General features: G+C 41.4%; 1 protein-coding gene across 1 annotated transcript; it reads left to right on the forward strand.

Moving 5' to 3' along the window:
* Positions 1-15,585: 15,585 nt before the first annotated feature.
* On the forward strand, positions 15,586-32,682 carry LOC122435246 (ferritin heavy chain-like). The gene is made up of 2 exons (XM_043459275.1): positions 15,586-15,827; positions 32,059-32,682. Exons 1-2 carry the CDS (start codon positions 15,687-15,689, stop codon positions 32,584-32,586), a joined length of 669 nt encoding a protein of 222 aa, XP_043315210.1. The 5' UTR covers positions 15,586-15,686; the 3' UTR covers positions 32,587-32,682.
* The last annotated feature ends 22,955 nt before the right edge of the window (positions 32,683-55,637 follow it).

The following is a 55,637-nucleotide window of genomic DNA, read 5'->3' on the forward strand; positions in this document are numbered from 1 at the left end:
GTTTTCTCATATGTAAAATAGGGTTAAAAAAAACTATTGCTTAAAAGAGTAGATGGTTTATTATATTGTAAAGGTTTAATTTAAATTTAAACATTTAAAATTAGTATCTTTTAAATTGCCCTCAGGCAGGGCAATAACCAATGAAACAAGTTCCCAAAGTGCTAGATGATTGAGGTCAACCCAGAGCATTCGTATATGTACAGTCTGCATTTTCTACCTAAGATCTTACATAATTGGGGGAGAAAAAAAAACCATGTGTAGGGCACAGCTTTCTGTATCTGCCTACATGCCCTATTCCCTTACTGGGGGAAAATCTAACAAAGTTAAATGCCCAAGTGACTTTCTCACCGGAAACAGTAGACACTAAAGTACTCCTACCTAGGTCTAGCCTGCACCCTCCAAGCTGTGCTATGACAATGGAAAGACAAACTTCAACCAGAAGTCCCTGAAGAAATTCTACAAAAGGTAAGAGCGGATGCTTGATTTGAGGGGAGGCCAGGAAGAGCCAAGACCGCCGACCCAGTAGTAGAAAAACTCCAGCCTGGTGCCAAGTATCGGAACGGGAAAAGCAATAGCCTTTAAAGAGGCAGGTAAAGTATAAAGCCTCTGACAACCACCTTTATTAAATGCCAATTAATTCAACCTCAGTGGTGTAGTGTTAGTCGTTCAGTTGTGTCCTACTTTTTATGACCTTATGGACTGTAGCCCACCAGCCTCCTTTGTCCATGGGATTCTCCATGCAAGGATACTGGAGTAGGTAGCCATTCCCTTCTCCATAACATCTTCCTTACCCAGGGATCAAACCTGAGTCTCCTGAATTGCAGGCAAATTCTCTACCATCTGAGGTACCAGGGAAGCCCCTTATCAAACTTACCAGTATCAATAAAATACTCCAATACTGCCAGTATAAAAGCCAGGGGACAGAGATTATTGCTTGCATCGGATCTGAGACCCAGTGACTAAATTGTACACGATACACATCCCATAGTGCCAAATCCTTATACTTTTGCTTACAATCTTATCTGGAGTCTTTTGCTGGTTTAAATTCTGGACCTTAAAGATCCCTTTTACTGCATACCACTCAGTCCTGAGCCCTAGGAAAGGTTGCCTTTGAATGAGACGATCCAAAGACTAATATGAAACAACCCTATTGTTGGATGGTGCTCCCACAAGGATCGAAGAATGCCTCACCATCTTCTCGGCAAGCCTAAGCCAAGGACTTAAGGGACTGCCAATTAAATGAGGGAGCTGTACTGCAATATATGAATAATATACCTAATGGCTAGTAAAACAAAGGAAGCTTCAGGCCAAAATACAATCCTTACTTTCAACTTTCTGGCAGACAGAGGATATAAAGTCTCCACGGGAAAAGTGAAAACTTCTCAATCAACTGTAAAATATCTATGACAAATAAACACATTCCAAAATGAAGGGAGGCATTTGAGTGACTGACTCAACCACCAGAAGGCAATTGTGAGGATTCTTAGGAATGGCTGGGCTTTGTTGTATTTGGATCCCTAACTTTGGGATCATGGTAAACCCCTATATGACGCTCTTAAAGGAAAGGACAATAAGCCACCAAGATAGACTGCAGAATGCCATAAGTTCTTTCTGTACAATTCACTCAAGTCCACTCTAGCAGATCTGACCTGACAATCCAGATACAGAAATGCTTACAAATGGGAGCAGCTTCATGGACGGGGGACCCTTTGGTATGCAACAGTAAGTCATCAGGAAGTTCTAGAAGCAGAAATCCTCCTCCAGGTATGTCTGCCCAGAAGGCAGAGCTAATAACCTGCATGAGATCCCTGCACCTTGGAGCTAGGAACAAGGTAACTCCTTATATTCATTCTAAGTACGCCTTCTCTGTGGTACAGGTATGTGGGGCCATATGGAAAGAGAGGTCTATGAACATCAGGAAGGAAAGAAGGACACAGAGGAGTTCCAGGCGTTATTGGACTCTGTTAGAATGCTGGAAGAACCAGCCATAGCTGACTGCCCAGACCACCAAAAGGTGGATAGTTACATAACTAATGGAAGTAATTTGGCTCATCATGCATGCATGCTAAGTCACTCAGTCGTATCCAACTCGCTGCGACCCCATGGACTGTAGCCTGCTGGCCTCCTCTGTCCATGGGACTTCCCAGGCAAGCTACTGGAGTGGGCTGCCATTTCATCCTCTAGGGATCTTGTACTGTCTCCATATTTGTTACATTGATATATAATTGACATACACCACTGATTTCAGGTATATAACATAATGCTTAGATATTTGTATATGTTGTGAAATGCTCCCAAGTAGTTGACATCCATTACCATACAATATTTACAAATTTTTTACTTCTGATGAGAACTTTTTAGATTTATTCTACTAGCAACTTCCAAATATACAATAGTGTTATTAACTACAGGCACCATGCTATATATCATAACCCATAACTTATAGCTTGAAGAATGTGTCTTTTGACTCCCTTAACCCATTTTGCTCACCTTCACGCCCTCCACCTCTGCTCTGGCAACTACCAACCTGTCCTCTACGAGTTTGGTTTTCAGTTGTTGTTGCTGTTTTAGATTTCACATGTAAAGGAGATCATATGGTATTTGTCTTTCTTGGTCTGACTTATTCCACTCAGCCTAATGCTCTCCAAGTCCATCCATATTGTTGCACATGCACAATTTCCTTCTTTGTATGCTGAGTAATGTTCCATTGTATATATAAACCGCATCTTTCTTCATTCATTCATCAGTGAACACTCAGGTTGCTTCCATGTCTAGGCTATTGTAAATAATGCGGAAGTGAACATGGAAGTACATACATCTTTTCAAGCTGTTGTTTTCATTTCCTTTGCATAAACACCCAGAAGTCAAATTGCTGGGTCTTATGATAGTTCTATTTTTAACTTTTTGAGGAACTTCCATACTGTTTTCCATAGTGTCTGCAGCAATTTACAATTCTATCAACAGTGCACAAGAGTTTCTTTACTCCACAGCCTCACCAATATGTGTTATTTCTTGTGTTTTGGATAACAGCCATTCCAACAGGAGTGGGGTGATATCTGGGATGGTTCTGATTTGCATTTCTCTGATGATAAGTGATGCTGAATACCTTTTCATGTCCTTCTTAGCCATCTGTATGTCTTCTTCACAAAACCATCTATTCAGATCTTTTGTCCATTTGAGTAGTCAATTTCTTTTTGCTATTGAGTTCTATGAGTTGTTTATATGTTTTGGATATTAACCTCGTATGACAGGGGTCCCCATCCTCTAGGCCATGGACTGGTACCTCCCGTCAGATCAGTGGCAGCATTAGATAAAGTGCACAAAGTATGTAATGTGCTTGAATCATCCCGAAACCATCTCCTCACCCCCATTCGATGAAAAATTGTCTTCCACAAAATCCGTTCCTGGTGCCAAAAAGGTTGGAGACGGCTACCTTATCAGATCTATCATTTACAAATATTTTACTCTCCTTGTGGTTCAGCTGGTAGAGAATCCACCTGCAATGCAGGAGACCTGGGTTCGATCCCTGGGTTGGGAACATCCCCGGGAGAAGGGAAAGGCTACCCACTCCAGTATTCTGGCCTAGGGAATTCCATGGACTGTATAGTCCATGGGGTCACAAAGAGTCAGACACGACTGAGTGACTTTCACTTTCTTCCATCCAATAGGTTGCCTTTTGATTCTGTTGATAGTTTCCTTTGCTGTGCACAAGTCTTTTCGTTTGATGTAGTCCCACCTGTTTATTTTTGCTTTTCTTGCCTTCACTTTGGTGTCAAATACAAAACCTCATCTACAAGACTAACATCAAGGAGTTTACTAATGCCTCTGTTTTCTCCTACACATTTTATGGTTTCAGTCTTATGTTCAAGTCTTTAATACATTTTGAGCTGATTTGTATAAAATAGTGGTCCAGTTTCCTTCCTTTACATGTCGATATCCTGTTTTCCCAACACCATTTACTGCAGAAACTGTCTTCTCTCCACTGTATATTCTTGGCTCCTCTGTCATAAATTGTCATCAATTAATTAATTTGGGTTTATTTCCAGGCTGTTTTGCTTCATTGACCTGTGTGTCTGTTTTTATGCCAATACCATACTCATTTGGTTACTCTTTCCATAGTTTTGTCTTTTCTAGAATGTCATACAGTTGAAATCATATGGTATATAGCCTTTTTACATTGGCTTCTTTCACTTAGTAAGATGCATGTATGTCTTCTTCATGTCTTTCTATGGCTTGATAGCTTATTTCTCTTTAGCACTGATTACTATTACACTGTCTGGTTGTATCATAATTCATTTATCCATTCACGTATGGAAGGACATTCTGGGCATTGTTAATAAAACTGCTACAAACATCTGCACACAGGTTTTTGTGTTAATGTAAGTTTTCAGCTCCTCTCAGTAAATAACCAAGGAGTGTGATTTCTGGATCATATGGTAAGGATAGGTTTACTTTTGTAAGAAACCACCAGAATGTCTTCCAAAGTGCTATACCATTTTGCATTCCCACCAGGAACAAGTGAGCACTCCCGTCGCTTCTCATCCTAGTCAGCATGTAGTGTTGTCCGTGCTCTGCATTTTGGCAATTCTAATAGGTGTGAAGTGATATCTAATTGTTGTTTAAGTTGGCATTTCCCTGATGACATATGATATGGAGCATCTTTTCATATGCTTGTTTGCCATCTTTATACTTTCTTTGATGAGCTATCTGTTAAGGTCTTTGTCACATTTTAAAACTACACTGTTTGTTTTCTTATTGTTAGGTCTTAAGAGTTATTTGTCTAGTTTGGATAACAGTCCTTGATCATATGTGTTTTCTGCAAATGTTTTCTCCCAGTCTGTGCCTTGTCTTCTCCTTATTTTAATATTGCCTTTCACAGGGAGGAAGTTTTTAATTTGAACAAAATACAGTTTATCAATTATTTCTTCCATAGATGATGTCTTTGGTTGTTGTATCTGCAAAGTCATTGACAAGCTAAAGATCATCTAAGATTTCTCCAATGTTATTTTCTAGGAGTTTTATAACTTGACATTTTACATTTAGGTCGATGATCCATTTGAAGTTAAATTTTGGAAAGGATGTAAACTGTGTGTCACTTCTTTGCACATGGATGTCCAGTTGTTCCAGTATAGTTTCTTGAAAATACTATCTTTGCTCCATTGTATTGCATTTTTTCTTTGTTAAACTTACTTAATTATATTTATATGGTTGTATTTCTGAACTCCCTGGTGGTGGTTTAGTATATCCACTTGGGGGTCCTAACACTACCTGAAGAAAAAGCATGCATGCTCAGTTGTGTCTGACTCTTTGCAACCCCATGGACTGTAGTCTACCAGGCTCTTCTGTTCATGGAATTCTCCAGCCAAAAATTCTGGAATGGGTTGCCATTCCCTTCTCCAGGGGATCTTCCCAACACAGGGATCCAACTTGGGTCTCCTGCATTGCAGGTAGATTCTCTACTGACTCTCTAGTTTGTTCACTGAACTATTTGATTATTCTTTCACCAATATCATACTGTCTCAACTACCATTGCTTTATAATAAGTCTTGAGGTCAAGTCATGTCAATTTTCCAATTCTCCTTTAATACCATGTTCACTCTTCTCGTGTTTTTTTTTTTTTCTTTATCCCCTCTCCATACCAATTTTAGAATAATTTTAGTGATATCCACAAAATAACTTGCTGTGATTTTCACCATCTGCTTTTGTAATAAAATTTTATTGGAACTGAGCCATGACCATTTATTTACATGTAGCCTGTTGCTGGGTTTATGCTACAGAGTCAGTAAGTAGGCAAGACAGTATCCATATATTCCACGAGGCCTAAAGTATTGACTATCTTGCTGTTTCCTGAAATGTTTGCCAGTCCTTGTCTATAACAATAGCCCCTAAATTCATATAAAAGTGTCAGATATTTTTAACATGTCAGTTGTCTTTATATATCCAGTATGTTCACTGTGGTTCTACCATCAACATCTCTACCATCACCACACTTTAATATAATTCAAACAATGCCTTTCTTTTCTGCTAAACTAAGATGCTAATGATTTAATCCATCATCTCAGCAAAGGCAGCATGGCAGACACTGTTGGTTACTAATCCAACAGCCATTTCACCCCCTTCTTACTTATGAAGAGAACACTGAACTTTTGGAAATGACAGTGTGCCCAGTTCCTTGGCATAAAATTATAATCCATAAAAATTTTCTTCCTATTTCAAGATGTTTGATTTTGTAGCCTTTCCTGTTGCCATGGTTGGTTGACTATGTGACTGAGTTTTGACTGAAGATAGAAATAGCCTAGATTTTTCATTAAATTTTAATTGCCTGACAAAAGTGATGAGCTTTACAAAAAGAAATCATTTTGTCCCTTTATCATTCTGACTATGATGCTTATATGAGGATGTGATGCCTGGTGCAAGGGCAGCCACGTTGTAACTATGAGCATAATGTCAAGAGCACTGCAGAACTCTTCTGGAGCTCTGCCAGAGTAAAGTATGACATTTTCCTCCCCATGTCATCCCCCAGATCCTTGGAAAATAAAACTAACGTTACTGCTTAAGCTCCTTTGTGTACATTCTGTTAGTTATGATTCATCTAACCCATACAAGAAGAGTACAAGAAGGCATTTTTCAACCTCACTAAAAATTCAATCCATCTTACCTCCACCCCTGCTGTATTTAAATACAGGTTTCCCCACTACCCAAAAGTAGAGCATTCCTATGAAACTTTTCATAAGCCAAAGTAGTGTAAAGCCAAGATTATCCCCTGGTTTCCAAAATTTTTTATTATGCTACTTTGCTTTTACAAAAGACCTATATAAATATCGCTTTCCTGGTGGCTCAGGCAGTGAAAACTTTGCCTGCAACTTGGGAGACCTGGGTTCAATATCTGGGTTAGGAAGGTATCATGGAGAAGAGAGTGGCAACCCATTGCAGTATTCTTGCTTGGGAAATCCCAGTATTCTTGCCTGGGAAATCCCATTGACAGAGGAGCCTGGCGGGCTACAGTTCATGGGATGGCAAAGCATCAGACATGACTGAGGGACTAACATGAGTGAGAGATTAATACTTTCACATTTTATGTTAATAGAGGGCTTCCCTCATGGCTCAGACAGTAAAGAATCTGCCTGCAACGCAGGAGACCCAGGTTAGATCCCTAGGTTGGGAAGATCCCCTGGAGAAGGCCATGGCAACCCACTCCAGTATTCTTGCCTGGAGAATCCCATTGACAGATGAGCCTGGTGGGCTACAGCCCATGGGGTTGCAAAGAGTCGGACATGACTGAGCAACTAACACTTGCTCTACTTTCTGTATTAATATTGCAATGGCTTTCTTTTTTTGTAAAATAAAAAATCATCTTTGGATTTTTTTTTTGTTAATGAAAATCAGTACTAACGCAGTGTGACACAGTTTTCATTCCAATTCCAAAGAAAGGCAATGCCAAAGAATACTCCAACTACCAAACCATTGCACTCATCTCACATGCTAGTAAAGTAATGCTCAAAATTCTCCAAGCCAGGCTTTAGCAATACCTGAACTGTGAAATTCCAGATGTTCAAGCTGCTTTTAGAAAAGGCAGAGGAACCAGAGATCAAATTGCCAACATCCTCTGGATCATCAAAAAAGCAAGAGAGTTCCAGAAAAACATCTATTTCTGCTTTATTGACTATGCCAAAGCCTTTGACTGTGGATAACAATAAACTGTGGAAAATTCTGTGGAATACCAGACCACCTGACTTGCCTCCTGAGAAACCTGTATGCATGTCAGGAAGCAACAGTTAGAACTGGATATGGAACAAAAGACTGGTTCCAAATAGGAAAAGGAGTACTTCAAGGCTGTACATTGTCACCCTGCTTATTTAACTTACATGCAGAGTATATCATGAGAAACACTGGGATAGAGGAAGCACAAGCTGGAATCAAGATTGCTGGGAGAAATATCAATAACCTCAGATATGCATATGACATCAACTTTATGGCAGAAAGTGTAGAGGAACTAAAGAGCCTCTTGATGAAAGTGAAAGAGGAGAGTGAAAAAGTTGGCTTAAAGCTTAACATTCAGAAAACTAAGATCATGGCATCAGGTCCCATCACTTCATGGCAAATAGATGGGGAAACAGTGGAAACAGTGGCTGACTTTATTTTTCTGGGCTCCAAAATCACTGCAGATGGTGATTGCGCCATGAAATTAAAAGACGCTTACTCCTTGGAAGGAAAGTTATGACCAACCTAGACAGCATATTAAAAAGCAGAGACATTACTTTGTCAACAAAGGTCTGTCTAGTCAAGGCTATGGTTTTTCCAGTGGTCATGTATGGATGTGAGAGCTGGACTATAAAGAAAGCTGAGCGCTGAAGAATTGATGCTTTTGAACTGTGGTTTTGGAGAAGACTCTTGAGAGTCCTTTATACTGCAAGGAGATCCAAACAGTCCATCCTAAAGGAGATCAGTCCTGGGTGTTCATTCCAAGGACTGATGCTGAAGCTGAAACTCCAATCCTTTGGCAACATGATACAAAGAGCTGACTCATTTGAAAAGACCCTGATGCTGGGAAAGATTGAGGGCAGGAGGAGAAGGGGACAACAGGATGAGATGGTTGGATGACATCACTGACTCAATGGACATGGGTTTGGATGGATTTTGGGAGTTGGTGATGGACAAGGAGGCCTGGCGTGCTGCAGTTCATGGGGTCGCAAAGAGTTGGACATGCCTAAGCAACTGAACTGAACTGAACACAAACTTTCAGAAAACCAGGGTGGGAGTGGGATCGCAGACTTGTACCCAGTATTTGCCAAGTGCATGCAATATGTGACGTACTGCCTGTTTTCTGACAGTGTCTGAATCACTCTTGTAATAGTACTGTGAGGTATGGACCTTCTTTATTTTACAAGTGAGAAATAGTTTCAGAGTAATGTTACTGCTCTGAAACTACACAGCTAGTAAATGAGTGAGTCTAATTCCTAAGAACATAATAATATCTTTGTATGCTTTCTGCTCTTCTGTCATCTCATTATGGGGGACTATGTGATTTTACATAGGTGATGGACTATGTCACACTACATAGGTGATTTCATTTAAGCAACAGGCGTGTGAGATGGGTCTCATTATAGTTTCACAAATAATTAGCACATACTCTTGTGGGCAGAGTTTGAATGTCCCTTCCAGGTGTTCCTACCCAGAGTCCATGCCCTCCCATATTGCACCCAGTGCTCAATGACCTATTTCACCTCTGATATTCACAGAGCACACAGGTCCCTAAAGCTCATCTCCATCCTTAAACTGGCTACTCTCTGCCTTTAATTCATAGCCAGGCTTCCAGAAAGGGCTACTTACACATGTTCACCTCTCTGAAAGAATGTATTCTGTTGATTTAAGTTCTGAGATTACATCCATATGCTCAGAAACGAAAATGTAAAAAAACAATATATGGTGAAGCCTTTTTCTAAACATAGGTCCTCAGTTTCCTAATGTTCTCTACTTTCTAGAATGTAACCTTCTCGAGAGTTTTCTGCATGTCCTCACAAACACTTGTAGAATGTATATATAAGCACATACAGATGTATAGCATCCTTATCTAAACAGTAGTATAACACATAGGATCCTGTACTTTGCTTTTTTCCGCCTTTGAAATATGACATGATTAATTTTTAACAGTCCATTTTACATACTGGTCACTAGAAATACTTTGGCACTTGAGATTCTTCCTGCTGCCTCTTACATCAAGATAGCTACCAATCACTCTGTACTTGATTAGCTTCATTCAAGTGTCCTGAATACGAATTGTAACACTTCCCCAAAAATTACAACTACATTAAACAAGTTTTATTTAGGAAACTGTGTTCCACCTTGCATAAAAGTCTCTATGGTTATTTTAAGCAAGATGCAACCAACCTCTGACTTCTTCTTTCCCGAGTTACTCATCTTTAATAGTATAATAAATTGGCACTGGTAATGCACAGCAAAAATAATGCATTTAAGCCATGTGATTACCACCTTCCCCTGTGACAATGTCAATAGCATACATTACTTTTTACACAAAACTTCCCAATTTACATGTGCTCTATCTCTCTATTTTCTCCAGAAGTTTGAGTTTCTTAATCTTATTTTATAGATGAAGAAATTAAAGAAGTGACTTGTGTGTTGGTCCAGCGATTTTCCCTAGAACAGTCAAGTTGATAAGATGGCTCTTAAATTTTTGAACAACTTTTGGATCGCCAACTACCTCTCTGTGAATGCCCCACCTTGCAGATATTTCTGCTTTATGTTCTCAACACAAGGCAGTTTTTGGAGTTTGGATTGTGGTTTCTGTCCCTCATCTCTGATTATCTTTCTTTCCCTTTCCTGTCATGCTTCTTCAAAGAAAGGAAGAAGCCATATGAATGCTGTATATGTGGCTGGGCCATGCTCAGCAATACAAACTCACTGGGAACATAACTCACTTCCAAACTTTACTGGGCAGGTTCTGAGCTGATTAATCAGATAGTAGAACATGCTTGGCTCTACTCTTTCCAAGTATGCATAGGGTCCTTCAGCCTTGAGTCAGGACACATCTAAGAAGGTGATTAGTTGGATACCACAGGAAGAACACATACTGTTGCCCACAACTGCTTCCTAGTCCCCACACTGAGCAGTAGCAAGAATGGGGGTAAATGCTTTTAGATCAGAGCAGGATGCATGGAAGCTCAGGTTACAGGGTTGGGACAGGACCCACAAGTGGGTGGCAATACCCAGGAAGAACAAGGAGAATCCAAATGCAGCATTTCACCAAAAGTATGAGTTCATTCTCTCCAATTTCATTAATGATTGGCCAGAGTAGAAGCTGTCCCACCTCTGATCTCCCTGGCTTTCTAAATTCACACAACTGAATGTTTAACGGGGAATCTCCAATTCAAGCATGAATTAAGAATCATCATGTTTGAAGAAAAACTTATAAATTATAAAGAAGAAATATCAAACTGAACAAATGAAGAAAAAAAAAAAAGCCCTTATACTCAAAACATTACGCAAACCCAAATTTAGAGACATTCTACAAAATAACTGGCTTATGATCCTCAAAAGTGTCAAGGCATGCAAGACAAAGAAAGACTCAAGAATGCCAGACTGAAGGAAGCTAACCATCAAGATAACTAACTGTAGCATGAGATTCCAGATTGGGTCCTTTTGCTGCATAAGACATTTTGGGGATAACTGGAAAAAAAACTTGAATGGCATCTGAATATTTGATGGTAGTAATGCATCAATGTTCGTTCCCAATTTTGACTGTTCTATTGCAGCTACTAGGAGAATTTCCATGTTTTTGCAGAAGATACACACTAAAGTAATGGGGTGTACTAATTACTGTATCTCCCTCTTAGTACATCAAAGAATAGTGTTGCTGATTTTGATGCAAATTTGCTTAAGAGTTCAGGAGCCAAAGATTATCACCCAGAGAAGGAGCAGCCAAGAAATAGAAAGTTCATTTCACTCTGCTTAAGCAAGGGAAGTGGTTGGGAGAATGTTAGGTTATGCCGTGCTTGAAAATTAAAAATTAATGCGAAAAATATCTACACCATTTCTCTCAGTGTTAACAACTATATCTCTTTTTCTAAATCATATATCCTAATTTTTCACCACATATTTATTTTTATATTAGTTCTTTAAACTGAAAGCATGAGTATTATAGAAAAAGCATATTTGAAAGTGAAAGTCAGCTACATTCTTTTAGACAAAGTAAATTTTTTAGTGGAAGCCTGACTACATAAATTAGGCACAAACATCCACTTGATGGCGGCAATATCCAGAGGCATTACCCTATGGACTTCTCCACACATCACTTGTTTCAGTCAGGGCACTTGTTGCAAACAACAAAGTGAAAAGTGAAAGTATTAGTCCCTCAGTTGTGTCCAACACTGTGTGACCCCATGGACTGTAGCCTGCCAGACTCCTCTGTCCATGGGATTCTCCAGGCCAGAATACTGGAGTGTGAAGCCCTTTCCTTCTCCAGAGAATCTTCTCCACTCAGGAATCAAACCCAGGTCTCCTGTGCTGCAGGCAGATTCTTTACTGTGTGAGCCACCAATACTGGCTTCCACAGGGGAAATGTCTGTGGGGGGTCAGGTAAGGGCCCCAGGCATTTCCAGCCAATAGCATCACTACTGAGGCTAAACCAAGACTTTTGTTGTTTCCTTTCATCCTAAGTGCTTCTTTCTCACTCCTCCTTGGGTCAAACTGGTCACGTGATAAGCAGTCAGTGGTCACAGGACCACAGCTGGACTAGAAGTCTCCACAAGAGAGTCACAGGCTCTAGCCCCTTGTGACAGAAGAGTCATTTGAACTACTTCCGGATTCAAAAGTACAACTGAGGTGTTGGATTTTTTAACAATGCGTACTCAATCATAAATTAAGTGACAGGAAAGGATGAAGGTCCAGTGATGATCCCCATGGCTCTGTGTTAAGTTTCGACAAGACATCTGTCTGAGTCCATTGTTGGCCATCAAATGCAGCACATGGGTGGTTTTTGACATATTAACCCCTCTCCAGATTCAAAAATAGGGTGTGAAGAATCAGGGTCCAGGGACTCTCTTGGTTAAGATTCTGCCCTCCCAATCCAGGGGGTATGAGTTCAGTCCCTGGGCAGGGAACTAAGATTCCCATGACATCAGGTGCAGCCTAAAGAAAAAATAGAATTATGAACTATATTTGATAAGTGTTGGTTTAGTTACGCCAAAGAGGCACACATAACCATGAAGCAATTATTTGGGATTTTTGTGCATCAAACTGCTGAGAGATGGAGAAGGGTGCTGATCTTCATAAGACCACACAAACTATACTCCTGCTGGGAAAAGTCATATACAAATATCAATGGGTATTTGGAGAATTGACCAAGGGACAGCAGTTTTGGAGAGAGGTGCTAAATAATTCCCTAGAAAACTTACTTTAGTCCTAGGTGGAAAGGAAACCCAAGCATCTCATTTATCCCCAGGGTGAAATATTGACTGCCCTCAATGTTAGAGGATGACAGATCACAAACACTTGAGAAAATGTCATCTACAAATTAGACCAACAGAACATAAATCAAGAACAACTCAGCTGGGGGAGGGGAGGCAGCACATGACAGGACTGATACACCACGTAACCCCTCATCCTGGCTATGGTCAGGGGCTTGGCAGCCTGCTGAGGAAAGGTTTTGTTCCAACGATAACCCTCTGTGATTTTGAAAATTTACTTTAATTCCTTTCCTAGCAGAAAGTGAGCAAGAAGAGACTGTTGTTGTGTGGTTGGGTAGGGACCTGGCCTGGCTGAAGGTTAGAACGGTGCCAAGACCCAGGGCGGCGGGGTTACTCAGCTGCTACAGAATCAAGAACAGCTATTGGTCTGCACCTCTTTGTTCTCAAAACTAGGAGAGGCCTCAAGAAATGTCATGACTCTGTCTGATTCACACCCCATTTTATTAAACAGAGGGTTTCCCTGGGCTCCCTGGTGGCTCAGATGGTAAAGACTCTGCCTGCAAAGCAGGAGACCTGGGTTCATTTCCTGGGTCGGGAAGATCCCCTGGAGAAGGGAATGGCAACCCACTCCAGTATTCTTGCCTGGAAAATCCCATGGACAGAACAGCCTGGCGGGCTACAGTCTATGGGGTCACAAACAGCCGGACATGACTGAGCGACGAATACTTTTCACTTTTATGTATTGAACAGGTGCCTCAGGTTACAGGGGTGTAGCTGAGAGTCAGATCTGACTTAACTCCACTTTTCACATCATCTTGGACAAGAACTTTGTATTGAGGACTTTTCAATTTCCTTCTGTGGGCAAAGATATAAACAAACCTATCTATCTCACAAAATTGTGAGGATGAGCAAAAATGCAGGTCAGCTAGTCAGGTGAGGACGCATCAGATCTTACACTGAGACTGGCTCCCTGGTCACCTTGATGCCCAGTGCTCACGATGGCTAGGCTCCCGAACACCGCGCTTCATTGAGAGCGCTGCCAGGAAACCCTGCCCCGAGACCTTTTGAGTCTGTATTTGGGAGGTGAAGCCATTTTCGATGCCCACAGATGTTCCAAACAGGGTGTTACAGGCCTTTCTGAGCCACTGTTGTTTCTCCTTTGTCTATATACTGTTCTCTAAAGGTGAAGAATTGTTTGGGGAAGGGGGTGTTAAGCATCTGACGTGATGTGTTGTGTTGGAGACACAGAGACCTTCGACTCCCTCCAGTTTAGAGACCTAACAGTCCAGTTTGGAAAACAAAAATGGTACCATCTTTGGACCATCTCTTTAGCTCTAGTCTAGCATCCTCCTCTCTGGGCAGCTGCCTCACACAAACACATCCTCCACTGATGGGCTTCCAGGGGGTGACCCTGCTCTTACACAAGCCACAGCTCCCTCACCACATGGGTCAGCCGGTCTCACTCCCACCCCTTATGCCTCCCGTTGCTGGTTGAAGGCTGAGGACCTGAGGACCAGCTTGGGTTTGCTTCCCACCACTGAGGGAAATGGAAAAACTTATTCCTTGTGCTTCATGTGTCCTTGAGAGATTTTTCATTCCACTCGCCATGAGAGGAAAGGGGAGGAGGATAGATATATATTATTGATGAATGTAGCCAAAGAATCAGAGTATGATGATTCAGCTCTATCTAGACTTTTTAACTTTTGGATCTGCATTTCCACCAAGAGGAAATGCTGTGGGCTTACAGGAACTTATAACCTGTAGTCATCCAGAACTTCCTTCCTGGCTAACTAGTCAGGGTAGGCGAACTGCTATAACAAATATTCTGAGTCTTATTAGCTTAACACAGTACATTTTCACTTTCTGTTCTTACCGAGACCCAGCGTACAATGGTGGGGCAGAGGATGGGGCTAGAGTCTCCTTATGTCATTCAAAGGATCAGGAAGGGAAACCATATGAGAAGTTCTGAGGTAACTGTGGACCCACTCTGCAGAAGAGAAAGAAACAAAACACAAAGACATAATCAATCTAGAAGACATACAGGAAAATCTTCCAATTTCAGAAAATACCAAGCTTCTGGCATTTGGGATGTCCTTATCTTACGTGCAAGCTCCAAACCACGTATCCCAAAGACAGAAGACCACTCCCTAACTGATACACTCTGCACTCCCATTCAGAAGAGGAGACTAATAGTGGAATGGATATCAGAACTGTAGGTCAGATCCATGGTAAACTTCAAGGCTAAACAAATGAGTCCTTTATACCCAAATATGGATGGGCAAATACTTACCAGATATTTGAAAGAAGTGGAAGAGATCATGATGAATAAACTGAACTATTTCTGGAGAAAAAAACAAATATACTACAGGAACCAGAGGACATTACCAAAAAATCCAAATTCATAGTCTCAGAACTGTAAAGATGACAGGGGTTTTATAAAATAGGAACAGGGTGCTATAAAAGGCAAGAATTAAAGAATAAGAGAAAGTCCTTGGAAAAAAAGTATTATGGTAAATTAAAAACTTTCTGGATGCGAAGTACTCAGCTCAAAGTGGCTCTGCCTCACCCTGCCTTTGATAGACAGTGGTCTCGGCCTGCCCACAGATCCCGCCCAGGGAGCCCGCCAACTCACATGACCTCTTCCTTAACCAATCTCAAGCACAGGCACTGACCCCGCCCAACAAACGCCATTACCCCTCCAACCCAGAGCCGAACTCAGCCAGCTGCCTTCTGGCTCGGCTCCGGCTGCTCACAGCGTCCACCATGGGAAGGTTCGAACGAGTCCGTGGGCGCCGTCGTCGGCGCCCGCGTCCCCGCCGATTCCAACCCCGCAGACGCCTCATCCGAGCCGCCATTCCCTGGTTCTTGGAGTGGCCCACCGTGCTGCCCACACCGCCCTCACAGGTGCATCAGAACCACCGCCCTGAGTGTGAGGCCGCGATCAACAGCCAGACCTCCCTGGAGTTCCACGTCTCCTTCCATTGCCGGGCTGTGGCCTTCTACCTCGACCTCAGTGATGACGTGGCCCTGAAGCATTTCTCCGGTTTCTTTTTGATCCGCTCCCACGAGCACAGCAAGACAGCCGAGAGCCTGATGTTCCTGCAGAACCAGCGTGGGGGCCGCATCTCTTTCCTCGACATCAGAAACCCCGAGAGCCAAGAGTGGGAGAGCGGGCTCCAGGCCATGCAAGACATCCTGCACCTGGAGAAGTACATCAACCAGAGCCTGCTCGACCTGCACCAGCTGGCCACCGAGAGCTGCGACGACGACCTGTGCCACTTCCTGGAGACCGGCTACCTGGACCAGCAGGTCAAGTTCATCAAGGAGCTGGAGGACCATGTCAGCAACCTGAGCAACGCGAGGTCCCCGGAAGGTGCCCTGGCAGAGTACTTCTTTGAGAAGCTCACCCTGAGTGATGGCGACAAGGAGGACTGATCCTGGACTGGACTTTGCCCTGAGACCTGGGTGAGTGCCCACGGTCACCCTGCCTGCCGTGAAGTCTGCAGTTTTGCCCTTGCAGAATAAGTTCACTTAAGTTTTCCTTCTTTCAGTGTTGCCAGTTCTTCCAGTAAACTAATTGCTTCCTAAAGAAATACAGGTCCCTGTTGATTCGCGCGTGCAAACCCTTCACCTTTCAAGTTTTAAAACAGGTATCTGGGAGTCTCTTGAGCTACCAGTGCCTGTCCACAGGCAGCTCAGTATCTCCACAGAGGGAGGGAAGAAGGGGATCCATGGGACCCTGGACAATACAAAATATACCTTCCCCTAGTAAACAATGTGGTATATGGGGTGGGTGTGGGCGAGGTGAGGCCCTGGTCAATGTGCGTGCCTGTAAATAGATAAGCTATAAAAATATGGCCTGAAAATCATGATTGGGGTTGATCTCCAGAAATACTGAAGGGAATGGGATTGGGAAGGGAATGAAATAAAGGGTACTTCATTTTGGTTGAAGCAAATTTCTGGGTAGCAAGATGGGGGCCCAGGATACTAGCATAGCAGAGTGTGGCGCTGACAAGCTCACCCTGGGCTACAATGACAATCTAAGGGTAGCAGGGCTAACTTTCCAAGACACACACTTCCTGTGGTCACCACTGTTGAGCATGGATGTTGCCCTTACAAAACATCCATGTGTGATTCTTTACTTGAATTGTACCACCCTGCGATAAAGCAGATTGATAAACACTCAAAATTTACCTCAGTTGTATTGAGGGCGATTCTATATAGCTCTTCTTGGGTGAAAAATACAGGCTCATGAATGAAGGTCAATTTGTGATATTGAATATCAAGTAAAATGAATCCCTCTGAATATGAAGTCAGTGGTACTGGCTGCATTGAAGTATGTAGAGGGGGAAGGGTTGATGCTGGGATACCAGTTAGTTGGTATCACAGCTGGTCCAGGTGAAAGACAATGGTGATTGAACTGGAGTGGAGGATAAAGAAATGAAGAGATGTAGACACACTGCAGATAGATTTGGATACATGAGCAAGGTTTCCTCATGGACCAGAGAGGAAGAGGGAGACATGAAGAAAATCTAATTTAGCCTCGGTTGATGGAGGTGCCTTTTGAGCAATTTGGGGTCTTTTGCCAGGGACACAGTGGGGATGGAAAGTTGGAGAAGGCATGTCACGTCAAATCTGAGATGCATATTACACGTCCAAGTGGAACTGTCATGCAGGTAGCCAGAAAAATGAATCTGGAGTTCAGAGTGGATGTCAGCTTTAGAAACAGACCTGTGGGAGACACCATGATGCCTATATAGGTTGTGTTGTGGTCATGGGAGTGGAAAACCTCAGTGGAGAGCGGACTGGGAGGATGGCAGAGCCCAAGCCCAGGGTAACTCACATGTAGAAGCAGGGCTGAGGTGATGAAACACCCAGAGGGGTGCTGACCTCACCTTGACCTTTAGCTCACTGCAGACTCTGCCCACCTGTGCCCACACCCCGTGGCCCCAAATCAGCCTGTTCGGGACCTCAGTGTGGCCTCCTGGGGTCGGCTTTCAGAATGGGGAGGAGACTACTTTTTCTCTTTTTGTGACTGTGCAGAAAGAAATTTTCCAGTTTAAGAAAAGATTTCTTAAAAAAATGATAGGGACTTCCCTGGTGGTCCATTGGTTAAGAAGCTGCCTTCCAACACATGGGATAAAGGTTCGATCTCTGGTCCGGGAATTATGATCCCACATGCCTCAGGAGAACTAAGGCCATGTGCAGCAGAAAAGACCCAGCACAGCCAAAAAAATAAAATCTTTAATATTTTCCTCTTCTTCTTTAAAAATTCAGCCTCTGGGTCAACTTTATTTGATCAGATGAAATCTCTACACATGTAAAGCCTAATATTGCTTTTGCCTAACAAAAACACTCAAAATATGTTTCTTCTGTGCCTAGGTGTATTTAACAAGGCAAAAGTTAAAATTTTACAGATCTTGCCTGTCTTATGGTCCTTGATAAGACAGGGTCCTCAGATTGACACATGCTCAATCTGAGTCTCCCTAAAGTTTGCAAACTGCTTTGAATATTTACAAATATTCACAAATATTCCTCCCTGTAGCTCAGATGGCATAGAATCTACCCCCAATGTGGGAGACCTGGGTCTGATCCCTGGGTCAGAAAAATCCCCTGGAGAAGGAATGGCAATCCACTCAAGTATTCTTGCCTGGAGAATTCCATGGACAGAGGAGCCTGGTGGGCTACAATCCATGGGATCGCAGAGAGTCGGACATGACTGAGCGACTAAGTCTTGCTTTGAATATTTACAAATATATAAACAAGCTTGCTGTGAAGGAATTAACTTTCCCATTTCACCATGACGGCACTTGAATTTTTATTTTAAATGAGGATTAAGTCTCTTCACTTAAATTTCCAGAAAATGTGCTTGTTGCTTTGTGCTTGTTCCTTTGTGCTTAGACAACCGGGCTCTTTTCACTGTTTCTCTGCTCACATTGAGGATCTCTCCTCTTTCTTTGATGGGCATTCCCTGGTGGCTCAGACGGTAAAGAATCTGCCTGCAATGCAGGAGACTGGGGTTTAGTCCCTGGGTCAGGGAGATTCCTGCGAGAAGGGAATGTCCACCCACTCCAGTGTTCTTGCCTGGAGAATTCTATAAACAGAGTAGCCTAGTGGGCTACCATCCATGGGGTCGCAAAGGGTGGGACACGACTGAGTGACTAACACTTTCATTTTCCTCTCTCTGACAATGTCTCAGATCCTACATGTGTCAATTCACGGTTCTACTCTAGATAGAAGCAAGCACCAGGTGAGAAGATGTTCCTCTTTATAACTAGAAATTGAATTTTTGGTTGTGCTAGGGTTTCGTTACTCACAGTCTTTGCTCTAGTTGCGGTATGTGTGTTTCTTATGGTCGTGGCTTCGCCAGTTGCACACCATGGGCTCGAGGCACTTGGACTTCAGTAGTTGAGGCACATGGGTTCAGCAGCTCTGGTTCCCCAGCTCTAGAGCACCGCTTCAGTCGTTGTGATGCACAGGCTGAGGTCTGCTGCGAAATGTGGGATCTTCCTGGATCCGAGATCAAACCCAGGTCTCCTGCTTTGGCAGAAGGAGTCTTTACTACTAAACCATGAGGGAAGCCTGAAGGTCCCTCTTAGTTTTCTGTTTTGAAGAAACAGTTTGGTGTCGTGGATTCTTCCACATAGATGGCATGGGTTCAGATCCCATTCCAGCCACTTACTAAATTGAGGGTATTGGAAAATGTTAATTACCTTCTCTCTGCCTCTGATTTCTCATATGTAAAATAGGGATCAAAAAACTATTGCTTAAAAGAGTAGATGGTTTATTATATTGTAAATGTTTAATTTGAATTTAAACATATTTAAAATTAGTATCTTTTAAATTGCCCTCAGGCAGGGCAGTATCAAATGAAACAAGTCCCCAAAGTACTAGATGACCAAAGTCAACCCAGGGCATTCGTACATATACAGTCTCCATTTTCTACCGCAGATCTTATATAATAATGCGGGAAAAAAACCATATGTAGGGCACAGCTTTCTGTATCTGCCTGAATGCCCTATTCCCTTACTGGGGGAAAAGCTAACAAAGTTAAATGCCCAAGTGACTTTCTCACTAGAAACAGTAGATGCTGAATTACTCCTAGGTCAAACCTGCACCCTCCAAGCTGTGCTATGACAATGTAGAAACAAATTTGAACCAGAAGTCCCCAAAGAAATTCTACAAAAGGTAAGAGAGGATGCTTGAGTTGAGGACAGGCCAGGAAGAGCCAAAACCACTGACCACATAGTAGGAAAACTCCAGCCCAGTGCCCAGTATAGGAACTGAAAAAGCAATAGCCTTTAAAGAGGCATGTGAACCATAAATCCTCTGAAAACCACCTTTCTTATATGCCAATTAATCTAACCGCAGTACTGTAGTGTTAGTCGTTCAGTCGTGTCAGACTCTACGACCTAAAGGTTGTAGCCCACCAGCCTCCTCTGTCCATGGGATTCTCCAGAAAAGAATACTGGATTGGGTGGCCATTCCCTTCTCCAGAATATCTTCCTTACCCAGTGATCGAACGTGGGTCTCCTGCATTGCAGGCAGATTCTCTACCATCTGAGGTACTAGGGAAGCCCCTTATCAAATTTACCAATATCAATAAAGTAGTTCAATACTGCCGGTATAAAAGCCAGGGGACAGAGATTATTGCTTGCATCGGATCTGAGACCCATTGACTAAATTGTACATGATATATGTTCCATAGTGCCAAATCCTTATACTTTTGCTTACAATGTTATCCGGAGACTTTTGCTGGTCTACAATTCTGGACCTAAAAGATCCCTTTTACTGGATACGACTCAGCCCTGAGGCCTAGGAACTGTTGCCTTTTAATCAGATGATCCAGAGACTAATATGAAACAACACTATTGTTGGATGTTGCTCCCACAAGGATCGAAGAATCCCCCACCATCTTCTCGGCAAGCCTTAGCCAAGGACTTAAGTTACTGCCAATTAAATGAGGGAGCTGTACTTCAATATATGAATAATATACCTAATGGCTAGTAAAACAAAGGAAGCTTCAGGCCAAAATACAATCCTTACTTTCAACTTTCTAGCAGACTGGGGATATAAAGTCTCCATGGGAAAAGTGAAAACTTCTCAACCAACTGCAAAATATCTATGACAAAGAAACATATTTCAAATGGAATGAAGGCATTAGAGTGACTGCATCAACCACCAGAAGGCAATCATGAGGATTCTTAGGAATGTCTGGGCTTTGTAATATGTGGATCCCTAAGTTTGGGATCATGGTAAACCCCTGTATGACGCTCTTAAAGGAAAGGACAATGAGCCACTAAGATAGAGTGCAGAATGCCAAAAGGTCTTTCTGTACAATTCACTCAAGTCCATTCTAGCAGACCTGACCTGACAATCCAGATACGAAAATGCTTACAAATGGGAGCAGCTTCATGGACGGGGGACTCTTTGGTATGCAACAGTAAGTCATCAGGAAGTTCTAGAAGCAGAAATCCTCCTCCAGGTATGTCTGCCCAGAAGGCAGAGCTAATAACCTGCATGAGATCCCTGCACCTTGGAGCTAGGAACAAGGTAACTCCTTATATTCATTCTAAGTACGCCTTCTCTGTGGTACAGGTATGTGGGGCCATATGGAAAGAGAGGTCTATGAACATCAGGAAGGAAAGAAGGACACAGAGGAGATCCAGGCGTTACTGGACTCTGTTAGAATGCTGGAAGAACCAACCATAGCTCACTGCCCAGGCCACCAAAAGGTGGATAGTTATATAACTAATGGAAGTAATTTGGCCCATCATGCATGCATGCTAAGTCACTCAGTCGTATCCAACTCTCTGCGACCGCACAGACTGTAGCCTGCTGAGCTCCTCTATCCATGGGACTTCCCAGGCAAGCTACTGGAGTGGGCTGCCATTTCGTCCTCCAGGGATCTTCCCGACCCAGGGATCAAACCCACGTCTTTTGTGTCTCGTGACCTGGCAGGCAGGTTCTTTACCACTAGTGTCACCTGGGAAATAGTTTGGCCTGTTACCCCATAGAAAATCGGCTACAACGAAAACCCCAGGTCCTAAAGCCCTAGCACTCATCCCATGTGTGGACCTATTGCTGTTGAAGCATCAGTATTCAGTAATGGACCTAGAGAGCAGATGGATGGGGATGGTATGCTCAATATAACTAATTAGTAGGGCAGTACAAAAGGAAACTTACCATGAGGGCTTCCCTAGTGACCCAGTAGTTAAGAATAAGCCTTGCAATGCGCGGGACACTGGTTCAATCCCTGGTTTGGGAAGATCTCAGATGCCGCAGAGCAACGATGCCCGCGAGCCACAGCAACTTAAACCCACGAGCCTAGAGCCCATGCTCTGCAGCAAGAGAAGCCTCCAAAATGAGAAACCCACACACCAGAGCTGGAGAGCAGCTCCCACGCAGCACAAATAGAGAAAGCCCTCACACGGCAGGGAAGACCCAGCACAGCCGAAATAGACAAATAAACAGACATTTCTCCAAAGAAGACATACAGACGGGCAAAAAGCTCAGGAAAGCATGCTCCATGTCGGTAATAATTAGAAAAATGCAAATCGAAACTACAATGATGTGTCACCTCACACCAGTCAGAATGGCCATCATCAGAAAACTACAAACAAGAAATGCTGGAGAGGGTGTGGTGAAAAGAGAACCCTCTTGCACTGTTGATAGGAATGTAAATTGGTGCAGCCACAATGGAGAACAGTATGGAGGTTCCTTAAGAAACTAAAACTACAACTACCATATGACACAGAAACCCCACTACTGGGCATATACCCTGAGAAAACCATAATTCTAAAAGAGACAGGGACCCCAATATTCATAGCTGGACTATTCATAATAGCCAGGACATGGAAGCAGCCTAAATGTCCACTGACACAAAAACAGATAAACAAGATCTACATATATACAATGGAATATTACTCAGTGCTAAAAAGAAATAAAATTAGGACATTTGTAGCGATGTGGATGGACCTAGAGTCTGTCATGCAGAGTGAAGTAAGTCTGAAAGAGAAAAACAAACATGGTCTATTAATGCATATATATGCAATCGAGGAAAATGGTATTGATGACCCAATTTGCAGGGCAGAAATAGAAATGCAGACATAAAGAATGGCCATGTGGACATGTGGGGGAAGAGGGAGGGGGCCAGCTGCGAAAGTGGCAATGACATATATACACTGCCAGGTGTGAAAGAGCTAGCTAGTGGGAAGCGGCTATGTAGCACAGGGAGCTCAGCTCGGCGCTCTGTGATGACCTAGAGGGGTGGGATGTGGGGGTGGGAGGGAGGCTGAAGAGGGAGGGGATATATGTGTACATATAGCGCATTCACTCCGTTCTATGGCGGAAACAAACACCACATTGTAAAGCAATATACTCCGCCCTCCCAAGAGAAACGGAAACCGTGGCTTCCAGCAGCACGAGGAGTTCATATGGGCTGATTCGAGACTGGCCAATCAGCTGGTTCCTCGAACCCCTTAAATTTCTCCTTCAGCCTTGGGGTGAAGAACCAGATTTGACAGCCTTGCCTGCTGTCTCCTTGCCAGCTGACCTCACGATAAAACTCTTCCTTTTCTCAAAAGCCAATCCTACAGTACGGGGTTCTATGCACATCAGGCAGCGAGCCTTTGTCGGTACTAGACACATGGTTAACCAGACACATCAAGTGACACAGACACTCATTTACCTATTTGTTTCATCACAAATTGCTTTGTTTTATACCATGGGTTGTCAAACTATGGCCTGCAAGCCAAATCCAGCCCACCATCTATTGTGTTACTTTTGTAATTTGTTAAACACTGTTTTTTGAGAGTCCCTTCGACTGCAAGGAGATCAGACCAGTCAATTCTAAAGGAGATCAACCCTGGATATTCACTGTAAGGACTATTTCTGAAACTCCAATATTCTGGCCACCGGATGCAAAGAACTGACTCACTGGAAAACACTGGGAAATGCTGGGAAAGATGGAAGGCAAAAGGAGAAGGGCACGACAGAGGATGAGATGGTTAGATAGCATCACTGACTCAACGGTCATGAATGTCAGCAAACTCTGGGAGACAGTGGAGGAAGAGGAGCCTGACATATTACAATCCATGGGGTCGCAAAGAGTTGGACATGACTTACTGACTAAACACCAATAATTTTAAGAGCAGTTTTAGGCTGATAGCAAAATTGAGAGAAAGGAACCGAGATATTCCCAGGCCACATATTCCGTGGCCCCACATATGCATAATGTATTCCACCATCAGCATGCAGCAGCAGAGTGGTTGATTTGTTACAACTGATGAACCTACAATGATACATCATAATCACCCAAACGCCATAGTTTATATTAGGATTCCTTATTGGTGGTGTAGCGTCTATGGGTTTGGACAAATGTATAGCGACATGCACCCCTGATTATAGTCATGTACAGAGTTTTCAGTGCCCTAAAAGATATCCTCTTCACCTATTCTTTCCTCCTCCCCTCTCAACCACTAGTCTGTTTACTGGCTCCATATTGCTTACATTGACATATAATTGACATACACCACTGATTTCAGGTATATAACATAATGCTTAGATATTTGTATATGTTGTGAAATGATCCCAAGTAGTTGACATCCGTTACCATACAATAGTTACAATTTTTTTACTTGTGATAAGAGCTTTTAAGATTTACTATACTAGGAACGTCCAAATATACTATAGTGTTATTAACTACAGGCAGCATGCCATACATTATAACCCATGACTTATAACCAGAAGATTTTATCTTTTCCCTCCATTAACCCATTTTGCACACCTTGCCCCCTCACCTTTGCTCTGGCAATTACCAATCTGTCCTCTACGAGTTTTGGTTTTTAGTTGTTGTTCGTGTTTTAGACCTCACATATAAAGGAGATCATACAGTAGCTGTCTTTGTTAGACAGATTTATTTCATTTAGCCTAATGCCTTCCATTTGAGGTATTTCAAATCGTAAAAGATAATGTCGTGAAAGTGCTGCACGCAATATGCCAGCAAATTTGGAAAACTCAGCAGTGGCCACAGGACTGGAACTGGTCAGTTTTCATTCCAATCCCAAAGAAAGACAAAGCCAAAGAATACTCAAACTACTGCAGAATTTCACTCATCTCACATGCTAGTAAAGTAATGCTCAGAATTCTCCAAGCCAAGTTTCAACAGTACGTGAACCATGAACTTCCAGATGTTCAAGCTGGATTTAGAAAAGGCAGAGGAACCAGAGATCAAATTGCCAATATCCGCTGCATCATTGAAAAAGCAAGAGAATTCCAGAAAAACATCTACTTCTGTTTTATTGACTATGCCAAAGCCTTTGACTGTGTGGATTACAACAAGCTGGAAAATTCTTCAAGAGATGGGAATACCAGACCACCTGACCTGCCTCTTGAGAAACCTGTATGCAGGTCAGGAAGCAATAGTTAGAACTGGACATGGAACAACAGACTGGTTCCAAATTGGGAAAGGAGCACGTCAAGGCTGTATATTGTCACCCTGCTTATTTAACTTATATGCAGAGTACATCATGAGAAAAGGTGGGCTGGATGAAGCACAAGCTGGAATCAAGATGGCTGGGAGAAATATGAATGACCTCAGATAAGCAGATGACACCACCCTCATGGCAGAAAGTAAAGAAGAACTAAAGAGCCTCTTGATGAAAGTGAAAGAGGAGAGTGAAAAAGCTAGTTTAAACTCAACATTCAGAAAACTAAGATCATGGTATTTGGCCCCATCACTTCATGGCAAATAGATGGGAAAACAATGAAAACAGTGAGAGACTATTTTTTTGTGGCTTCAAAATCACTGCAGATGGTGACTATAGCCATGAAATTAAAAGACGCTTCCTCCTTGTAAGAAAAGTTATGACCAACCTAGACAGCATATTAAAAAGCAGAGACATTACTTTGCCAACAAAGGTCCATTTAGTAAAAGCTATGGTTTTTCCACCAGTCATGTATGGGTGTGAAAGTTGGACTATAATGAAAGTTGAGTGCCGAAGAATTGATGCTTTTGAAGAGTGGTGTTGGAGAAGACTCTTGAGAGTCCCTTGGCCTGCAAGGAGATCCAGTCAGTCCATCCTAAACGAAATCAGTCCTGAATGTTCCTTGGAAGGACTGATGCTGAAGCTGAAACTCCAGTAATTTGGCCACCTGATGGGAAGAACTGACTCACTGGAAAAAATCCTGATGCTGGGAAAGATTGAGGGAGGGAGGAGAAAGGGACGACAGAGGATGAGATGGATGGATGGCATCACCAACTCAATGGACATGAGTTTGAGTGAACTCCGGGAGTTGGTGATGGACAGGGAGGCCTTGCAAGCTGCAGTCCATGGGGTAGCAAAGAGTCAGATACGACTGAGTGACTGAACTGAATGCCCTCCAAGTCCACCCATCTAGTTGCTAATGGCACAATTTTCTTCTTTGTATCACTGAATAATGTTCCATTGTATATAGAAGTCACATCTTCATTCATCAATGAACACTCGGGTTGCTTCCATGTCTAGGCTATTGTAAATATTGCGGAAGTGAACATGGAAGTACATACATCTTTTTGAGTTATTGTTTTCATTTCCTTTGCATAAATACCCAGAAGTGAAATTGCTGGGTCTTATGATAGTTCTATTTTTAACTTTTTCAGAAACCTCCATAGTATTCTCCATAGTGGCTGCACCAATTTACAATTCTATTAACAGTGCACAATAGTTTCCTTTACTCTACACCAATACGTAATATTTCTTGTCTTTTAGATAATAGCCATTCTAACAGGTGTGGGGTGATATCTGGGGTGGTTTTGATTTGCATTTCTCTGATGATAAGTGATGCTGAATACTTTTTCATGTACCTCTTAGCCATCTGTATGTCTTCTTTGCAGAAACATCGATTCAGATCTTCTGTCAGTTTTAGTAATCAATTTTTTTTTTTTTTGCTATTTTGGTGATTAACCCCTTATCACAGGAGTTCCCAACCTCCAGTCCAATCAGCAGCAGCATTAGATTAGAAATAAAGTTCACAAAGTATGTAATGTGCTTGAATCATCCTGAAACCACCCCCCTACCCCCAGTCCATGAAAAAATTGTCTTCCACAAAATTGGTCCCTGGTGCCAAAAAGCCTGGAGACCGCTGCCTTATCAGATTTATCAGTTGCAAATATCTTCTCCCATCCAATAGGTTGCCTTTTTATTTTGTTGATAGTTTTACTTTGCCCTGCAGGAGTCTTTTAGTTTCATGTTGTCCCACCTGTTTATTTTTGCTTTTCTTGCCTTCACTTTGGTGTCAAATACAAAACCTCACCTCCAAGACTAATGTCAAGGAGTTTACTAATGCCTCTGTTTTCTCCTTCAGGTGTTATGGTTGCAGTCTTATGTTCAAGTCTTTAATCAGTTTTGAGTTGGTTTTGGTGTATGGTGTAAAATAGTGGTCCAGTTTCACTGTTTTACATGTGAACATCCTGTTTCCCCAATACAATTTACTGCAGAGGTTGTCTTTTCTCCATTGTATATTCTTGGCTCCTTTGTCATAAATTAATTAAATTGAGTTTATTTCTGGGCTCTATTTTGCTCTACTGATCTGTGTGTCTGTTTTTATGCCAATACCATACTGTTCTGGTTAATGTTTCCATACTTTTGTCTCTTCTAGATTGTGATACAGTTGGAATCATACAGTATATATAGCCTTCTTAGATTGGCTCCTTTCACTAAGTAAGATGTATTTATGTCTTCTCCATATCTTTCCATATATTGATACCTCAATTTCTCTTTAGTGCTGATTAGTATTCCACTGCCTGGTTGTATCAAAATTTATGTTATCTCTACACGCATGGAAGGACACCTTGGGCACTGTGAATAAAGCTGCTACAAACATCTGCATGCAGGTTTTTGTGTTAACGTCCCTGATGACATATGATATGGAGCATCTTTTCATATGCTTGTTTGCCATTTGTATATCTTCTTTGATGAGCTGTTAAGGTCTCTGTCCCATTTTAAAACTACACTGTTTGTTTTCTTATTGTTAGGTTTTAAGAGTTATTTGTCTATTTTGGGTAACAGTCCTTGGTCATGTGTCTTCTGCAAATATTTTCTCCCAATCTGTGCCTTGTCTTCTCATTCTTTTAATATTGTCTTTCACAGGGCAGAAGTTTTTAATTTTAATAAAATACAGTTCATCAATTACATACCCAAGGTCATCTGAGCTTTCTCCACTGTTATTTTCTAGAAGCTTATAACTTGACATTTTACATTTAGTCTATGATCCATTTTAAATTAAATTTTATAAATGATGTACAGTGTGTGTCATTTCTTTGCATGTGGACAACCAGTTGTTTCAGCACCATTTCTTTAAAATACTATCTTTGCTCCATTGTATTGCATTTTCTTCTTTGTTAAAGGTCACTTGATCATATTTATATGGTTGTATTTCTGGACTCCTTGGTGGTGGTTTAGTATATCCATTTGGGGGTCCTAACACTGCTTGGGGATAAAGTGTGTGTGTTCAGTCATGTCTGACTCTTTGCAACCCCATGGACTGTAGCCCGCCAGGCTCCTCTGTTCATGGAATTCTCTAGGAAAGAATAGTGGAATGGGTTGACATTCCTGTCTCCAAGGTATCTTCCCAACCAAGGGATCCAACCAATGTCTCCTGCATTGCAGGCAGATTCTTTACCTACTCCCTAGTTTGTTCATTGAACTATTTGGCTATTCTTTCACCAATATCATGCTGTCTCAACTACTGTTGATTTACAGTAAGTCTTGAGGTCCAGTAATGTCAGTTTTCCAATTTTACTCTTCTCCTTTAGTAGTGTACTCACTCTTCTGTTTCGTTTTTTCTTTTTGCCTCTGCTTCCCAATTTTAGAATAATTTTAGTGATATCCACAAAATGACTTGCTATGATTTTTACCATCTGCTTTGGTAATAAAATTTTACTGGAACTGACCCATGACCATGTTACCCATAGCCTGTTACTGGGTTTATCCTACAAAGTCAGTAAGAAGGCAAGACAGTGTTCACCAAGACAGCTACTAATCCCTTCCTACTTGATTATGCTCCATTCAAGTGTCCTGAATACAAATTATTACACTTCCAGAATGAAAGAAGTTCTACTTTATATCAATTGATATATTGATATATTTATTGATAAATTTTATCAATTTTCTTTTTTTTCAATTTTCTTTATATCAAATTATATCAATTTACTTTATAACAATTATGCCACCTTGCACAAATAGTATTTATGGTTATTTTAAGCAAGATGCAACCAACCTTTGACTTCTTCTTTCCCAAGTTATTCATCTTTAATAGTAAAATTAATTGGCAGTGGTATTACACAGCACAGATAATGCATTTTAGCAATGTGTCCTCCACCTTCCCCTGAGATAATTTCAATATGATACTTTTTTCACACAACTTCCCAATTTGCATGTGTTCTACCTATTTATTTTCACCAGAAGTTTGAGTTTCTTAATCTTTATTTTATAGATGAAGAAATTAAAGATCTTAGGTGACTTGTATGTTGGTCCATCCATTTTCCCTAGAACATTCAAGTTGATGAGGTGGCCCTTAAATTTTTTAACAACTTCTGGATCACCAACCACCTCTCTGTGAATGTCCCAACTTGCAGATATTTCTGCTTTATGTTCTCAACACAAGGCAGTTTTTGGAGTTTGGATGGTGGTTTTTGTCCCTCATCTCTGATTATCTTGTCTTCCCTTTCCTGTCATGCTTATTCAAAGAAAGGAAGAAGCCATATGAATGCTGTATATAGATGTTGCTGGGCCCTCTTCACCAATACAAACTCACTGGGAACATAACCCACTTCCAAATTTTACTAGGTAGGTTCTGAACTGATTAATTAGATAGAACATGCTTGGCTCTACTACTTCCAATTATGCATAGGGTCCTTCAGCCTTGAGTCTGGACACATCTAAGAAGGTGATTAGCTGGATACCACAGGAAGTATACATACTGTTGCCCACAACTGCTTCCTAGTCCCCACACTGAGCAGTAGCAAGAGAGGGGTAAATGCTTTTAGATCAGAGCAGGATGTGTGGAAGCTTCTGTCACAGTTTGGGACAGTAACCACAGGTAAGGGGAAAAACCCGGGAAGAACAAGGAGAATACAAATCCAGCAGTTCACCAAAAATATGAGTTGATTCTCTCCAATTTCACTAATGACGGGCCAGAATAGAAGTTGTCCCACCTCTTACCTCCCCGGCTTTCTAAATTCACACAGCTGAATGTTTAAAAAGGAATCTAAAAACCAATCATGAATTAAGAATCATCAAATGTTTGAAGAAAAACTTAAAAAAATAAACTAGAGAGAAGAAATATCAAACTGAACAAATGAAAAAAAGAGCCCTTATACTCAAAACAGTACATAAGCTGAAATTCAGAAACATTCTACAAAATAACTGGCTTATGATTCTCAAAAGTGTCAAGGCATGCAAGACAAGGAGAGACTCAAGAATTAGGCCAGACTGAAAGAAGCTTACAGTCATGATAACTAAGTGTAGCATGAGATTCTAGATTGGGTCCTTTTACTGCATAAGGCATTTGGGGGATAACTGGAAAAAAACTTGAATGGCATCTGATTATTCAATGGTAGTAATGCATCAATGTTCATTCCTCAATTTTGCCTGTTGTATTGTAGCTACAGGAGAATTTCCATGTTTTCAGAAATTGCACACTAAAGTATTTGGGCTGATGAAACATCAGGTCAACAACTTATTCTCAAATGATTCAGAAACTACAAGTTCTTTGTACTATTCTTGCAACTTTTCTGAAACGTTGAGAATATTTCAAAATAAAAATACATAACAAAAACCTTACTAACACCGAAAGATAAAGCATTACTAGAGTAAGAACAGAATTTCAGAATAAATACTCAATATCCTGAGGCAGTAAAATATATATATATATTTATATTTCATCCATAAAAATAAACTAGAGATCATGAAAATTAAAACATTAATTGTTGGAATAAAAAGTCCAATAAATAGAATAATAGAATTGGTACTGCTAAATAGCAAATTAGAGAGATGGTAAAGTAATCAAAGCAATCCTTCCCCAATACAATAGGACCAAGGGAGGACAGAAATCACAACCAGCTAGTAGTTTTTTTTTTTTTTTCCTTAAAAAGAGGAACAGAGAGGGAATTCTCAAAGAAGGTAGAAAATATATGAGAAAATAAAATTATAATAAGGCATATAACAGATAGGAAAATTTCCAGAAATGACCAACACAGGAGTTTGAGCCTTGATTTTTAGAAAACAGAGACTGAGACTCAGCTTAAATGCTGTTAAGATGCTGATTTTGTTACAATGTGTGAACTCACAGCACTAAGGGTGAGCAAAATGAAACATCAGGCAAGGAAGGATGTGAAGAAATGTAATCCTCTGTGTTGATCACTCTGGCCACCACTGATTCCTAATGAGCCACAAAGACTCAGCAGATCATTCACTGAGCAGGCTTGTCTAGACGTTTAGAATCTGAAAGCATTCCTCAGATCACTTGACAGTGTGGAAGAGGGTGGCATTGGTATTTATCTTACAGGCTCTCTCCAGCCCCCCACTTCTCATTGGTCAAGGCACACCCTGAAGGGACTTCTTCCACACTTAAATGACACGTTCTCCAGCCTCTCATCAGACCCTCAGGAGACTAGGTTCTACACACTGTAGTCTGACCATTTCACTTGAATCAGAAAGTGGAGAGGTGAGAGGGACATGGAGTGGAGCTTTTCTGGGTTATTCCCCAGGAGCTGATAGTTGACATTGTCTTACAGTCACTCCTCAACAGCCATTACGTCACCAGGCAGAAAGAAGGAGGGTCAAGACCTTAGACCCCACCTGCCCACTGATCCCGCCCACCCACGTGACCTCTTCCTCAACCAATCTCAAGCCCAGGCACTGACCCCACCCAACAGACGCCATTACCCCTCGATCCCAGAGCCGGCAACTCGCCACCTGCCATCTGGCCCGGAGACCGCCTCCGGCCACTCACATCATCCACCATGGGAAGGCTCCGAGGAGGCCGCTGGCGCTCGCGCCCCCGCCGATGCCAGCCCCGCAAACCAGCCGACAGAGCCGCCATTCCCTGGGTCATGGAGTCGCCCGCCATGCTGCCCACACCACCCTCACAGGTGCGTCAGAACTACCTCCCTGTGTGTGAAGCCGCGGTCAACAGCCACGCCGCCCTGGAGCTCCACGCCTCCTTCCAGTGCCTGGCTGTGGCCTTCTACCTCGATCGTGATGACGTGACCTTGAAGCACATCCACCGCTTCTTCCTGCTCGGCTCCCACGAGCACAGCAAGACAGCCGAGAGCCTGATGTTCCTGCAGAACCGGCGTGGGGGCCGCATCTCTTTCCTCGACATCAGAAAGCCCGAGAGCCAAGAGTGGGAGAGCGGGCTCCAGGCCATGCAAGACACCCTGCACCTAGAGAAGTGTGTCAACCAGAGCCTCCTCGACCTGCACCAGCTGGCCACCGAGAGCTGCGACGCTGACCTGTGCCACTTCCTGGAGACCGGCTACCTGGACCAGCAGATCAAGTTCATCAAGGAGCTGGAGGACCATGTCAGCAACCTGAGCAACGCGGGGTCCCCGGAAGGTGCCCTGGCAGAGTACTTCTCTGACAAGCTCACCCTGGGTGATGGCGACAAGGAGGACTGAGCCTGGACTGGACTTTCCCCTGAGTCCTGGGTGAGAGGCCACGATCACCCTGCCTGCCATGAAGTCTGCAGTATTGCCCTTGCAGAAAAACTTAAGTTTTTTTCTTGCAGTTTTGGCAGTTCTTCACATAAAGTTATTGGTTCTTCAAATGAAGTTATTAATTGATGCATAAATAAACGTCTCTAATTTGTATGTGCAAATCTCTCACTTTTAAACTTTAAAACAGGTATACAAGAGTCTCTCCAGCTACCCAGGCCCCGTCCAGGTGCAGCTTAGGATCTCCACCGATGGAGAGGGAAGGTGTTCCATGGGACCATGGAAAACACAAAATCATTCCTCCCCTAGTAAAACAGTGTTGGGTGGGGGGTGGTCTGGGACCCTGGTGAGTTTTGGATGCCTGGGCAGAGTTAAAAGTATAAAAACATGGCCTGAAAATCATGATTGGAGTTGATCTGGGGAAAGAGTGAAGGGGATGGGGTTGGGCAAGGGTTGATATGAAGGGAGTTTTCACTTTATGTGAAATGTTAATGCTTAATTCTGGGTAGCAACATGGGAGGGGGGAGGGTCCAGAAGTCAGCTTGGCAAAATCCCTCTTTGACAAGCTCAAAGTGAAGAGAAGCCCTGGTGAATGGAGGCTAGAATTATCTGGCTTCAGAAGGGATAAATTGCCTATTTTCTGCCCTGTTGCCATCTCATTTCCTTGAGCTATGTAATCAATATTACATAGGTGATTTCATTTAGGCAATATTCCTGTAGGATGAATGGCATTATCCCTGTTTTTTTTTTTTTTTTAATGATAGGTTTATAAGTGGTGTTTGTATGTTTCTTTCAAGTGCTCAGACCCTGCGTCCATGTTCTCTGTTGTTTCCAGCCCTGAATGACATATTTCATACTTGGTGCTCACTAAACACACAGGTCTTTTAATCCTCACCTGGCATGCTTTACTTTTAAGTCAAAATTAGGTTTCCTGAAAGAGTTATCTGTACTTTTTTTTCCTTCCCTGGAAGAGTGAATTTCTTTGTGTTAAGTTTTAGAAGTAGTAATACACCCATAAGATTCAGAAATCGAAGTATATAAAAACATTTATTGTGAATTATTCATTCTGTCACTGTTCCCAGGCTCCCAATCGTCTCTATCCAATGGGTGTTTCTATGGAGAGACAGGTCCTTGGGGTTTCTTACTTTGATAGTGACGCTGAAATCACCCAATTCAATGATTTTAATATATTTACAGACCTGTATAACCATCATCACAACTAATTTTAGAATATTTTCATCACAACCCAAATACCTCATGCGCATTTACAGTCTCTCTGTAATACCATCCCCAGACAGACCCTGGTAAACACTGGTCTAGTTTTGGTCTCTACACATCTGCCTTTTCAAGACATTTACTATAAATGGAAACATACAATATGCATTCTTTTCTGTTGGATTTCTTTCATTGGGCATAGTGTTTTTGAGGTTTACCTGTGTTATATATTGCTACTTCATTCTTTTTTACTGTTGAATAATATTCTACTCCATAGATATGCTACTTCTGTTCATTCACCAGTTGGAAGACATTTGAGTTGTTTTACTTATAGGCTTTAGGGAATATTGCTACTGTGAACATTCATATACAAATTAAAAAGATTGTTTTAACTTCTCTTGGCAAGACACTTTAGGACTGACATTGCAATGGCATATGGTAAACGTATATTTAACTTCATGAGAAACTGCCAATCTAAATAAAAATAAGAGTAAACAAGTGGGACCTAGTTAAAATTAAAAGCTTTTGCACAGCAAAGGAAACTATAAACAAGGTGAAAAGGCAACCCTCAGAATGGGAGAAAATAATAGCCAATAAGGATTAATTTCCAAAATATACAACAGCTCATACAACTCAATACCAGAAAAACCAACAACACAAACAAAAAAACGGGAAAAATACCTAAACAGACATTTATCCGAAGAAGACACACAGATGGCTAACAAAACACATGAAAAGATGTTCAACATTGCTCATTATTAGAGAAATGCAAATCAAAACTACAATGATGTATCACCTCACACAGGTCAGAATGGCCATCATCAAAATGTCTGCAAACAATAAATGCTGGAGAGGGTGTGGAGAAAAGGGAACCCTCTTGCACTACTGGTGGGAATGCAAATTGATACAGCCACTATGGAAAATGGTATCAAGATTTCTTTAAAAACTAGGAATAAAACCACCATAAGACCCAGCAATCCCACGCTTAGGCATATACCCTGAGGAAAGAAAGTGAAGTGAAGTCGCTCAGTCGTGTCCGACTCCTTGCAACCCCATGGACGGAGGAGCTTGGCAGACTACATTACAGTCCATGGGATTTTCCAGGCAAGAATATTGGAGGGGTTCCCATTTCCTTCAGCAGGGGATCTTCCCGACCCAGTGATCAAACCCGGGTCTCCCATATTGCAGGCATACTCTTTACCATCTGAGCCACTATGGAATTCTGACTGTGAGGAAACCAAAATTGAAAAAGACACATATATCCCATTGTTCATTGCAGCCCTATTTACAATAGCTAGAACATGGAACCAACCTAGATGTCCACTGACAGATGATTGTATACAGAAGTTCTGGTACATATACACCATGGTATATTACTCAGCCATAAAAAGGAACACATTTGAGTCAGTTCTAATGAGGTGGATGAACCTAGAGCCTATTATACAGAGTGAAGTCAGAAAGAGAAAGATAAATATCGCATACTAACACATATATGGAATCTAGAAAGATGGTACTGAAAAATTTATGCAGGCCAACAGTGGAGAAGCAGACATAAAGAATACACTGATGGACACAGGGAAAGGGGAGGAGAGGGTGAGATGTATGGAGAGAATAACATTGAAACTTACATTACCCAACGTAAAACAGATAACCAATGGGAATTTGCTGTATGTCTCAGGGAATGCAAACAGGGGCTCTGGATCATTCAAGAGGGGTGGGATGGGGAGGGAGGTTCAAGAAGGAGGGGACATAGGTATCCCTATGGCTGATTCATGTTGAGGTTTGACAGAAAACAACAAAATTCTGGAAAGCAATTATCCTTCAATTAAAAAATAAATTTAAAAGAAAGAAACTGCCATTCTGTTTTCCAAAGTGTCCGCATAATTTCTCATTTCCATTAGCAATGTGTGAAGGTCCAATTTCTGTAATGTTTTGGCAATACACAAAACTGCTTATTTACTTTACATCATAGCCATTCTACTAGGTGTTAAGTAGTACCTTATTGTGATTTTTAAAAAATTTCTCTAATTACTAATGGAGCTGAGTATATCTTTATTTATAGTAACAAGATAGTAACAAGAACCCATATGAAGAAATAAAGAATATTGTTAAAAGTAACTACATAAATAAATATAAAAGTCACTATTATTCTATATTTCACTGAGAACTCCTCTTTTTATTCTCTAGAATATTTAAAAAGTTATAAATATTTGTCATAAATGTATACTAATGGAAACACTATATATATATATTTAAGTTATGATTTCTGACAACATAAAGGGGGGAATATGCAGCTCTGTAGTGGCATGTTTTGGACACTTGAACCTAATTTACTACTAATTCAAAATACATTGCTCTACACTGAAGATATTGAATGCAATCTGCAAGGTAATCATTTAAAAAGTAAATATGAACAGAAAATTAATGAGAGGGAATCAGAATGGTTCACTACAAAAAATCAAACTGCACTGGGATGACCCAGAGGGATGTGATGGGGAGGGAGATGGGAGAGGGGTTCAGGATGGGGAACACAGGTACACCCATGGCTGATTCATGTCAATGTATGGCTAAAACCACTACAATATTGTAAAGTAAAAAATATATATATATATATATATATATATATATATATATATATTCTAAAGTAATTAGCCTCCAATTAAAATAAATAAAATTTATTTATTTTACTTTACAACACTGTATTGGTTTTGCCATACATTGGCTTGAATCTGCCATGGGTGTACATGTGTTCCCCATCCTGAACCCCTCCTCCCACCTCTCTCCCCATCCCATCCCTCTGGGTCATCCCAATGCACCAGCCCCGAGCATCCTGTATCATGCATCGAACCTGAATAAATTAAAATTTAAAACAATAAAATAAAAAAATAAAGAAGAATACTAATTCTTCTTAAATTCTTCCAAAAAATAAAAGGAACACTTCTTAACTTATTCTATAAGACCAGTATTAACTGATACCAAAGTCAGATACTGACATCAAAAGAAAAGTATAGAACAATATGAGTACAGATATAAAACACCTTCAACAGAGTACTAGGAAACTGAATACAGTGGGATATTAAAAGTATTATATATTGTGGCCAAGTAGAACTTTCCCTAAGAATGCCAGGTTGGTTCCATACACAAAAATCAATTAATCTTATTAACAGAATGATTATGAGAAAAAGCACACAATCACTTCAACAGACAGAAAAAAAAAATATTTGGTAAAATCGAACACCATTTCATCATTAAAACACTCCACAAGCTATAAAGAAAAGGGAACTTTCTCAATATGATAAAGAGCAGTTTTGAAAAAGTCAAAACTAACACCATACTCAAAGGTGAAACAACAAAAACTTCCCCTTTAAGGTCAGGAAAAAGAAAAGGATGCCAGCTTTTGCTACTTCCATTCAACCAGACATTCGAGCCTTAGCATTTAGGCAAGGAGAAAAAGACATTCTAATAGAAATGGAAGGAGTAAAACTATTCACAGATGACACAACCTTATAAAAAGATAATCCCAAAGGAAAAAAAAATTAGGAGTAATAAATTCAGGAAAATTGCAGAGCACAGCTTCAACACACAAAAATAAATTGTTTCAATGAATAATCTGAAAATGAAATTAAGAAAACAACTCCACTAAGAGCATCAGAAAGAAAAAAATACTTAAGAATAAGTTTAACCAAGAAAATGCAAGAATTTTACTGTGAAAACTACAAACAATGGTAAAATAATTTAAACTAGAACAATATGAGTGAGAAGACATCCTTTGTTCATTTACGGGAATATTTAATATTGTAAATATGGTAAAGTCCCCCAAAGATTTCACAGATTCAATGCAATTTCTCTCAAAATCCCAATAAAAATGTATTATAATGAATTTTGGAATATTTTCACTGTCCCCCAAATAAACCTTATTCCACTCAGCTAGCATTTCCCAAGGCTATTGGGAAAAGGCTTCTGCCTTATTTTTGCAGGAATGAACATGCTGATCTTAAATACATACAAGTGAAAAGAAAAAAGGTGATCTAATAGACAATTAAAATTAAAAACTAAAAGACAAACTGCAAATGGGAAAAACATTACAATATGTATCTATGACAAAGGACTTACATAATGTTTAATTTTATTTGTCAACTTGAATGGACCAAAGGATGCCCAGATATTTGGGCAAACAGTATTATGAGTGTGTCCCTGAGGGTGTTTCTGGATAAGATTAACCCTTGAATCAGCAGAATAAATAAAGAATGCAGACTGACTTCCCTAATGGTGGTGAGCCTCATCCAATCAATTGAAGGTCTGACTAGAATAAAACGGCTGACCCTTTTTTAAATGAGGGGGGATTTTTCTTTCTTTTGGACTTGAACTGAAACATTAGCTCCTACTGGGTATTGAGGTTGCTGACCCTTAGACTAGAACTGAGGCCTTTGAACTTGAACTATACCATCAACTCTCCTAGGTCTCCAGCTTGACACTGCAGATCGTGGGACTTGTCTTTCTCAATATAATTTCATGCCTTTTTCTCAGCACACTTTAGAGCCTTTCTTTGAAAAAATGAATTTACTGTGGTATGATTCATATACCATATAATTCACCCTCTGAATTTATATCCAAGAAATTTTAGTATGTCCATAGTTATACATCCATCATAAATTTTAGAATATTTTCACTGTCCCCCAAATAAACTTCACTCTGCTTAGCTAGCATTTCCCAATATCCCTACCTGCCCAATCTTAGACAATTACTAATTTGCTTTCTGTGTATTATAGATTTGTCTGTTCTATACATTTCATATGAGTGGAACTGTACAACATGTGTTCCGTTTTGGCATCTTTCACTTAGCATGTTTGCAAGGTCCATTCATGTTGCAGAACACATTATTACTTTATTCTTTTTATTAATGAATAATATTCTGTTAGATGGTTATATCATATTTTCTATATCCATTCACCATTTGATGGGCATTTGGATTACTTCCACTTTAAATAATTTCCCAGGGCTGTGGTAACAAATCGCCTTGAACTGATGACTGCCCCCCCACCCCAGCCATAAAACAAAAACAACATACTTATTCTCTTAGAGGTCTGGAGGCCAGAAACACCAAAATATGTTCATTCGGCCCAAATCAAGGTGTCAGCTACGATATATATCCTCTGGAGGATCCAGGGGAGAATCTTCCTTTCTTCTTCCACTTTCTGTGTGCTCTTAGCTTTCCTTGGCTTCTGCCTGCATCCCTCCAGTCTTTAAGGCCATCATCTTCAAATCTTTGTTCTATCTGCCCATTACATTTTCCTCTCTGAGTGTGAAATCTCTATCTCCCTCTTAAGTGGTTGTGTCTGACTGCATTTAGAGCCCACCTAGATAATCCAGCATAATATTCCCATCTCAAGATCTTAAAAGTAACCACATCTAAAGACAGTCTTAGTTTTGCCATATAAAATTACATTCATGGATTTCAGAGATTAGTATGTAAATATTTTTTGGTAGTGTATTTTTCAGCTTACCATAGTCTTTCTTCCCTCTAGCCCCAAAGATTCACATCTATCCCACATGCAAAATACGTTCATCCATCCCAACATCCCACTGAATCTTAATCCTTTACATTGTAAACTCAAGTCCAAAATTTCATATAAATATAATGAGTTTAGAAGTCCAAAATCTAATTATCAGCATTATCTAAATCAGAGAGTGAGACTCTGTGTATGATCCATCTTAGGACAACATACTTGTCCATCTCTACACCTGTAAACCTAGAAAACAAGTCATTGTTGTCTAGCCGTGCCTGACTCTTTCGCGACCCCATGGACTGTAGCCTACCAGGCTCCTCTGTCTATGGGATTTCCCCAGCAAAAACGCTGGAGTGGGTTACAATTTCCTTCTCCAGGGGATCTTCCCAGACCAGGGATCAAACCTGTGTCTCCTATATTGGCAGGTAGATTCTTTACCATTACGCCACCAGGGAAGCCCGGAAAACAAGTTACGTCTTTTCAAAAAAAAAGGCTGGAACAAATCAAGTTTAAGAGCTTTAGCCATTCCTATTCCAAAATGGAAAAAAAAAACCAGAAGAACAAAAAGGTCACTGATTCCAAGTGATTTCAAAGCCCAGTATGGATATTTCATTAGGCTGCCAGGCCTAGGAGAAATTTTTTGTGGGTCAAGTTTTCCCCTTCTGTGCTGAAGGCTCCAAGCTCTGAGCCCAAGATTCTTCTCTTAAAGCTATTCTTCACTTTTCTTAAAGGGTAGCATATGTTTGTATCTGAGGAGTTGTATTAGCTTGGTTCCTGCATATAGGATTTGGAAACCTTGTGACATACCTTTGGTTCATCTTCTCTCTGTTGCATAGGAACAGCCTTGGCTTTCTCTCCACATGCTTTTGTAACAGTGAATCTCCTAATTTTAGCACCTTTTCCATTTTGGAAAAGTAAGAATACCTCCAGTTTTGTACTTTACCACTAGGCCTATTGATCCATTTTGAGTTATTTGTTTGTCACTATAGTACTTCTTTCTCAAGTCATAACAAATACAAAAAATGCAAAGTCATTCTCTATAAAATTCACAAAGGAAACTATTGAACATCAAATCATAAACAATTCAAAACTATAAACTCAATAAATTACAAATGTCAAGCAATTTTCATGAAGTGATTTAACACAATTACATATGTCTTCCTTTCTTCCTGCAAACAAATTTATTACATCAATCTCAATATTTATCTAGAACTGTGTCTCATTCTACAGAAATGGCCACTGAGTTAGACTATATTTTTTGTGACTTGGTAGGCCTTAAATCTTGTGGAATAATTTTTCAATTTGAGAACAAATTCTCCAGTGGCAACTGGTATTGACACAGCTATATATAAACTGAGAGTCAGATAAGGATTTGGAACCGTGTGCAGTATATTAAGCTGCATGATGATGTCCCATCTGTTATTCTTTACTATGTTCATCAGTTTCAATTGTAAATTTTCATTTGGTTGTAGTAATTCATTTCTACAGTTTTTCAAAGTATACATGTTATCTGAAACAGAGGTTAGCAAATAATGGCTTACAACCTGAATCTGACCCACCATCTGTTTATGTACAGCCCACAAGCTGAAGATGAATTTTGTATTTTTAAATGATTGGAAAATGTTAAAAAGAACAGTAATGGATGACACGTAAAAATTTTTCTAAAATTCAAATTTCAACAGCCCTAAATACAATTTTATTGGAAAACAGCCATGCTCATTTGATGACACCCTGTCATTGGGATGATTTTGCACCTGGCTGTTTTTACTAAAATGGCAGAGTTTTCCTAAGTTCACTTGCCTTATCAGTCTTACAGTTGAAACTGACGCACTAAAAAATAGACATGCCAGGCGGGAAAATCCTCAACTTCTAAGGGTCAGACATCTGATTTCATAAGAGCTCACTATCAACTGAAAACTTCATTTAAACTCACACAGCTATGGTCAATTTATCTACCACAAAGGAGGCAAGAATACATAATGTAGAAAAGACAGTATCTTCAATATGCGGTTCCAAGGGAAACTAGACAGCTACATATAAAAGAATTACATTAAAACATTCTCTAACATCATACACAAAAACTCAAAATGGATCAAAGACCTAAATGTAAGACTGGACACTATATAACTCTTCCAGGAAGACATACGCAGAACACTCTATGACATAACTCACAGTAATATCTTTTTTGATCCACTATCTAGAATAATAAAAATCAAAATAAACAAATAGAACCTAATGAAAATTATAAGCTTCTGCAGGGGAAAGGAAACCATCAAAAATTTTTAAAAAGGCAGCACACAGAATGGGGGAAAATGTTTTCAAATAAAGTGAGCAACAAGAGACTAATCTCCAAAATATACAAACAGCTGATGCAGCCATATGTCAAAAAAGCAATCAAACAATGAACAGAAGATCTAAACTGACATTTCTTCAAAGAAGACATATAGATGGCCAAAAATCCAAAAGCACATGAAAAGATTCTCAACATCACTACATATCAGGTAAACGCAAATGAAAACTACAAGCGGGTAGTTTTGACCATTTTGACCTCATACTGGTCAGAATGGCCATCAACAAAATGTATACAAACAATAAATGCTGGAGAGGATATACAGAGAAGGGAAACCTCCTACACTGTTGGTGGGAATGTAAATGGTATAGCCACTATGGAGAACAGTATGGAGGTTCCTTAAAAACTTAAGATAGGAACTACAATATGATCCAGCAATCCCACTCCTGAGCATGCATTGGAGAAAGCCATAAACCGAAAGGACACATGCACCTCATTGTTCACTGCAGCAGGACATGGAAGTAACCTAATAGCCATGACATGGAAGCAACCTAAATATCCATCAACAGAATGGATACAGAAAATGTGGTACATATATAAAATGAAATATTGTTGCCGCCATTCTTGTTTAGTTGCTAACTCATGTAAGACTCTTTGTGACCCCATGGAATGTAGCCTGCCAAGCCCCTCTGTCCATGGGATCTCCCAGTCACGAATCCTGGAGTGGGTTGCCATTTCCTTGTTCAGGGGATCTTCTCCACCCAAGAATCGAATCCGTGTCTCCTGCATTGGCTGGCTGATTCTTTAAGGCTGAGCCAACAGGGAAGCCCACAATGAAATATTACTCAGTCAGGAAAAACAAAAAACAAAAAGAACAAAACAATGCCATTTGCAGCAATGAAGATGAACCTACAGATTATTATACTAAAGTCAGAGAAAGATAAATGTCATATGTTATCATTCATATGTAGAATCTTACTTTTTTTTAACAAAGGTACAAATGAACTTATTCTCAAAACAGAAAGAGACTTACATATATAAAAACAAACTTATGGTTACCAAAAGGGAAATGTGGGGGAGAGGGATAAGTCAGGAGATTGGGATGAACATACATAGACTATATACTACATAAGATAGATAACCAACAAGGCTCTACTGTAAAGTACAGGGGACTCTACTCAAAACTCTATGATAACCTATATGAGAAAATAATCTCAAAAAGAGTGGATATATGTATGTGTATAAATAAATCATTTTGCTCATCACCTGCAACAAAACATTATAAATCAACTATATTTCAATAAAATTTAAAAAACTAAAAACTGTATTTAAAAACTCTAAAATTGTATCTCCAGTTGGAGATTGCTTCTCTTTCATGTTGGCTCCCTTTTTTTTTTTTTTTTTACCTTGACCCTTCGCTGTGACTTTGGGTGTCTGCCAAACACACACCTGGCCCCAGGAGCCAGAGAGGCTAAACGTGGAGCAGGAGCTGCTCATCAGATGAAAGTGAAAGTGAAGTCGCTTAGTCCTGTCACTCACTGCGCCCCTTGGACTGTAGCCCACCAGGCTCCTCTGTCCATGGGATTATCCAGGCAAGAATACTGGAGTGGGTTGCCATTTCCTTCTCCCATGTTGGCTCCCTTTTATCAGAGATCCCAATAGGCAAACAGAGAGGGCAATGACAACCTACTCCAGTACTCCTGCCTGGAAAATCCCATGGACAGAGGAGCCTGGTAGGCTGCAGTCCATGGGGTCACTAAGAGTCAGCCACAACTGAGCGACTTCCCTTTCACGCATTGGAGAAGGAAATGGCAACCCACTCCAGTTTTCTTGCCTGGAGAATCCCCAGGGATGGGGGAGCCTGGTGGGCTGCCGTCTATGGGGTCGCACACAGTCGGACACAACTGAAGCAACTTAGCAGCAGCAACAGCAATAGGCAAAAATCATCACTTACCAAGATGTGTTGTTGTTTAGTCACTAAGTTATGTCCAACTCTTTGTGACCCCATGGACTGTAGCCCGCCAGGCTCCTCTATCCACGGGACTTCCCAGGTAAGAATACTGGAGTGGGTGGCTATTTCCTTCTCCAGGGGATACTCCCAACCCAGGGATCGAACCTGCTTATTTCCTGTATCTCCTGCATTGACAGGCAGGTTTTTTTTCTGTTTTTTTTTTTTTTTTTACCGCTAAGCCCCTAGGGAAGCCTATGAAGATTTAGTTTTCAATATTCAAACAGTTTAAATTCCCATCAGCCCAGCAATGGCAAAGAGCAAGGAAAGTGTGTTCCACAAGCACTCCCCCCCACCCCAGGTTTCCCTTATAACATTTGTATAATTAGAAGGATATAATATTTTATATCCATGTCATCATACACCCAGAAGCAATTAGTCACAAAGTACAAACACATTTTTTATGATTTTTTCTTTTTCCTCAGCAGAAATTATTCACTCAAACCCAACAAGAAATTCAAAAGGTATGGGTTTAACATTACAGATCCTAGTACTTCCCTGGTGGTCCACTGGTTAAGACTCCAAGCTCCAAGTGCAGGCGGCCAGGGTTCGACTCTTGCTCAGGGAACTAGATCCCACATGCTGCAACCAGTAAGTGTTTGCATGTCACTAGAGATCCTGCATGGCACAACCAAAATCTAAGATCCCACATGCTACAACTAAGACTTCGTACAGGTGGATACATAGATAGATGGATGGATGGACAGGTGGATAGATCAATCAATCAACATTAACACTACAGATCCTGGAGATATAGTCTGGAATATGACATAGAAGGGCAATGCAGTTGACATAAGAGCTAAGTCAAAGAAATGGTTGGAGTGTCCCCTCCAGCTTTTCTCCCCTCTGATTTTTCTAAAGTTTTGATTAACTCCTAAGAATTGAATGTAACCATTTTCCTGGCATTTGGAAGAGAGAACAATGTAAACATTTAACATTCTGGGCCCACTCAAGCTTACCTTTGGAAATATGGAAGCCCTATTTTCTGCATCCTGGAGGCAATACAAAAACCAAAAGCTTTTTGGACATTTTTCCTCAGTTAGCCTGCATGGCTAAAAGCCGTCAGGGGAAGGAGCAAGCAAACTCTCCTGGTGTTGGATCTAGCAGTATCAAATTCCATAGTTACCTTTCACCCCTCACTACAGACAGCAGCCCAGCTGCTGATCCATACCGTGAATGTCTCCATAGCCACCTAGGTAACAAAGGGCGATGGTGAGTGTCCTTAGCCTACCTGAATTCTCCATGCCACGTATTCCCCAAAGGAGAAGGTCACTGAGTATCTGATACACTCTCCCCTCCAATACAAATGAGAAATGGACATCCCAGCTCTAGAGCTGATCCATGCTAATTAGCCAGGCAAATCAAATGAGCCCTTTTTTCCTAAGTTTAAATGAAGAAAGATATGCAAGTAAAAGCGAAGATCATGATGAATAAAACAAACTATTTCTGGAGGAAAACCCCCAGATATATAAAACTGAAGAGAATACCAGTAAACCTTCAAATAAGGAAACATACTATAGAAGGAAACAATCAGAGCAGGTCTCCCCAACACCCTGTTGGGAACATCTCCACACAGCAGAAAGTTGAGTGTTGGGCACATAAAGCTTCGCCTGCATTGACACTCACTCCTGATTGTTCATATTGTCACCTGGGTGCTACCTCCTGTCACATCAGCAGTGGTATTAGATTCTTATAGGAGAACAGACACTACTATGAACTATGCACCTGAGGGATCAAGGTTGTGCTCTCCTTAGGAGAATAATCCTGAAATACACTACCCCTCTAACAGAAAAAAATTGTCCTCCAGGAAACCAGTCCCAAGTGTCAAAACTGTTGGCGGCTGCTGAATTAGAGAACAAGAAAAAGTTCTTGCAAATTATTATTAATACAAAATAGATGTCAGGGGCTCAGGTCAAAGCAATCCTGCCTCACCCAGGCTTTGATGGAACTTGGACTCAGTGTTCTGGCCCCGCCCACAGGCCCCGCCCACCCGGTGACCTCTTCCTTAAGGAACCCAAAGCGCAGGCGCTCACCCTGCGCAGACACCACTTCCTGTCCATCCCAGAGCCCACACCCAGCCACCTGCCCCCGTGGCCCAGAGCCCGCCTCTGGCCGCCATCATGGGTCACCGTGAGAAGACTCCGAGGAGGCGGCCAGCACCCCCACACCCGCTGCTGCCCCCCCTGCTGCTGCCCCCGCCGCACCTCCCTCCTCCGAGACGCCTTCTGGATGGTCTGGCTGCTGCCCGCCATGTTGCCCGCAGCGGCCTCGCAGGTGCGCTACCACTACCGCCCCGAGTGCGAGGACGCGGTCAACGGCCGCGCGGCCCTGGAGCTCCACGCCTCTTTCCAGTGCCTGGCCAGGCCCTGCTCCCTGCACCACCACCACGACGTAGCCTTGCAGCGCTTCTCCCGCTTCTTCCTGCTCCGCTCCCAGGAGCACGAGACGATCGAGAGCCTGATGTTCCTGCAGAACCAGCGTGGGGGCCGCGTCTCCTTCCTGGACATCAGGATGCCCGAGAGCCAAGACTGGGAGCACAGCCTCCAGGCCACGCAGGACGCCCTGCACCTCGAGAAGAGCGTCAGCCGGAGCCTGCTCGACCTGCACCAGCTGGCCACCGAGAGCGGCGACGCCGACCTGCGCCACGTCCTGGAGATGCGCCACCTGGACCAGCAGCTCGAGTTCATGAAGAAGCTGGGGGACCATCTCACCAACGTGTGCAACATGGGGGCGCCGGAAGGCGGCCTGGCAGAGTACGCCTTTGAAAAGCTCACCCTGGGTGCTGGTGACAAGGACTGAGCCTGGACTGGACTTTCCCCCGAGTCCTGGGTGACTGCCCAAGGTCACCTTGTCTGCCATGCAGACCAGAGTGTTGCCCTTGCAGAAAAAGTTCACCTAAGTTTTTTTTCTTCCAGTTTTGCCAGTTCTTCACATAAAGTTATTTGGTTCCTAAATAAATAAAGATCTCTCTGTTGGATTCTTGTGTGCAACTCTCTCATCTTTTGAACTTTAAAACAGGTATCCAGGAGTCTCTCTCAGCTACCCAGGTCTGGTCCATATACAGCTCAGGATCTATGCAGAGGGATGGAGAAGGGGTTCATGGGATCCTGGAAAACACAGGACCCCCATGAACAAAGTAGGTGGAGAGGGTGGGGTGGGCCATCTGAGGCCCTAGTCTATGTGGATACATGGTAAAATGATATACATATATATATAAACTGGTACGGCATTCAAAATACTGGTTGTCTTTTAGGGAGAAGTGAAGAATGAGATTGGACAGGGAGTAAAATAAGGGAGTTTTCAACCTTACCCGGAAACTTTTAGCTCAATAGATTATGCAAATGTTAAAGTTTGTTGCTTCTGAGTAGCACCTTGGGTCCTAAACAGGTATGGCAGGCTCCGTCATATCATTGGACAACAATGATACTGGTAACTAAGCCATAGGCTGACTTTCCTATAGACACAGGAGTGACATCCTAGCTCACCATACTAGTCATGCATATTGCCCTTAAAAAAATCCATCATATATGTTGTTGTTCAGTCTGTAACTCACGTCCATCTTTGTAACTCCACGGACTGCAGCATGCCAGGCTTCCCTGTCCTTCATGATCTCCCAGAGTTTGCTCAACTTCATGTCCATTGAGTTGGTCATGCTAACAATCTCATCCTCTGTCATCCCCTTCTCCTCCTGTCTTCAATCTTTCCCAGCACAAGAGTCATTTCTAATGAGTTGGCTCTTTGCATCATGTGGCCAAAGTACTGGAGCTTCAGCTTCAGTCCTTCCATTGGATATTCAGTGTTGATTGCCTTTAGGATTGACTGGTTTGATTTTCTTGCAGTCCAAGGGACTGTCAAGAGTCTTCTCCAGCATCGCAGTTCAAAAGCATCGATTCTTTGGCACTCAGCAATTTTTATGGTCCAACTCTCTCTCTCACATACACATGTACACATATACACACACATATTTCCCCCTTCCATTGTACCCTTTCTTCCATTAAAGTAATCATACCCGAAAACTCAAATTACCTCAGGAGAAGGGCTGAAAAATATGTGCTCAAGGTTAAGGTCAAATTTTTGTTTCTGAATAAAAATAAAATAAGACTCCCCAAATGTTAAGCCAGTGATTTTGGCTCCTTTAAAGAAAGTAGGTGAGTGATGGTGAGTTGAGGCTGGGAGACAAATTAGGAGACCTAGTAGCAGGGCAGAGAGACAGTGGTGGCTGGAAATAGAGTGGCTGCTGAGGAAATGAGATCTTCGCACATTCCAGATGGAATTTGGAGACAAGATTTGCTTATGGGACAGAGGAGAAAAATGGGAAATGGTGGAAAATAATCTCCATTCCAGGTTTTGCACTTGATTACCTGGGTTTAAAGTGTTGCTACTGATTAATCTGGGGACGTTGGCAGGGAGACCAGAAGGATGTGGGAAGGCATGTCATGTAAGTCTCAGATGCCTATTAGATTCGGAAGTGGAAATGCCTTGCAGGCAGCCAGAAAACTGCATCTGAAGCTCATGTGGAAATCAAGCACTGCTCTGCGCAGGGCGTTTCTGGGGTGAGACCCCTGTGTGCCCCTCCCACCTCTTGTTCCCAAAAAAGCTTACAGCAAATTTAATCAGAGAAGTGAGAGTGTACAGAAACAAATGAAAACACGCAGCCAAGAACAAATAATGGTTTAGCCATTAAAACTCCTTCAGTTTCTTCTCAAGGGCTTTATATAATATCCTGAGACCTGTCCTTGAGTTGTCTTGCAGTTACTAAAATCCCACCATGTAGAACCATGTAGAAAGAGTTAACTACTTGCTGCCACAAGAATGTATAACCCAGACCTGCTGAAACCAGAAGGTTCATGACTGAGATTCCTGAAAACATCACCCTGTTACCTCGCCATCAATGGATCAGAGAATTGAGCAAAAACTGATCATGCGCCCCGAGACCCTTTGCCTCACACTGTTGGTAAAAACCTTCTGGTGAAAGCAATTGGAGAGCTGGGGTCTTCTCAGCATGCGCTGCCAGTTCTCCTTGCTGGCCTGCAATAAAGGCTGTACTTTCCCTTATACAACCTGTGCCAGTAGATGGGTTCCACTGTGTTTTGGGGGAGTGAATCCCAGGGTGGTTGAGTAACAAGCTGAGATAACAGTATTTAAAATAAACATAGGGGAGCCAACATCTTCTTGAGAGTGCTGGATTCACAGGACTGGATAAACTAACTATTGGACAAGAAGATAAGCACAGTCCTGGAAGATTAAGTGAAAGATCACAAGGGTCAGGCCACCTAGGCTTTCTAGTTAGATTTCTTCGGTTCTGAAGTAGTTTATATGGTATCTAATGCATCATGAGCTCATGTAACAAACCTAGGCCTACTGAACCAGTTCACCTGATTACCAAGTGCTCCCCACTGTCTGTGTAGAGGAAGCAGCTTATGTGACGCCGGACTGCGTGGGCTGCTCTGGTGTACAGGTCCATCTAGTCAAGGCTATGGTCTTTCCAGTGGTCATGTATGGATGTGAGAGTTGAACCATAAAGAAGGCTGAGTGCTGAAGAATTGATGCTTTTGAACTGTGGTGCAGGAGAAGATTCTTGATAGTCCCTTGGACTGCAAAGAGATCAAACCAGTCAATCCTAAAGGAAATCAGTCCCAAGTATTCACTGGAAGGACTGATGCTGAAGCTGAAGCTCCAATACTCTGGCCACCTGATGTGAAGAGGTGACTCACTGGAAAAGACCCTGATGCTGGGAAAGACTGAGGGCAGGAAGAAAAGGAGGTGACAGAGGATGAGATAGTTGGATGGCATCACTGACTCAATGGACATGAGTTTGAGGAAATTCCGGGAGATAGTGAAGGACAGGGAAGCCTGGCCTGCTGCAGGCCACGGGGTTGCAAAGAGTTGGACATGCCTTAGCGACTGAACACCAATCTCAACAACTTGCCAAGTCGAGAGGAAGGGATGCTACATGATAGAGAGGAAAGTCTTCCACATCTTGCTTGTCTCACCAGGATCCACACCTGTCCTCTCTTCTCAGAGTCCCATCCCTTCCTCATCTCTCCACCTGCTCATCCAGTGGATTCCATGCCAAGGGCTCTAAATTCTTGCCACTCAAAGTAAGCTCCCTGACACCAAGAATACTGGCTTCATTTGGGAGTTTGTTAGAAATGCAGATTCCTAGCTGGACCCCAGACCAAGTGAATCAGAATCTGTACTTGAACGGAATCCCTAGTGATTCATGTGCAAGTTAAAGTTTGAGAAGCACCAATCTACAGAATCTTCTCAGGTCTCTCCAAGCTCAACTTCTACTAAAAGTTGCCACACCAAAACAGTTTCTAAGAGAGTAAAAATTCACCATTTTGTACCCTTCTCTTCAACACATCACCTGTTGACCAGGAGAAAGGTGTTCATGTCAACTTATCAGCAGGCTCTATTTGCCACTGACTTGGTCCAGTTGGCAATGGTGAGTCAGCTTCGTTTGTTTCAGCTGGCGTCAGTGTATTCTAGACTTTGTGGCTCTTAACCACGTGTTTATTATTATTATGCTCCTACTTCTGAGAACTCTTATTCTCCCTGAAGCTCATATATGTGTTAACTGATGGATGAAGATAAATAATGATGTCTTTCCAAGGGCACCTCAAATACCCACTCTTAAGATTTTGAGGGAGGCTGGACTTCCAGAATGGTGTTGTGAGGAGTATGGGAAAATCTCATCCATGGAGATACACAGATTAAGCTGGTGAAGTTGGAATAGATGATCTGCAGTTCTGCCTGCATACAAGTTGTCTCAGTGAATGCCGAAGATGAGGGCAGATCCCACCTCTGCAATCCATTTATGGAGCTATTCTGAATGGAATCCAGATAACTGCACAAGGCAGAGAAAATCTGGGAGATAGTAAAAGACACAGAAGCCTGAAGTGTTGCAGTTCACAGGGTTGCAAAGAGTGGGACATGACTGACTGACTGAACAACAAGAGAGAATTAAAGTCAAAGCAAAGCTTGCTTTATATATAAAAGTTTTACAATACACTTGAAACGAACACAACATCGTAAATTAACTATACTCCAATATTTTTCTAAAGTTATACTGGCTCGATTTATATCAACAGTTGATAGGTCATGTAAAAAATAAAAGAAAAATAAGCACCACTGGTTATTAGGGATGATGGTTAAGACTGAAAGACAAGGGGATAACCCAATAGGGAGCAATTGTTCATAGCTGGCAGAGAATGAGCGTGATGGACACCACAGTCTTTGTTTGTTTGATTATTTTTACTATTAGCTTTGAGTTAAAAAGGGGGAAACTGGAATTTCTTATAACTCATTAACACTACCTGACAAAATGTCAGGAATTTTAACAAACCAAAAGGATGAAGTAAATCATGAACACATTCAAATATGTATATTCCCTCAATATATCCTTCTCTTCACTATCTACTGAAATAACTTTTAAATGCTTTGTGTTTCTTCCCAATTCACTATTACAGTTTTCAGTCTTGGAAAACTCATTCGGTCATAGATTTAAGATTTTGTGTGTGCTTCTGAGGGAGCCAAATCGACTGCCACAAACTGAACTGATGTCTAGCACTAATACTCATGACTGTACTGGAATATCCTTTTAATTTTATTTTTTGTTTAGGATAGGCTCCATTTTAAGAGAAAGAAGCAAAATGCACATAGAGAAAAACCAAGTTGAGTTTTCACTGCCAATTTTAGGAGTTCAGCATAAAATATTGTAAGATAAAATAAATAGATAAAAGGTTTCCTTTAAAGTAATTTATAAAATACTTTAAGCTATTCCATGCTTCCCAATTCTATAGTCATTTATATTTTAGTTTGTGGTCTTTTCTAATTTCATTTATTCAATGTTTATTTCTAAGCCCTTCTATAAAATAGAGAGGGAGATAAGGAGGAGGGAGAAATGAGGGAGAGGAAAACAACAGAAAGAAAAAAAAAGGAATTTTGATATAAAGTAGACATGATTACTTTTTCTTATTTAAAGATTGCTTTCTTCTCACTTTCTGTTTGTTTCTCTCATACACAGTCACCTACATAAGCCAATTACAAACTGTTTTGGGAGTAAGAAAGCAGTGACTCACATTTTCCAAAAACAGACACATACTTCCTTCAATCTTTTTCTTCCTCTGCCATTAGGAATTCCTTTCTCTCCACCTTGAGACTTAACCTTTAAGACACCACAATCTTTAAAAAAAAAAAATACACCAGGCTCACAATTTGTAGAGCATGATCTCAATAATAATAATAAAAACATGTATAAGACTGCTCTATTAACCAGGGTTGAGTGAAGACATCTGGCTTGCAGGATATTTTTAAACTGTATTTTGTTAGAATTACTGCAAAAATATCATTTGTCTGGACCATCTGTGGTGTGGTAAAAATAATCTTGCTTTATAGAAGGAGCTTTTTAATTTGCAGTGATTAAAATAAGGACCTTAGGCTTGTGTGGTGTAGACACAGCTTTGCATTATGTAACACATCCAGAGGTCTTGAAATGCACTATGAATGTGGTTTCTTCTCCCTTTTACTCAACTGATCCCAAGGAACCCCAAGGGATGCCATTATGGAGGACAGCCCTTCCCTATGTCCAGTTATACTCACTATTGTAAGAGAAGATGTGGGAAGACATGGGAGATGGAGAGATCGTAAGTATCAGGCCAGCCATGCTTTCTAAGCAGATTTCTTTTGCAATGAAACAGCTCCTATGGTATCTAATGTGTCATGAGCTCATTTAACAAACCTAAGTCTACTCAACCAGTTCACCTAATTAAGAGGTGCACTCTACTGTCTCTGAACACGGAGTCAGGTGATGTGAAGGGCACACTCTCAAGACTCAGGGCTGGTGGGCTGCTCTGTTGTAGGTCCTCTCCCACGGGGAGATGAATGTGTACACCAAGAATAACCCATGTTCTTTACAATATTCCTAACACTACTTGACATGTTCAGACAGCTGGATAATTTAATTGCCAGTTAAAGCAATACAAACAGTATAAGAGAGAGTAGCTAATATGAAAACTGAATTGTGTACTTTGTTGTGATTCCATAAAGGTGAGAGGAAACATCATCAAACTAAATGTGAGAAGAGCAATGTTAACATTTATAAATAATTCGAAAGAAATCTAGATGGAGTCTACACCCAGGGTGACTCCTTAGTATCTTGAGTTTATTTTTTAATTAAAAATAATCAAACAGATAATCTGAATAGGCCAATGTCTACTAAGGAAAAAAGGATCAATAGTTAATCACCTTTCAAGACAGAATGCCCCAGGTCTAAATGAGTTCAGAATTCTACCAGAAATCTAAATGGGATGAATTCTATCAGGTTTTTAAGAACAGATTGTATCAATGCTTCTACAAACTATTCCAGAAGACAGAAGCTGAGGGAATACTTCCTAACTCTTGTTATGAGGGCAGCAGTATCCTAATGCCAAACTCAAACAAGGACATTACAAGGAAACAACAGACCAACATCTCTCATGAACATACAGGCAAAAATCCCCAACAAATATTAGCAGATCAAATACAACATCATATTAAAAAGAAACCTTATATGTCAAAACTTATTTTGTGGAGGTAGGCCTTTATACAGTGGTAGGCCCAAATCAACTTCAATATTGGAACTGATGTCCTCCACTCTAGAGAAACAAGTCCACACCAGATATAGTTCACATCTGAGCAAATTGCTAACCCTAAAATAGTTTCACAATCATATTTTTTAATGTGAAAAAAGCACACTTATGAAAGGCATATATCAGTATAAATGATAATTCAATGAGTGTTTGTGTATTTGGCACCTAATTTAGAACAGAGTATACCTCAGATATGCAGATGACACCACCCTTATGTCAGAAAGCAATGAGGAACTAAACAGACTCTTGATGACTGTGAAAGAAGAGAGTGAAAAAGCTGGTTAAAACCTCAACATTCAAAAAGTGAAGATCATGGCATCCGGTCCCATCACTTCATGGCAAGTAGAGGGGAAACAATGGAAACAGCGAGAGACTTTATTTTTTTGGGCTCCAAATCACTGCAGACGGTTACTGCAACCATGAAATTAAAAGACACTTCCTCCTTGGAAGAAAAGCTATGACAAACCTAAACAGTGCATTAAAAAGCAGAGACATTACTTTGCTAACAAAGGTCTGTACAGTCAAAAACGGTTTTTCCAGTAGTCATATATAGACGTGGGAGCTGCACCATAAAGAAGGCTAAGCACCGAAGAATTGATGCTTTTGAACAATGGTGCTGGAGAAGACTCTTGAGAGTCCCTTGGACTGCAAGGAGATCCAACCAGTCCAGCCTAAAAGAAATCAACCCTGAATATTCATTGGAAGGACTGATGCTAAAGCTGAAGCTCCAATACTTAGGCCACCTCATAGAAAGAGCAGACCGTCTAGAAAAGACCGTGATGCTGGGAAAGATTGAAGGCAGGAGGAGAAGGGGACGGCAGAGGATGAGATGGTTGGATGGCATCACTGAGTCAATGGACATGAGTTTGAGCAGACTCTGAGAGACGGTGAAGGACAGGGAAGCCTGGCACGCTGCAGTCCATGGGGTCATAAGAATCGGACATGAAAGAAAAAAAAAAAAAAAGAATCGGACATGACTGACTGAACATTAACAAATAATCAGTACCTCTCTGTTACCTGAACAGTCCTGCCTGACCTCCCCTTCCTCTAATCAGTCTAGAATTACTCATGGTGCAAATGCATATTACTTGTTCTCTTGCTCTCACTCTACATGTTTAACACATAAATGCTGTTTTTTCATTTTAGCTCATTGAGTAGTGCATGAATATAATACTCCTACAGCATATTTTTCTCTGTGTCTCTTTTTTGAACTTCATACTAATGCATGCAGCTGCTGTACTGTTTTTCTCTTGTATAAGATCCCAGTGCATCTTCTTCCAATGAATAAATTAGTCCCTTCTCCCATGGAAGCCCACTTGGGCTGATCCTAGTTTTTGCCTTTAGGAGCAATGCTGCTCAGGATATTCTGTAAGCATGGTTCAGTGCTTGTGTGTGAGCATCACGTGAGAAACACTGGAACTGTGGGTCATCAACGAGGCTCTTGTTTATTTTATTGAACATACCAAAACTGTTCTCCCCTGCTGCTGTGTGAAGTTGAGTATGAGTTACTCCAGTCTTTGATGAACACTTGGTATTTTCCAGTTTTTACAGTTTTCTGTGAATGTTTAGCATATAGCCTGGCATATTGAAACCAGCAGACTGTCAGAACAGTGATGCTGTAACATCATTCTATTTCTGTTTACTCAGCAGAGCCGTTAAAAGTTTGGACTCATTCCACATGTGCAGCAGCACAGCTTTCAACCTAGAAAGTGACAGAGAGTGAGTCTGTGTGGAAATACGAAATTATCTGAGGCTAGTACAGCCGACTGGGGTTCCCTGGTAGCTCAATGGTAAAGAATCCGCCTGCCAAGCGGGTGACACAGATTTGATCTCTGGATTGAGAAGATCCCCTGGAGAAGGGCATGGCAACCCACTCCAGTATTCTTGCCTGGAAAATCCCACGGACCGAGGAGCCTGGAGGGCTACAGGCCATGGGGTTGCAGAGAGTCAGATGCAACTTAGCGGCTGAACACAACAGTACAGCATGTTACATTGAATAGTCCTACCTGAAGGGACCACTGCCAGAAGACAGCATAAGTATACTACCCAGAAGCAGGAATAGTATTTAGAGACACTGTCCTGGTTAAAGATTGTAGAGAGTGCTTTAATATTATCCTGCACAATCTAGTTTTAAGTTTTTTTCTTCCTGATTTACATTTTCATAGAGCTCAACTGTATTCAAACAGCTGGATGTCTCATAAAATTCAAACATGTTCTTCTCACCTATATTAATACCTGTAAGGAGAATGTTAAAAGATGAAATGTGTTTCAATCTGGTCTGGAAAAAATAAAAATGTTTCAGTTGAGCCTTTTCAATATGAAATAACTTTTTTTGCCACTTTAATGTAAAGAAACGTTGATAA

The sequence above is a fragment of the Cervus canadensis genome, chromosome X (assembly GCF_019320065.1).
Source record: "Cervus canadensis isolate Bull #8, Minnesota chromosome X, ASM1932006v1, whole genome shotgun sequence".
NCBI lineage: Eukaryota > Metazoa > Chordata > Mammalia > Artiodactyla > Cervidae > Cervus > Cervus canadensis.

Bases quoted from the DNA above. Each gene is read 5' to 3' on its own strand.
- LOC122435246 (XM_043459275.1), top strand. From the start codon at position 15,687: ATGGGAAGGTTCGAACGAGTCCGTGGGCGCCGTCGTCGGCGCCCGCGT. The intron at 15,828-32,058 runs GTGCATCAGAAC...CCACCCTCACAG, and splicing joins TGCCCACACCGCCCTCACAG to GTGCGTCAGAACTACCTCCC.